Below are 72089 nucleotides of genomic sequence, written 5' to 3' on the forward strand. Positions count from 1 at the left end.
GGAGGTTCAAGAACTGTTGCCACCCCTTGCCCAGTCTAGGTGGGAAAATATGCCAATCTGGCCCCTTAGGTGTTTGCTACTTTCTTCCCAGTTCAGACTAACTGACATAATCAATTTGTAATTTTAAAACTATATAATTTTAGATAAACATATCTATAAATTTGGGAGGGGGGTTTCAGGGGAAATAGTGGGAATTTTGTGTGTGAGAGCTAGAAGCAGGGTTGCTGGGCTGTATAGAAGGGGAAGGGGCTAAATGAAAGATGGGTGTGACTAGGTTGTGAAGAAAGAGAGGCCATGTGGAAAGGAGGTTGGAGTATGAGGAGACAAATGAAGAGGGAAGCCAGTTGTGTGAACTTAAAGGAGAAGTTTGAGAGTGTGGGGGAAGCTCCAAGTTGTCTCTCCTTCCGGAGTAACACACAGACCACCTCCATTAAAAATAAATTTTAAAAACACCTCACAGATCCCTTTGAAACAAATGCTTGGCAACTCCACGACACTAGAAAGTCCTGCTCAACAGTGCCAGATCCCTGTCACACACACTTTCCAATACACATAGAAAATACATAACCACCTCCTCCGTAGTACCCTTTACAGATAAAGTTTCATTCCGCCTGCCCTTTACAGATTCGGTCAGGAGGAAAAATATTGTTCAAGTGGACAGAGCCACCCCAATCCCCACAGCCAAAGAGGCAGTGAGCTTTTATGAACAGTTCTCATCGCATTTTCCTCCAGGATGCTCTTATACTCACTTCAAGGTTGGGGCTACTCTGGCCCTCTTGGGTGCTGCTTCATTCGCTGCTTCAAGTTGCGGCACAGAGATTTAAAGCCTAGCCAGAGTAAATGTCGTCTCCACGCACCCCCCCCCCAAGAAACTCCCTTCTTGTTCAGTTGAAGTGTCCCAATTCCCCGTTGTCCAGGCAGCATGAGAACTCCGGCCGTGCGAACTTAACTGGCAGTGGGTAAAAATAACCCAGCCCTTCCCAACCCCCTTCTCAGTGTGGGCAAGTGGGGTTGGAGACTGATTTTTATTCAAATGGAGCTGGGACTCTGAAAGGGACTAACGGTCTCTAAGCTACGGGAATGTCACAGCCTATTCTTTCTGCTCCACGGCACACAGAGGCTGCACGGCTGCAGGCACAGGCACAGAGCTAGTTCACTGGAAGGAATGAGAGGGTGGATGATAGAAAGATAAGTCTTTGGTCCACTCACAGTCAAGCCTTATCCGGAGGCCAAACTCTAGGAGGCCAAAGTGAGAGCAGTCTAAATTCTGACCATTTCTGTGGCCCATGGCATCCTGGGAGAAGGTTCACTCTCACTGCTTTGCCAAGTGACCAGAGCTCTGCTGAGGGCAACTGGCAGGTAACAGGGGTGGTCAAGGTTCTACCCGTTGCACACTGCCTGCTCCAGTCTGCTTGGAGAGAAGCTCATTGCCCTTTAATTACATGTGAAGCAAGGTCAACATCTCAGCTTGCCTATCCTCCGGCTGGGGCAAGAGGTCACAGCCCGGTGGCCAAGGGAGTCCCTAGCTGGTGACCTGAAAAGCAGAGCACAGCCCTGTCTCCATCTGAAATGGGGATCTGTGGGGACAAAGGAATTGGCCGAGCCCACACCCTGCCCAGCCACAGCCCGTTCCCAGGGAGCCTGGCAGTAGCCAGGCAGGAATGCACTTGTTGTGTCTTGCAACAGGCTTTCTCATGAAAGCACCAAGAATAGCTTATCTTCCCACTCGAAGCAACTTTCCCTGCCCAACCACCCTTCAGCTTTGATGGGATGCTTCCCTTTCACAGAGAGGGAAGGGTGGGAAGCAGTGCCTTACCCCAGGGTCTTCATCAATGGCTTTTCCAGGCAGAAAGCTGAGCTATTCCTGGAGTTGGTTTTAAACTTTCCCTTTGGCACTGGGCTGCCAGAAGGATTCCTCTGCTCTGCAAAGATGGGGAATAAATTTGGAATGGGGAAACCCACACAGAGCCAGAAACCAAAACCTCTCTCTTAGCTACATATCCTGACGACAACACAAGGTTGTTTCTTTTTTTGTAATGAAGTGCAAACACTGACAGGAGGATAAGCAGTATGCAGTAAGCCCTTCCACCATGCTATGGCATACCTGGGCATAGGGATGCCAACTTTTTGCTTCTGGCAGGTTTCCTGCGCTTCTCCAAATGCATGACAAGCAGAAAATCAAAATATGATTTTTTTTTTAAATCTACCGTAATGAGATGCTGAAATTCTTGCTGTTAAGCAGGTGTTAAAGAGACAGGAACCCTTCCAGAAAAGGTGACAAACCTACCCAGAGAGGGGTGTTCAATGCCTTGTAACGTTTCACTGTTATTGCTCACCTGCCAAGATGTACATTTAGTTAGTTAGTTAGTTTCTATACCACCCAACAGCCGAAGTTATCTGGCCGGTTCACAACAATTAAAACCACAAAATACATCATAAAATACTATATAAAATGTAAAAGCTTAACACAATAGTACAAGCCAAAATAAAATCTAGATTTATAATACCGTAACAGTTTTAAAACAACAGAGCTAAAAGACTAAAATGCCTGGGAAAATAAAAAGGCCTTCCACCTGGCACCAGAAAGAGTACAATGTAAGCACCAGGCAAGCCTGTCTGGGAAGCTCATTCCATAACTGGAGTGCCACAGCAGAAAAGGCCCTCTTCTTTCACATTCATTCATTTATAATACTTCTATACTGCTTAATATAATGAACTCTCTAAAGCGGTTCACTCTAAAATGCATATATAATGTAATATAAAAGCAATATCAAGTAATAAAGAACTAAAAATATCACAGCAAAGACAATAAAACTTGGCAGCATCATAGTCCCTTACAGGGCTGTGTTTCCACAACAACAGAAGGAGAACCTAAGGGAGGAGTACTGGATTTTTAAAAAGGAATCAGCTTTGCTGTGGGCAGGGCTCAATGAGCAGATTATCTGGACCAGTAAAAATAGCTTCACAGAACACAATTCCTGGTGGGGGTGGGGGTTGGAGTGAACGTCATCTGACTGGCAGGGGCTGCTCAACCAATAAGAGTGGCTTTTCCCCCCTCTCCCCCTCCTTTCTCCTTTCTCCTTTCCCCTGAAAGTTGAGATGCACCTGCATTTCTGGCGAAAGCCTCATTGAGCATAATGGGAGTTACTTTTGAGTAGACACATATATGCTTGTGCTAGGAAAGGGGGGGGGGGTAGAACACAAAGACTGAAGCCAGTCCCCATTTTAACCTGCAGGACCTCATTGACGACAATAGGAGTTCCTTCTGAAGAGACACTAATGGGTTTGGTGTGGGAAAGAGACAGAAACCAGCCCCCATTTTAACTCACAGGATCTCTATAAGAAAGCTGTGAAGTAGTTACTTCCTAAGGCAATGAATCGGAGCCTCGAGATTGCACTTAATCGCACTTAAGGAATTGGGCTTTAAAATGTGCCATGTCAGTTGAGGGGGTTCTCTATAATTTCTGTGGACATTCAGAGGGCAAGGCTCATTCAGCACAACGGAAGGAAACAGCCCTTGACTGGGGTCATGGTGAAAGGCACACCCCTGGGCAGGGCTAGCATACCCAACCTAAATGTGGGGGTTGGGGCATACAACAACTATACCGGGGAGAGCTCGATTTAAGGAAAAGAATCGGATTTTAAGCAGTCTCAGGAAAGCTGGTTTTTCCCTGATAAGCTCCGGGATGGCTGCTGGATGGCCACGATGTCATCTATCCCTAACGATCTCAACACACAGCCAGCTCGGAGTAAATCGCTGGTGGAAACACCCCCCAGGTCAGGGAAAGCCTGCGTAAATACGTTTTCAAGAGGCATTTGAAGCTTACCATGGTTTCTGCCTCTCAAACCACATGTGGGAGAATGTTCCAGAGGGTGGGTGCTTCTAGCGCAGGGGTTGGCAACACAGTCAAGGAACAACCAATAAGGTCTCCTCTGAAGATCTCAGGGGTCAGTTGGATGTACATAAGGGAAGGCAGTCAGCTAGATATCCTGGTCCCAAGTTATTTTGGGCTTTGTATGACAACAGCAGAACCTTGAAAATGACTTGCTGGATAATAGGCAACCGGTGCAGGTTTTTTTTAACTTAGGTGTAATAAGTGTATAGTTAGGTGCTCCACTAAGTATCCTAGGTAGCTGCTGCATTCTGCACTACCTGCACCTTCTGAACCCAGGAGCAAGGGCAGCCCCACATACAGCACTTTGCAGTAGTCTAATTGTGAGGTTGCCAGTGCAGTGGCTAGGGTATCCCTATCCAGGAGCAGGCATAGTTGGTGCACCAGCCAAGGTTGGTAATGGACCCTCTGGGCCGCTGAGGTCACCTGGGCTTCCAGTGATAACGATGGATGGAGGAGCACCCCTGAACTATGTACCTGTTCCTTCAGAGGGAGTGGAACCCCATCCAGAACAGGTAAACGACCCAATGGGAATCATCCACCCATAGAGTCTCTGTCTTATCAGGATTCAGCTTCAGTTTAATAGACCCCATCCAGCCCATAACTGCATCCAGGCTCTGGTTCAGAATGTAGGCGACTTCTCTGATTCAGATGTCACAGAGAATAGTGCAGGGTGTCATCAGCACACTAGAGAGACCTTGCCACAAATCTCCTAATGATCACTTCCAATGGCTTCATATAAATGTCGAACAACACTGGGGACAAAACACTGTGGCGTTTCAGCTGCCAGGGGTCCAGGCACAGTCACCCAATGTTATTCTCTGGAACCCCAGCCCAATGCTCTCAAGCAGTACTAGGGGCATCTCTACACCCACCTAAAATCTTGCATTTAAAACTGGGCTTTCTGCTTCCGTTTTAAATGCAGTATCACAACTGACTTCCTTTACATGGGCTTCCTTTCCCCTGCCCCTTCTCCACGTATCTGAGGCTTCCATTATCTTTCATTGATCTCACTCCTCTTCTTGTAGCTTTTCCTCTTTTCACGGAGGAAACTGAAGCGGAACACAAGGGGGGGGTAATTTGATCGCTCAGTATCTGCGATCTATTTAAAAATGGAACAAAAGGCATTTAGTGCAGGAGACGCCCTGGAGGGTCAATGAAGGGTCACGGCATCATGTAAAGAACCCGCAAACTTCCATGAAGGAGCAATCTCAATCACAGGATAAAAGCTCCGTGTGAAGGAGCCCTATATACATCTCTCTGTGCTAAAACATACACACAAAATTATATGTCAGGAAAATGGAGTTTTCCCATAAATGATACAAATTAAGCATATTTGCCTGTATGTGCATATTTTCCATAATTTACCCTGCTAGTCACAGGGAGGGGCAAAGTACTACAGAGCACTGACACCCCAACCTTTGACAACTGGAAATCCTGTTTCATAACCTTCTCCACCTTGTTGAAATTTTGACAGGCATTGCCCACACACTCACAAATCTATCTTCAGTGCCTTGAGGGCTAGACACTTGCTGCCTTTAAAAAAATAATCAAAGTTGAGATCAGGTTTCTGAATGTTGTGCCAAGTACCAGTTTCTGTACTTGCAGGGTACAATGAACGCATGCAGACTTGCCTACAACCAGCTACATTGACCCCTTTCTTCCCTCAGTTTATAGGAATTCGCACCAGATTCATTGTGGTATCAACTATGTTGCGCTGGGTTAAAATATCTCTTTCTAGAGCTTTGTGATATAAAGGGCTGTTAAATGAAAGGTGTGTATGTTTTTTCGGGGGTGGGGGAAGGGTCTTCTCTTTTGGCAGCCTGTCCTGAGATTTAATCCCCACCCTGGCTGCTCAATACCAGAATCTGAGCTTTAATGGGAATGGTTCCAGCCATTATTCACAACTGCAGCTCTTGTTCAGCTTCCTTTTGCTTAATTAAGGACATTGCTTAAGTACATTTCATGGAACAGATAGAACACCCAACTTTGGCCAGAACCTACATTGAACTGCAGGTCACTCAGCCTTAGCCCCAGATGCATTTTCCAGACAGCACATTTGGAGCTGGTGAAGTAATAATCAAGAACAGAATTCTTTCGACCATGTGCAGAGTTCCCCAACCCTCACCACAGAATAACTAAGACCACAAAAACTGGGCAAAATGTCAGGATCCAGCTCAGCTACCTGACTTGCATTGCAACCCTTTTCTAAGATAGACAGCGTGCAAATAAGCTCCTTTTGCATTCAGTCACCCACCACCTCCCAACCCCTCCCCTTGAAAACCCAGCAGCGGAGAAACCTTTTGCATTGAGCCTTCCTTGACCAATACTAGGTGGCTGTCTGTCCAGCTTGTGGAAAGGCCTTGGAGTGAAAAGGGAAGCCCAGAGTACTTGCATGCCGGCTGCCAGGCAGCCCAGGGAACTGGAGAGGGGCAGAGAGAGGGAAAGGCACAGCTCCTACCTGTAAATACGCTTCCGTTGCTGCTCAAGGCCTTGTGCACACCTGGGGGGGGGGTGGTTCTGCACTCCTAGCCAGTTTGGATGCATGTGCAGACTGCACACACGTTCCCTGTGCAGTGCACACAAAACTCAAGAGTTCTGCAGGGCAAAGGGCCGTCTGTTCCTGGAGGTTTCCTTCTTCCAGCAGCTCCTCCTCCCTTCATGCAGTGCCAGGCGATGGGAGGGATCGGCCCTGCTTTTGCAGCTCAGCCAGACGAAGTAAGGCAACGGGCCAGGTAGAGACGCTCCCCATGCCCCTCCCAACCAGGGAGCGGCCTCATGCCAAACAGAAGAATAAGGTGACCCAGCAAGTGAGGCCAGACCAGATCACTGTAGTTGCTGGACTGAAGTCTGCCTGGAACAGGTGTGCAGCTGGCTGAGCACAGCAGAGCTCCAAAATGACCCATGGCCGGCATGCCCAACAGAAAATGAAATGCATTGTTACATAGTTACAATGACCTGGTTTGAACAACATGACAACCCATGGTGGGTTGTCAGCCTTGTTTGTTTCAGGGTGGCTTCTTGTGACAGCTGAACCTGGCATGGTTTCCCATAAGTCACCCTGAGAACCCATAGGGCTGGTTTGCACATCACAATAATGATATCTGAAAATAATCCATGGTGGGTGGGTTGTTCACTTCCTAACACACGTTTCTCCTGACAATCAGGCGCTCTGGGGGTTGTTTCCCCTTTAGTCCTCCCACATGCTCTCCCGGAGGACAGGAAGGCCTGGCGTGCTATGGTCCATGGGGTCACGAAGAGTCGGAAACGACTTTACGACTGAACAACAACAACAATGCTCTCCCAGCACATATCCCATGGGCCTTTGCAGCACAACTTCAGCAGCCTTCTCTGATACTCCCCTAATGAGCACAAATGTGCTCATTAGCAGAGTACAGTTTATTTTGTAGATTTTTTTCACCTTCAGGGAGATTTGCACATATTTAACACACACACAACATTATCTTTGGGGAGATTTGCACAAATTTAACTTTTTAGTTTAAAAACTTCCAGGGAGATTTATGCAAATTCGTGAAAGCGCAGTAACTACTGCACATAAAGATGGGAGGTTACCCATTTGGCCCACTGAGGCTTGCGCTCCTTCACATGTCCCGCCCCCTCTACTCCCCAAGTTCTGCCCCCTGGCCTGGAGGCTACCAGGAGCTTTGTGAGATGGCAGGGAGGGGAATCCTCTCGTTATTTCTGATTAGGCTTCGCGTGCCCTGTGTCCTCTCCCTAGTGGGAGAAGGGGAATCCAGTTCCTGTGGCCATGATGGAAGAATAATCCTCCTGAGGCTGCTGACCAGAACCAAATAACATCAGGAGACATGGTCCCACCCTTGACATCATACAGGCCACGGATCATCTGTCCCCAATGAGATTTAAAGATGTTCTCAAAGCTAATCTAAAGAAATGTAACATAAGCACTGAGAGCTGGGAAGCTCTAACCCATGAGCGTTCCAACTGGAGGTCAGCCTATATTAAAGGCGCTATGGACTTTGAAGAAGCACGAGTACGGGGCGAAAGGGAGAAACGAGCTCAGCGGAAGGCACGTCAAGCAAACCCTCACCGTGATCGCCTTCCACCTGGAAACCTATGTCCTCACTGTGGGAGGCTGTGTGGATCCAGAATCGGCCTTTACAGCCACCTGCAGACCCACTGTTAAGACTCTACTCTTGGAAGACAATCTTACTCAGTCACGAGTGATCGCCATGAGAGATGATGAGACGATGTTTGCCTGCTCCTGGACTATATCTTTAATAAGCTGTGGGACAGGCAGAAATTCATCAGGTGTAGCTTCTACCAGCAGTGAGTGAAAAACTGTGCCTATGAAAATTCTATTGTGCATAGAACCTCTATCAGAAAAAAAATAGGTGATGCTCAAGAATAAAAAGTATCATAAGCCTAGGAATTATGTTCTAAGAACAATATCCAAAATCCACAGTTGGGCAATACCTTTCTGAGGACCAACCAAAATGCAGCAAAAACAAGTTTTGTTGCACTTATCAGCTAACAGATTTGTGGCATAAGGTTTCATGGACTGGAACTGATTTATATCAGATGAAACCTTATGCCACAACAAATCTGTTAATAAGACTTAAAGGCGCCAGAAGACAGTTGTTTTTACTCATAAACAGTGCGTTCACTTTGAAGATCCACTGTGACATGCCTTTTGAGAGCCACCACAATCATTTCCTCTCTATATGAATTGTAGCAAACATGTAGAAACCAGGTACCCATGTACTTCCACTTCACATGCTACTTTCTCCACACAAACACAAGTATGAAATTAAGCATATTCACAGGTAGGACATTTAGTGGTATCACAAGTTATGTGGACCAGCCTTTAGAGAGCCCTTTGGCGAACAGTGGGTAACTGCACCAGCCTTCTAACCTATTTAAATGCCAAGGGACACCCTTGAAAGTGGTGTCTGTACTTCAACAATAAAATTAAGTAAATCTAAATTCTGCAGCCAGAAAGTACAAATTCTGATTTCAGAAATACTTGAGCCCATTTAATGTAATTTATTTATTTATTTATTTATTTATTTCATTTCTATACCACCCAATCGCCGAAGCTCTCTGGGCGGTTCACAAAAATTAAAACCAAACAACACACAATAAAACAATTTAAAATATATAGAACATTAAAACCACAATATAACAATACAACCACAATAAAACCTAGCAGCAGTGCAGGAGTTTAAAATACAGATTTTTAAAACAGCAAAGCTAAAATGCTAAAATGCCTGGGAAAATAAAAAGGTCTTCACCTGGCGCCGAAAGGAATACAATGTAGGTGCCACGCGAACCTCACTAGGGAGCTCATTCCAGAGCCGGGGTGCCACAGCAGAAAAAGCCCTCCTCCTAGTAGCCACCCGCCTCACTTCCTTTGGCAGGGGCTCACGGAGAAGGGCCGCTGAGGAAGATCTTAAGGTCCAGGCAGGCACATATGGGAGGAGGTGATCCTTCAGATAACCTGGCCCCAAGCCGTTAAGGGCTTTAAATGTTAATACCAGCACTTTGAATCGGGCCCAGAAATGGACTGGCAGCCAGTGCAGCTGAAAAAGTACTGGCGTAATATGAGCTCGTAGGCTAGTCCCTTGCTGCCCTATTTTGGACCAGCTGAAGTTTCCAGACCGTTTTCAAAGGCAGCCCCACGAATAATGCATTGCAGTAATCCAGACAAGAAGTTATCAGAGCATGGATAACTGTAGCTAGGCTATCTCTGTCCAGATAAGGGCGTAGTTGGTATACCAGCCTAAGCTGATAAAAAGTGCTCCATGCCACTGAGTTCACCTGTGCCTCAAGTGACAGTTCTGGATCCAAGAGCACCCCCAAACTACAAACGTGATCCTTTAGGAGGAGTGCAACCCCCTCCAGAACAGGTTGAATATCACCTAGCCGGGCAGACGAACCACCCACTAACAGTACCTCCGTCTTGTCTGGATTGAGTTGGAGTTTATTGGCACTCATCCAGTCCATTACCGTGCCCGGGCACTGATTCAGAACAGCCACTGCCTCACCTGGTTTTGATGAGAAAGAGAGGTAGAGCTGGGTGTCATCCGCATATTGATGGCACCTCAGCCCACACCTCCGGATAACCTCCCCCAGCGGTTTCATGTAGATGTTGAACAGCATGGGGGATAAAATAGAGCCCTGTGGAACCACATGCCATAGTTGCCATGGCACAGAGCAATAATCCCCCAGCACCACCTTCTAGAATCGGCCATCCAAGTAGGAGCAGAACCACTGTAGTGCAGTGCCTCCAACTCCCAACCCAGACAACCTATCCAGAAGGATACCATGGTCGATGGTATCGAAAGCTGCTGAGAGGTCCAGGAGAATCAACAGAGTCGCACTCCCCCTGTCCCTCTCCCAGCAGAGGTCATCTCACAGGGTGACCAAGGCAGTTTCCGTTCCAAAACCAGGCCTGAAGCCTGATTGAAATGGATCTAGATAATCCATTTAATTCAACAGTACCTGGAGCTGTCCTACAACCACCCGCTCAAGCACCTTGCCCAGGAAGGGGATGTTGGCCACTGGCCTATAATTATTAACATCCTCTGGGCCCAAGTTAGGCTTTTTCAGGAGTGGTCTAATTACTGCCTCTTTTAAAGAGGCAGGCACCACTCCCTCTCTCAAGGAGGAATTTACAACCTCCTGGACCCAGCCAGACATCCCCTCCTTGTTTGATTTAATAAGCCATGAAGGGCAAGGGTCAAGCACACAAGTGGTCGATGGGACTTGGCCAAGCACCTTGTCCACATTCTCAGGCTTCAGTAACTGAAACCCATCCAATAGAACTGGACCAGACGATGCTCTGAACGCCTCTACCAATGGAACTGCATTAATCGGGGTGTCCAATTCATGATGAATCTGAGCGACTTTATCCTCAAAGTGCCGTGCAAACTCGTCACAGCGTGCCACCAAAGGTTCCACCGTCTCTCTTCCTGGCCCAGAATGTAACAGGCCGCAAACCACTCGGAAAATCTCCGCTGGACGACACTGAGAAGATGCAATGCTGGTGGAAAAGAACTGTCTCTTTTCCACCCTCACCGCCACAGAGTAGGCTTGATAGTGGGCTCTTACCTGTCAGACTCAGCACGAGTTTTTCCTCCACCTGCGTTCTAGCCGTTTCCCCTCTTGCTTCATTGCCCTCAGCTCAGGTGTATACCAAGGAGCTGGCTGGGCTCTGCTCGGAGGGAGAGGGCACTTGGGCGCGATCGTGTCAACCGCCAGAGTCATCTCTGTATTCCACAGAGCGACCTGGGCTTCGACAGGAGCACCAGCCATACCAGCAGGAAAATCCCCCAGAGCCCTCTGGAATCCATTAATCTCTGGGGGCAGACCATTTTAATAGGTCCCCCACCCTTGCAGAGGGGGAAGGCTGCCAGGAGTCTAAACCTCAGCAGGAAGTGATCTGACCATGACAAAGGGACAGATGTTAATTCCTCCACTTTTAGATCACCATCCTCCTGCCCAGTCAAGAAAACCAGATCAAGCGTGTGTCCTTTTATATGCGTTGGGCCGATGACATGTTGGGACAGCCCCATGGTTGTCATGGCGGCCATAAAGTCCTGAGCTGCCCTGGATACAGCGGCCTCAGCATGGAATTTGAGATCCCCCAGGACCATCATCTTAGGGGTCCTCAACACCAAGTCCGAGACCACCTCCGTCAGCTCAGGCAGGGAGTCTGATGGGCAGCGGGTGGGTGGTACACCAACAGAATCCCTAATCTGTCCCGTGTACCCAACACAAGGTATAAACACTCAAGATCTGCACTCGAATGAGCAGGAAGCCTGGACAGGGAGATTGAATTCCTAAAGACCACGGCAACGCCCCCTCCCCGACCCTCAAGTCGGTGTTGGTGCTGCACCGAGTACCCAGGAGGGCACAGCTGGGAGAGAGTGACCCCTCCCAGTTCCCCCACCCAGGTCTCAGTAATACATACCAGGTCAGCCCCCTCATCCACAATCAAATCATGGATGAGGGAGATTTTATTTTGGGCCGACCTGGCATTCAGCAGCAGCACCACCAAACCCGAGGGCAGACTGGTAAGGCTGCCAGGAACCATCAGGTTGGGGGAAGAACCAGAAGAGGGGACAGCTGTAAGGTGTCTAGCCCCTCTTCTCCTCAGCTCGCCTGTTAATCCCCCAATGCCATACCTCCCCCTGCCCGTGACCACAGTTATAGTGGCACCTCCCCGACCCCCTGAGTTGCCCAACAGTCCTCCAATAGGCACATATTAAAATGTTAGGATATAAAATGTTCAACAGTGTAAAATAATATAAAAGATAAAAGAGAACAGCAGCTAAGAAGGAGCAGATAAAATCCATGTTTGCCCCTTTCTCCCTCATCTTTAAAGCTGCTGCCCTCTGCTGCTGCTATTTGCTGCTGGTATTTGCTGCTGGTATCTGTGGCTGCTGGTGTCTCTGGAGAGGCAGGTGGGTGGGTCTTCAGGTGCTGTTCCATGCGACTCCAAGTGCGACGCTAAGTGTGCCTCTGGCAGCCCCACCTTAAGTACCTGTTTGGCAGGGGCAGAAGCAGGCTCAGTATCCACCTGGTGCAGCTGGCTGGTCCTCCTTCCCACAGGCTCCTTCCCACAGGCTCCTTAATTGTGACCAGTGAGGTGGCTACGTTTAGCGATGACACCAAATTATTCAGGGGGGTAAAAACAAATAAAGGATTGCAAAGAGCTTCATCAGGATCTCTCCTAACTGGATGAATGGGCATCGAACTGGCAAATGCAGTTCAATGCAAGCTAATGACCCAGTTCGCACATTGCAATAAGCCAGGATGCCTCTGGAACTCTGGGTTATGTACAAGCAGCATGCTCATGCGTGTGGTTTGATCGCTCCCGCTTTAAATGGGACTTTTGGTCTGTGGTTTGTTTAGTACAACGTGCAAAGCCAGACCTTTGGCTTTCCTCTCCCCACAAAAACCAGATAAATAACCTGCGGTTTGTCGTTGGGTCCATGGATAGTTTAGCAGCCCCTACTTGCAGTGGGAGTGATCTGGCAGCATTTCCGAGCACACTGTTTATCATCAGAGTCTGTTTCCTGCCTCCCAGCTGAGCAGAGCAGAGCAGAGCAGAGCAGAGCAGAGCAAGCTGCTCCAGCTGGTCCAGGGACTACAGAAGCAGGCAAGCTCCCAGAGAGCGAGCGACCAGGGGGAGCAAACAGGAGTTGGCCAGGGGAGTTCGGCAGGGGAGGTCAAGGGGGAGGCCCCTAACATTTTTTAAATTATTTTTATTTTTTATTTTAACTAACTTTTTTCCATTTATTTGTCTTGTAACACACACTTTCACACCAATGGGACTCTGCTTTTAACCTCTACTGAGTAGAGGAGCAGGCACAGGCTAGTCTAGAACAATCACAAAGCTAGACACAAAAAGGGAAAAGAGGCAATGGAAGGACAAGACTCTCCAGTGGTGGTGACCTGCAAGGTGTGTGCAATGTTTGTTTTCTTGCCTGAGAACAACATGGCCTACACCTGCAACAAGTGCAAGTTGATCACGCTGCTGGAGGAAAAAGTAAGTGGACTGGAGCGGCAACTGTCGACCCTCCGGGGAATAAGAGAACACGAAGAGTTCTTGGACAGAATGGGGGAACTACAGCAGCAAAGGGCAGACCAGAAGCTTGAAGAGCAACAGCAAGATGAGGCAGTGGGAAATGCTGAGGTGAAGAAAAATGGAATAGAGGATACTCCTTGGAAAAGGGTGACAGTTAGGAGAAGAAGAACTAGACGCCACTCTGCACCAGTGGAAGCAGTAGAGCTGTGGAACCGATTCCAGGTACTTGCGGATGAGACTGGAGGACAGCCTGCAGAGGAAGAATCACAGGGGAACCTGCATGAGAGTGAGCAAGAGGCTAAAGGTCAGTCAAACAGAAGCGATGAAACCCAGGCCTACAAGAAGAAGAAGAGAAGAGTGGTAGTAGTGGGAGACTCCTTGCTGCGTGGGATCGAGACCCAAGTATGTTGCGAAGACCCATGGACTCGTCAGGTATGTTGTCTCCCGGGAGGACAGATTAGAGACGTGACTGAAAGGTTGCCTGCACTCATAAAGCCCACTGACAGGTATCCCTTTCTTCTCGTCCATGTGGGAACAAATGATACCACCAAGCGGAGCTACGAAGAGATCACGTCAGACTTTGAAGCTTTGGGAAGGAAACTCAAGAACGTTGGGGTCCAGATAGTTTTCTCATCCATCCTTCCAGTAGTTAGAAGAGGGATAGAAAGGGAACGAAAAATACTCCGGGTGAATGACTGGCTACGAAGGTGGTGCCGACGAGAGAGATTTGGATTCTGGGACCACGGGCTATACTTCCTGGAAGATGGGCTGTTGGCTAGGGATGGGTGGCACCTCACAAAGGATGGGAAGAATGTGTTTGGCCACAGCATGAAGAACTTCATCAGGAGGGCTTTAAACTGAATCCTACGGGGAAGGGAGATGTAATGTTGGGGGTAACAATGGACATAGGCGCATGCACTGCAATGGAGAGAACAGCTCTGATAGCGCCCAATAATAGTCTTCACAAACATGTAGGAAGAAAGCCAGACTATGAAGCACATGGTCTTCGATGTCTATATACTAATGCCCAGAGTATGGGAAACAAACAGAACGAACTTGAACTCTTAATACAAGAGGGAAATTATGACCTGATAGGTATAACTGAGACTTGGTGGGATGACTCTCATGACTGGAATACAGCAATTGAAGGATATAACTTGTTCAAAAAGAACAGGAGGAACAGAAAGGGAGGTGGGGTTGCACTGTATGTGAAAAATACATATCTCTGCACAGAAATACAGGAGGAGGAGCTTGGTAGCCCCATCGAGAGCATCTGGGTTGAAATAAATGGAGCAAAGAATAAAAGGAACCTGGTGGTCGGAGTCTACTACCAACCACCCAATCAAGGAGAAGACAAGGATGAAACCTTTGAAAAGCAAATAGCCAATGTTTTAAGGAAGCATGATGTAGTAGTAATGGGGGACTTCAATTTCCCTGATATTTGTTGGGAGACAAATTCTGCAAAACATGGCCCCTCCAGGAAATTCCTGACTTGTGTGGTGGATAACTTCCTCCTACAGAAAGTAGAGGAAGGAACTAGAGGATCAGCTATCCTTGACTTGATCCTAACCAACAGAGATGACTTAGTGGATAAAGTAGCAGTTACAGGAACTCTGGGGGAAAGCGACCATGTTGTACTTGAGTTCTTGGTTCTAAGGGAAGCAAAAGCCGAGTGTAGTCAAACGCGTACCCTGGATTTTAGGAAAGCTGATTTTCATAAACTCAGAACAATGATCAGTAAGGTCCCATGGCAAGCGATGCTAGCGAGAAAAGGAGTCCAAGATGGGTGGGAGCTTTTAAAAAAGGAAATTCTCAAGGCACAATCACAAGCAATTCCAACAAGAAGAAAAGGTGGAAGACAACACAAGAAGCCAATGTGGCTTCACAAAAAACTTAGGGATGACCTGAAAACAAAAAAGGACACATATAGGAAGTGGAAAGAAGGCCAAGTAACAAAGGAAGAGTACAGGCAGATAGCACAGAATTGCAGGGATGGGGTCAGGAAGGCTAAAGCTGAGAATGAGCTGAGGTTAGCAAGGGATGTTAAAAACAACAAAAAGGCTTTCTTCAGCTACGTGCATAGTAAAAGGCAGAGGAAAGAAATGGTGGTTCAGCTATTAAATAAGGATGGCAAAATGATAACAGATGACAAAGAAAAGGCAGAGGTGCTCAATTCCTACTTTGGCTCAGTCTTCTCCCAAAAGAGTGTCTATGACCCCCCTGGCCAATGCGAAGTACAGGCTGAGGGGGCAGGATTGCAGCTTGAGATCGACAGGCATATGGTCAAGGAACACCTCATTACTTTGAATGAGTTCAAATCTCCAGGGCCAGATGAACTGCATCCTAGAGTAATAAAGGAACTGGCAGAAGAACTCTCAGAACTGCTGTCTATTCTCTTTGAGAAATCATGGAGGACGGGGGAAGTGCCAGATGACTGGAGGAGGGCTAACGTTGTCCCTATCTTCAAAAAGGGTAAAAAGGAGGAACCTGGGAACTTCAGACCAGTCAGTCTGACATCAATCCCTGGGAACATTCTGGAGCAGATCATACAGCAATCCATCTGGAAGCACCTTGACAACAATGCCGTGATTACTCGAAGCCAACATGGATTTGTCAAAAACAAGTCCTGCCAGACAAATCTGATCTCATTTTTTGATCAAGTAACCTCCCTTGTAGACCGTGGGAATGCTGTAGACATCATATACCTCGACTTCAGCAAAGCTTTCGACAAAGTGCCCCATGATATCCTGATGAGCAAACTAGCTCAAAGTGGACTAGATGAAACAACGATCCGGTGGATCCACAGTTGGCTACAGAATCGGACTCAAAGAGTGCTTATCAATGGGACCTTCTCAAACTGGGGAGAGGTAACGAGTGGGGTACCGCAGGGCTCAGTCCTGGGCCCAGTGCTCTTCAACATTTCTATGAATGACTTGGAGGAGGAGGTGCAGGGAATGCTGATCAAATTTGCAGATGACACCAAATTGGGCGGGATAGCTAATACTTTGGAAGACGGAAACAAAATTCAAAGTGATCTGGATAGACTGGAGCGCTGGGCAGAAAACAACAGAATGACATTTAATAGGGACAAATGCCAAGTTCTGCACCTAGGAAAAAGAAACCAAATGCACAGTTACAAGATGGGGGATACGTGGCTCAACCACACTACAAGCAAGAAGGATCTTGGAATTGTTGTCGATCACAAGCTGAATATGAGCCAACAATGTGATGTGGCTGCAAAAAAGGCAAATGCTCTTTTGGGCTGCATTCATAGAAGCATCGCTTCCAAATCCCAGGAAGTACTAGTTCCCCTCTACTCAGCACTGGTTAGGCCTCATCTGGAGTACCGTGTCCAGTTCTGGGCACCACACTTTAAGAAGGATGCAGACACACTGGAGAGGGTTCAGAGGAGGGCAACAAAGATGATCAGGGGACTGGAAACAAAGCCCTATGAAGAGAGACTGAAAGCACTGGGCATGTTTAGCCTTGAGAAGAGAAGACTGAGGGGAGATATGATAGCACTCTTCAAGTATTTGAAAGGTTGTCACAGAGAAGAAGGCCAGGATCTCTTCTTGATCATCCCAGAGTGCAGGACACGGAATAATGGGCTCAAGTCACAGGAAGCCAGATTCCGGCTGAACATCAGGAAAAACTTCCTGACTGTAAGAGCAATACGACAATGGAACCAATTACCTGGGGAGGTGGTGGGCCCTCCCACACTGGAGGCCTTCAAGACGAGGCTGGACAGCCATTTGTCAGGGATGCTCTGACTTGGATTCCTGCATTGAGCAGGGGGTTGGACTCGATGGCCTTGTAGGCCCCTTCCAACCCTACTATTCTATGGTTCTATGATTCTATGATCATGTGTGAACCCACCCAGTGTAAAGTGACACACATTGGGGCAAAAAAAACCCTAACTTCACATACACACTTAATGGGGGCTGAACTTGCAGTGACTGATCAGGAATGGGATCCTAGGGGATGGTTCAATGAAAACATCAACCACATATATGTTAGCTGCAGAAAAAGGCAAATTCCACATTAGGGATCATTAGAGAGAGATCAAAAATGAAACAGCCAAGATTGTAATGTCTGTATACAAATCCATGGTGCAAACATACATGGAATACTGTGTACAGTTCTGGTCAATACACCTTAAAAAGAATATTGTGGACCTGGAAAAGGTGAAGAAAAGGACAACCAAAAAGATTAAGGGGCTGTAGCAACTTCCATATGAAGAAATGTTACAACATTAGGAGCTTTTTTGTTTAGAAAAAAGTGAGTAAGGAGGGCCATGACAGATGCATAAAATTATGCATGGTGTAGAGAAATGAACAGGGAGATGTCTTTCTCTCTTTATCATAATACTAGAACCCAGGGCCATCCAATTAAGCTGAACAGTGGTAGCTTCAGGACAGAGAGCTTCGGCTATTGGGTGGTATAGAAATGAAATGAAATAAAAAAAAAATGAGATAAGATTAAATGTACTTCTTGCATAGTGGCATGCAGAGTTGTAGGAACGGCCACCAACATGGACCCCAGCAGTGGTCTGCTTATGTTCTTATCTGTTCTTTTCGGAGCCCCCATCCCAATTTGCTTCTTTTGAAAATGTTGTTCTCCTTTGGAGATCCAGCTTACAAGGAAATGGTTTTTATGTTTTGGGTTTCTTTTAAGCAGGATGAGGAAGAGTGGAATCAGAGAGAAAAATGCAAGGAGGGAAAGACGTGGTGATATCTCTACATTGTCTTCTGCAGTATTTAGGGCTAATCATTCCTCTACTAAAACAAAAAGCAAAAACAAACAAACCTGAAACTGAGATCCTGAGAATGATGAACTAATCTCCAGTAGGAAATTATGTGCTTGTGTAGCAAATCAGGAGATACATAGATCTATGATCTAAAAACCATAGAAAACCTTGATCATGGAACTATGTTTACTGTCTGACCTCTGAGTCACTGTCCATTTACAGCTGGCTCTGACTGCAGGGATTGAAAGTATGTTCAGAGCTGCTGGTCCTTGCAGTCCAGACAAGTCACCTGCTTCAGCCTGTGATGGTTCCTGCCAGCCCACAACCTGTGGGTGTGTGGACTGTGCAGTTCTTTGCATGGATAGATTCCCCAAAGTGAGCACTATGGTATGCCAGAGAGGAACATAATGACCTTTCCTCTAGATATTTCCCTACAGTGTCCATCCCAGAACATAAAGAGTAAACAGATGCAGAAGCAGCCAAGGCTCCTCAACCTAGCAACTGTGAAGAAGGCAGAGTTTTGGCACATCAGTTCTGCAGGAGTGAAAAAAGCAGCAGTTGCCGGAACATGCGCTTTTAAATGTCCAGAAGGCCTGTCTTCTTGTACATCTGGTCACCGTAGTCGCTTGGGAAGTTGCCATCTTGTCTGGATGCATCCATTCTAAGAAACCTGCTGATTCCCATTTCTTTCTTCTCTCTCTCCCTCCCTCTCTCTCTCTCTCTGACTCACACATAACAGTGCCATCTTTCCATTCTGTGAGCCACATGTGATGTCTGCGTATCAAGTTCCTCTCTTCAGACTCCTGATTAAATGGCTGCATTGATCCCTCCCAGTGTTACAGCCCCCACAGACTGCAGCAGGTGGCTTTGAGGCAGTAATGAACCATTGTCTGCAAAATCTGACACGCAGTAAGATCCAGTTCCCTTGAACTTCTCAGTAACATCTTGGAAACATGGTTCCATTATTCATATGCAAATGTTCCACATGAAAAGCTGTTACTAGCAAAGGAGCAAGGTTCCCTTCTGAAGGCTGATATTCTGCCTTGGGGAAAAGTGCCAAAGGCCCCCAATATGAAGAACTATATTAAAAGAGATTATGCCCAGGTAATCAAAGGATGACATTTTGAAATGATCTCATGAGGACTTGTGTATGGAAAATGTTAGAGGTGGAAAGTTTATCAACATAACCTTTTGTGAAGAAGATCTCACAGAAATCTGGAATACTGTTTACAGGATTATCGTCTGCAGATAATCAATTCCAACACAGATTTCCATATATATTTTTGTTATCCACTCCCCGCTTCTGTGAGACATTCCAGGGGCAACGCCTACCACAGCGTGGCTTCTTTTTGGAGGAGGGATCACTAGAGGCTTATGGTATTTTTGTAGTATTCACTTTTCTACATGAGGCATTTATTGCGCACTCGTTCTCTACTCACGGTTGTTTACGGGTTCTTTAGACAATGTTGTCACCCTCCAGTTTCATTTCTGTTTGTAAACAGCACTTTCAGCAAGTTATTTTTAAAGCAGGGGAAATAGGGCATTATTTCTGAAAAGCAGAAGAAAACATTCTTTCCACTTGTGTATTTACACTATTCTGCTACACCACAGTGCTACCTAAGGTTTTGTAGCGAAAAAGAAGAAAAGGAAACACTCCTCATGTAGTGCTTGGATCCAAATTCTGAAAGTACATGCAGTGGATTAGCAGCTTCATGTTGAAGAGACATGATTTCTCTCTTTTACATCAGGTCCCCAAGGAGAGAGAGAGAGAGAGATACCTGCACCCCAAGGTGCTTACAGAGCTCAAAACTAGCTCTCTGTCTCCAACTGCAATTTCTTTAATGCACACCTTAAGCCCACGTTTAGCTGGGGGTGGGGGTGGGGGGCTGAGTTACAGTCTCCAAATTGATTGCTGTCTCAATTCTGGGCAGTCTAGAGAGATCTCTATCAAGTACATAGCAGCCGTGCTGGATCAGTCCAAAGGCTTATCTAGTCCTGCATTCTGTTCACACAGTGGCTAAACAAATGCCCATGGGAAGCCCATAAGCAGAACATGAGTGCAACAGCACCCTCCCGCTTGTGCTCCTCAGCAAGTGGAATTCAGAGACCTGCTTCCTCTCTGATCCTGGAGGTAGCATATAGCTATCAGCACTAGTAGCCATTGATAGCCTTATCCTGCATGAATTTGTCTAACCCCCTTTTAAAGCCATCCAGGTTGGTAGCCATTACCACATCTTGTGGAAGTGAACACCATAGTTTAACTATGTGCTGTGTGAAGTAGTTCCTTTTATCTGTCCTGAATCTCCCACCATTCAGCTTCACTGGATAACCCCCGTTTCTAGTATGAGAGAGGACCACTTCTCTTATCCCATGTCTCTTAAGCTTGCTCAGGAATCTTTGGTGAGGGGCTTTTGGAAGTCGAAGTAAACAATGTCTAGGGACTTTTTTAGAAACAAAAACTAATTATTCAGGGGAGGGATCTGGCTTATCTCTGAGTAGGACCAGGTCTCAGCAAGTCACACTCTCTATGGCATTGATTGCAACCCTGGGAGTAGCCCCCTCCAGCCTCAGAATCATCTAAGCCAGGGCTTCTCAAACATTCTGTCCTGAGGGCCTCCATGGGAGCTCAAACTTACCAAGGCCACCAACCAACAAAATGGGAGTGCAGGGGTAGAGCCAGTCACAAAATGGCAGCTGATGGAGGTGAAGTTTGGCATTATCAGACGGCAATTACTGATATGGTTTTATATTGGTATCTAATCTCTCTTTGGACAGTGATAAATTATTTGCTGTAGTGACTTCCTTGGAAGGGAGTTCCATCATTCATCTTACTCAAGTTAAGTACAGACACTGGCTCTGGAGTTAGTATGACTCAGCCTCCCAATTTCAGGCAGAATTTGCTGATCTAGAGGCTCTAAGTGGAAGACATTTTTATTGTATAATGTTTCCCTCTTCCCTCACTATGCTTCTCAAAGAATTCTTATTAATCTCTTCTCATTTCATCTCCCCTTCTCCCGTCCCACTTATTAATTTCTGCAACCTATCCCTCCATACTGCCAGTTTATTTTGTCCCTCCCTCCTGCTGGAGGTACTGGGTGGGCTGCAGAACTGAGGTCCACTTGAAAATGGGCTGAGAGCCATTCATGGTCCCTGGCCCAGAGTTTGAAAAATGCTGATCTACGCCAAGTGCAGTGGCACCTCCTTGTCCAAAGGGCAGTGGAAGTAGCGTGTCGGTCCTTCAGTTCCATAGGTGTCACTGAGGTCAGTGAGGTTCTTTGTGGCCAGAAGATGGCTGGCTGTACGCTGGTGCTGCTTCCCAAGGTGGTGCATCGCATACAGCTGCTGCCGCCAAAGAGCCACTTGCTGCAGCCGGTATGTAGTAGCAGGACATCCCAGCCAGGGTACCTTGAAAGAGGCAGCAGTACTTCAGGTGGTGGCCCCATGTTGGGATAAGAACTCAGGACAGAGAGCAGGGCACTGCACTGACAGAATCCAGTCAAGGTCCTGAAAACCTATCGAATCCACACCCTGGCAGACTCAGAGTGAGTGACTTGTGGCATCTTAAAGAGTAAGAGCTGTATCATAACATAAGCTTTCATGGACTAGAGCTCACTTCATCAGATGCATAACCATTACCCTACTTCAGAGGGGGATGACTCAACATGATCCCCCTGTGGCCATCTAAAAGGAGGGCAGATACCTGAGAGATGGTCTTTTTGGCTGCGGCATCCAATTTTGGAGTGGCACCTGAGAGAAGGGCACTGGCCCCCCTCATGGCCTGGTTTTAGGTGACCAGAAAGGAAGCTTGTATTTAAGCAGGATTTGGAGGAGCCTCCTTTATGTATTCTGTCTGCTGTAGTTCTAAATCTAAATTGTGTGTTTCTTTGTTAAAAATAGATACGTTTTTAGGCTGCATTTTATCTTGTTTTGGATCATATTGATATCCTTGTAAGCTACCTCATGTATTTTGTTTTTTAAAAAGGGTAGGGTTTACATCAATCAAGAATAATAGAATGAAGTGTTATTGTCGGCTGGTATACCCATAAATACATAGATATAAACAAAATGATAAACAGTAGGACGTTCTGCCAGCAAGGGCAGCCCCTGAGTGGAGTTCCACTCCTCCCCCTGCTTATGCCAGCAGGATTCTGCCCTGGATCAGAAACCTTCTGTTGGCAGAAGGAGCTCTCCCATCCATGGGAGGCTTAGCTGGATCCAACACAGTGAAGTAATTGGTGGTAACACAATCATCCTAGCTTTGCTATGTTAATTAATGCCTGCAGTGGGAGAGGAAACCATTGCCTGAATTCAAGCCTAAACGGATAGAATCAAACTTCCTGATAACAGATCTAATAACAATAGTTTCCTTCTTCTACCATTACAGGTGATAATTAACATAGCAAAGCTTGGAAGATGTTATAATCAGTTATGCTGTTGTGAACTGTTATGGTACTTATCCTATTCTCTTGCCAACTGAGGATATCCCAAGCCCACAAAATTGTATTACATCATAATCAATTTGTTAGATTTTAAAGTGCCACACGATTCTTTGTTGCTTTGCTACAGTAGACTAACGCGACCACTCCTCCAGAAGTTGTTATCAAGCCACCAGAGGTTCAGGTGTTGCGTAAATCTGAGCCACCTATTAGTCTAGTAGTTCATAACATAGTCTAGAGTTGTGATTTTGTTTTAAAGCCAAATTTTGGCTAAGTGACCAGCTGAGGAAACACAGGGGCCAAGAAAAGGAAATGCTGAGCTACACTATAGCAAGGCAGGAATGAAGCTAGAATGTCATTGTCACACACATCCCTGACAATAATAAATAGCCTTTAGTGTAAGGTTATAATTCCTTTGAATGGGAACTGACAACTTCTGCATTCTTGGAGAGGAGAGGGGACTCTGTTCTCCAGACAGTGGGCTCCTTCACACTGAGCTTTTATCCTGCGATTGAGATTGCTCCTTCACAGAGGTTTGCGGGCTCCTTACATGATGCCGTGATCATTCAAGGCATCTCCTGCACTAAATGCCCTTTGTTCCATTTTTAAATAGATCGCAGATAATGAGCAATGAAATTACCCCATTGTGTTCCTCTTCAGTGTCCTCCATGAAAGGAGTAAAAGTGGCAAGAAGAGGAGTGAGATCAATGAAAGAGAATGGAAGACTCAGATACGGGGAGAAGGAGGGGGAAAGGGGAGGGGGGAAGGAAGCGTGTGAAAAAGGGAGTCGTTGTGATCCTGCATTTAAAATGGAAGCAGAAAGCCCCATTTTAAATGCAAGATTTTAGGCTGGTGCAGAGATGCCCAGTGGCACAGAGGTCAGAAGTATATTTTGCCAAACAATCTGACCTCCTCAGAGATGGTCAGGTTACATAATAACAGTTCCAAATTGCTGTCAGACAGGAGATTACAAACAAAACACAAAGAGACATTAAGATCAAAGTGTAAAATCTCTCTCTCTCTCTCTCTCTCTCTCTCTCACACACACACCCCTTCTGAAAAAAAAAATTGTGTGAAACTGCAAACACGATTGTTACTGAATCATGGTTAAAGAGGAGATTAAAGGTAGAGAGGCTAGGACAGACTATGCAAAATATAAACTTTTTTGTGTGTGTATGTTTATAAATGATTGTAAGCTGCCATGAATGTTGAAACTGCAACAGAGGGGCAGGGTACACAGCTGCAAGTGCCTTTAGTCCCCATGGAAGCAATGGCAGAGGGCTGACAGGGAGACTGAAATGGTGCCTTGCACAACCAGCACAGGAACAGAGGCTCTGACACAGAGAACTGGGTGTAGAGAGGCACAGTTACTGTATACATACCAAAGACGTTTCTAGCAGAGATATGGGAGGGACAGCAATCCGGCAACAAAAGAATACCCAGACAGTTCAGTTTCCTCTTGGGTCTAGTCCCAAGCATACTTCTCACCTGCTGAGAGAGTGTGTGGCCCTTCTTAGCTGCTGCAAGCTCACATTGGTACTTGGGCTCCTCATGCAGGGCCCTCCAGACCTCCTCAGCACCCATATCTGTGGAGCAGGGGAAGAAGAGAACATTCCATCTGACAGGGCACAGCCTTGAGATCACACTCAGAATGCACTGGGATTTTCAAGAGTTTTATAAGACAAGTAATGTGACTTGTTTTCCCATCACTTCATCCGTATGATAGGAAAAATGTGATCTGATATTTTTTTGCAACTGTTAAAAGCACAGGAACACTTCTAGGAAAAATGTGGCAATCCTTGTTGTTGTTGTTGTTGTTGTTCAGTCGTTCAGTCGTGTCCGACTCTTCGTGACCCCATGGACCATAGCACGCCAGGCCTTCCTGTCCTGCGCTCTCTCCCGGAGCGTGCTCAAGTTCATATTCATTGCATCCGTGATGCTATCTAGCCATCTCATCCTCTGCCGTCCCCTTCTCCTTTTGCCTTCAGTCTTTCCCAGCATCAGGGTCTTTTCCAGGGAGTTTTCTCTTCGCATTAGGTGGCCAAAATATTGGAGCTTCAGCTTCATTATCTGTCCTTCCAATGAGCAGTCAGGGTTGATTTCCTTTAGGATGGACTGATTTGACCTCCTTGCAGTCCAGGGGACTCATAAGAGTCTTCTCCAGCACCACAGTTCGAAAGCATCAGTTTCGATGCTTCCTTATAGTCCAGCTCTCACAGCCATACATTACTACTGGGAAAACCATAGCTTTGATTAGACGGACCTTTGTCGGCAAGGTGATGTCTCTGCTTCTTACTATGCTGTCTAGGTTTGCCATAGCTTTCCTCCCAAGGAGCAAGCGTCTTTTAATTTCATGGCTACAGTCACCGTCTGCGGTGATCTTGGAGCCCAAGAAAGTAAAATCTGTCACTGCTTCCATTTCTTCCCCTTCTATATGCCAGGAAGTGATAGGGCCAGATGACATGATCTTAGTTTTTTTACTGTTGAGTTTCAAACCAGCTTTTGCACTCTCCTCTTTCACCCTCAACAAGAGGCTCTTCGCTTTCTGCCATTAGGGTGGTATCGTCTGCATATCGGAGATTGTTGATAATTCTCCCGGCAATCTTAATTCCGACCTCTGATTCATCCAACCCGGCATTTCTCATGATGTACTCTGCATATAAGTTAAATAAGCAGGGTGACAATATGCAGCCTTGTCGTACTCCTTTCCCAATTTTGAACCAATCGATTGTTCCATCTCTGGTTCTTACTGTTGCTTCTTGACCCTCGTACAGGTTTCTCAGGTTACTATGGTTAAATGCGAAGAGAAAACTCCCTGGAAAAGACCCTGATGCTGAGAAAGACTGAAGGCAAAAGGAGAAGGGGACAGCAGAGGATGAGATGGCTAGACAGCATCACTGATGCAATGAATATGGACTTGAGCACGCTCTGGGAGAGAGCCCAGGACAGGAAGGCCTGGCGTGCTATGGTCCATGGGGTCACGAAGAGTCGGACATGACTGAATGACTGAACAACAACAAAAATGACATACATACTTCTCAGGTTTAGGCTGTCATTCTAGACTTCAGACCAACCTTCCCCAACCTGGTGCGCTCCAGGTGTTTTGGACTAGAATTCCTAGCATTCCTGACCATGGGCTATACTAGGTGGAACTGATAGGAGTTGAAGTCCAAGACATTTGGATGGCAGTAGGTGGGGAAGGCTGCTCTGGAATGATGGGGAGAGAATTTCTTGGGTCCAGACTCTTCATCACAACCACCCCGTTTCGTTGCCAGCCTTACTGCTACCAAACATGATAAGGGTCAGGAAAGAAAAAGGCACTGCCACAACACACACTCTTTCCTTTTAAAAGCTGCAAAGAGGATGGAGATCTAGGCACCCACAGAAGGTGGGACATGTAAAGCAAGTCTTGAAATCTTGAGATAGAGCTCATGGAGGCAGGGAGGGAGGGAGGGGTGAATAAAATGGGAACAGGCCAAGAGCACTATCTCCCCCAGGGCCCAAAATTTTCCTCAAGGAGCCTGGTTGCCTGAGATTCAGGGCCTAGACAATGTATGGTATTGCAGGTAGAGTTGCCACCCTTTATTCCCTTTAACAGCATAATGGCAGGCAGAAATCCAATAGGTGCTGTTTCCCCTGTTGCTGAATTTCTGAGCCAACACTGGCTGTTATGCTGCTGTTAAAGATTCTGCCAAGAAAAGAAAAGAAAACTTGGCAGCTCTAATTTTAGGTAATATAGGCCAAGTCATCATGGAATCTGGTTAAAGCTATCTCCAAACTTCCTTCTCCCAAAATACATTTGAGCTCTCCATACACAAGATCATGCCCCTGTACTTGATGTCCAGTAATCCTAAACAACAATAACCATCTCCCATTTCTGAAATTTAAATGATTTCAAATCCTCACTTCACCGTGAATTGAGAGGATGAAGAAAAGGGCCAAAGGCAGCCCTCTCTGAACCAGTGAATGCCTTACCAATACCAGCCACCAGCAGGCGCTTCACCCGAGGGCTTACTGGCTGCTCCATGGTAGGTGGATGCAAGAAGTATGAGGCTCTCTCTGAGCCCAGCAGCCTAAGGAGAAAGAAAACAGGAGGCCACAGTGTTAAAGCAGGCCCCTAAAAGAACTGTTAGCCCAGATTTGTATTTAACAACTTGACTAGTCGCCACAGGTGACCAGGAATTTCATGCAGGCAAGTGAGCAGGCTGGCAGAAGAGAAATGGATCACTACATCCCTCCTCGGCCAGTCCACTTGGGTCTAAACTATTGGAATTGTGTTTTTAAACAGGTGTAATTTTAATGTAGTGTTTTAATCTTTTTATGCCCTTACTGTTTTATCTTTTGTATTCACCGCTCTGAAATCTGTTCTAGATATGGAGTGGTATATAATTATTGTAAATAAATAAATAAATAAACAAAACCAAAAAAGTCCAAACAAAACAATGCTAAAATAGCACAGCAAGTTAAAAATAACAAAACCAGTAGATAGCAACGTCATAAGAATTAACTTTTTCAGGGTGCAATCCTATGTAAGTTTAGACAGAAAAAATCCTACAACCCATCCCTCATCTGCCAATCTACTGCATTTCCATGCTGGCCACAGAGGAAGAGGCTTTAATTAATTAATTAATTTATTACATTTCTATACCACCCATTAGCTGAAGCTCTCTGGGCAGTTCACAGAATAAAATGTAGAACCATAAAATATAGTAACACAGTAAAACATAATATAAGCAACCATACGTTTAAAATATAACAGAATCAAAGTAAAACCAAGATAAATGCCAGCAATAGTGCAAAGATCTTAAAAATTGTGTTCGTGTGTTTTAAAACTGAAGGACTAAAAAGCCTGGGAAAACAAAAAAGCACTGAAAAGATGGTGCACATCTTAAACGCTTCTCTGCTCTAACCCCTTTCCCTCACAGATACGTTCTGCGGGGTCTAGGGATTTATCCTGTCTGTCTGTCTGTCTATCTATTACATTTATTAATCGCCCATCTGGCTGGTCACCCAGCCACTCATCCTAACCCTTAAACCAAGTGAAAAAGGAGCTGCTCACCTGTAGAGATGCTGTTGATAATCAGGCAGGAGTCTGCTTGGAACTTCTTTCTCCTGGATCCTTTGCAGACTCCAATTCCCGGACCTTTTTGACCTAGCCCACCTGTGAGAATCTTTGACTTGCCCTGAAGAAAGGGGCCAGGTGTGGTCTGGATGTGCCTTCATGGCCATCTAGATGGGGAGGGAAACCAGGATTGAACCTGAACTCTTATTCCTTCTTTCACTCCTCAAGCTCCCAGATCCAGCCCCTGCCCTTCCATTCACTCTCCTCCATTCCCACTTCCTTCCCACCAAGACAGCCCCACATTTATCTGTCAGTCTATGACTAACCTCCTGGGTTCTGAGTTGAGGACCTGGCCTGCAGTTATGCAATACTGCAGTGTCCAGGTTCTTTAGGCTTCTTGTTTGGGTGTCACCATGGCACTCCTGCCTTCCACCTGCTTTATGAATGGCAGAAGCCTGAGCTAGTTCCCATTAATGTGGGCAGTGTGAGGATAGAAATTAAGGCTGCCACCTTATGTGCACTTGCTGGAGGATACGTTCCACTGGACTCAATGAGACTGACTTCCAAGTAACATGCATAACATTTGGCTGCGTGGCTGTAGTATGATGCATACTTACATAAGAACACAGGAAGCTGCCTTGTACTGAGTCAGAGCCTTGGTCCATCTGAGTATTGTCGACACTGACTGGCAGCAGTGGCTCTCCAGGTCTTCAGGTGGGATTTTTTCCAGCCCTACCTGGAGATGCCAGGGATAGAACCTGTGACCTTCTGCATGCAAAGCAGGAGCTCTACCACTAGTTATGTTGAACTTAGCGGGATTAACTTCTGTGTATATTTGCTAAAGATCTGGCTGCATGGCTGCAGTCCTATGTGTGTTTACCTGAGAGTAAGTCACACTGAACTTTGTGGGCCTTAATTTTGAGTAAACATGTATAAAAATGGCTGTGTTACTATGTGCATTTATTTGAGACCAAGTTAGGTTGAATCAGTGGGATTTACTTCTAAGGAAACATGCATAGGAATGGCTTGCACAATTGTAAACCTATGTAAATTTACCCAAGAGTAAGTCATATTTAATTTACTGAGACCTCCTTCTGAGGACACATCCATAGGACTGGCCTACACAAGTCACATTATGTGCGTAGTGGAGAAAAATCAAGATTCTTGCCAAAGGAATCCCATGACTTCTCTATTACATTCACATTTGATCAAATACATAGTTTGATTAGTTAGCTGAAAAATTCATGATCCTTTACATGTAAAACACTGTGGATATGTGCTTCAATGCTACATAGTAAATATCAAAGAGTGTCTTTGTTGTTGTTGTTCAGTCGTTCAGTCGTGTCCGACTCTTCGTGACCCCATGGACCATAGCACGCCAGGCCTTCCTGTCCTGCGCTCTCTCCCGGAGTGTGCTCAAGTTCATATTCATTGCATCGGTGATGCTATCTAGCCATCTCATCCTCTGCCGTCCCCTTCTCCTTTTGCCTTCAGTCTTTCCCAGCATCAGGGTCTTTTCCAGAGAGTTTTCTCTTCGCATTAGGTGGCCAAAATATTGGAGCTTCAGCTTCAGTATCTGTCCTTCCAATGAGCACTCAGGGTTGATTTCCTTTAGGATGGACTGATTTGACCTCCTTGCAGTCCAGGGGACTCATAAGAGTCTTCTCCAGCACCACAGTTCGAAAGCATCAATTCTTCGGCGCTCAGCCTTCCTTATAGTCCAGCTCTCACAGCCATACATTACTACTGGGAAAACTGTAGCTTTGATTAGACGGACCTTTGTCGGCAAGGTGATGTCTCTGCTTCTTACTATGCTGTCTAGGTTTGCCATAGCTTTCCTCCCAAGGAGCAAGCGTCTTTTAATTTCATGGCTACAGTCACCGTCTGCGGTGATCTTGGAGCCCAAGAAAATAAAATCTGTCACTGCTCCCAGTTCTTCCCCTTCTATATGCCAGGAAGTGATGGGGCCAGATGCCATGATCTTAGTTTTTTTAATGTTGAGTTTCAAACCAGCTTTTGCACTCTCCTCTTTCACCCTCAACAAGAGGCTCTTGAGATCCTCTTCGCTTTCTGCCATTAGGGTGGTATCGTCTGCATATCGGAGGTTGTTGATAATTCTCCCAGCAATCTTAATTCCGACCTGTGATTCATCCAACCCAGCGTTTCTCATGATGTACTCTGCATATAAGTTAAATAAGCAGGGTGACAATATGCAGCCTTGTCGTACTCCTTTCCCAATTTTGAACCACTCGGTTGTTCCATGTCTGGTTCTTACTGTTGCTTCTTGACCCTCGTACAGGTTTCTCAGGAGACAGGTAAGGTGGTCTGGTACTCCCATCACTTTAAGAATTTGCCACAGTTTGTTGTGATCCACACAATCAAAGGCTTTAGCATAGTCAATGAAGCAGAAGTAGACGTTTTTCTGGAATTCTCTTTATTTCTCCATGATGCAGCGAATGTTGGCGATTTGATCTCTAGTTCCTCTGCCTCTTCGAAACCCCGCTTGTACTTCCGCTAGTTCTCGGTTCGCATACTGCTGAAGCCTAGCTTGTAGGATGTTGAGCATCACCTTGCTGGCATGTGAAATGAGCGCAATTGTGCGGTAGTTTGAACACTCTTTGGTGTTGCCCTTCTTTGGAATTGGAATGTAAACTGACCTTTTCCAGTCTTGCAGCCATTGTTGAATGTTCCAAATTTGTTGGCATATTGAATGCAGCACTTTAACAGCATCATCTTTTAGGATTTTAAATAGCTCAGCTGGAATACTGTCATCTCCGCTAGCTTTGTTGTTAGTAATGCTTCCTAAGGCCCACTTGATTTCACTCTCGAGGATGTCTGGCTCAAGTCATGGCTATCAGGGACATTCAGATCTTTCCTGTATAGTTCTTCTGTGTATTCTTGCCACCTCTTCTTAATCTCATCTGCTTCTGTTAGGTCCCTGCCTTCTTTGTCCTTTATCATGCCCGTCTTTGCACAAAACGTTCCCTTGAGATCTCCAATTTTCTTGAAGAGATCTCTAGTCTTTCACATTCTGTTGTTTTCCTCAATTTCTTTGCATTGTTCATTTAAGAAGGCCTTCTTGCCTCTCCTTGCTGTTCTCTGGAACTCTGCATTCAGTTGGATATATCTTCCCCTTTCTCCCTTGCTTTTCGCTTCCCTTCTTTCCTCAGCTACTTGTAAAGCCTCATCAGACAGCCACTTGGCTTTCTTGCATTTCTTTTTCTTGGGGATGGATTGAGTTGCTGCCTCCTGAACAATGTTACGGACCTCCGTCCATAGTTCCTCAGGCACTCTGTCTATCAGGTCTAATCCCTGAAATCTATTCCTCACCTCCACTGTATATTCATAAGGCATATGATTTAGGTCATACCTGAATGGCTTAGTGGTTTTCCCTACGTTCTTCAATTTAAGCCGAAATTTTGCAACAAGAAGCTCATGATCTGAGCCACAGTCAGCTCCAGGTCTTGTTTTTACTGACTGTCTAGAGCTTCTCCATCTTTGGCTGCAAAGGACATAATCAATCTGATTTCGATATTGACCATCTGGTGATGTCCATGTGTAGAGTCACCTCTTGTGCTGTTGGAAAAGAGTGTTTGCTATGATCAGCATGTTCTCTTGGCAAAACTCATTAGCTTTTGTCCTGCTTCATTTTGTACACCAAGGCGATGCCTGCCTGTTATCCCGGTGATTTCTTGACTTCCTACTCCAATCCCCTATGATGAAGAGCACATCTTTTTTTGGTGTTAGTTCTAGAAGGTGTTGTAGGTCTTCATAGAACCGATCAACCTCAGCTTCTTCAGCATCAGTGGTTGGGGCATAGACTTGAATTACTGTGATGTTGAATGGTTTGCCTTGGATTCGTACTGAGATCATTCTATCGTTTTTGAGATTATACCCCAGTACTGCTTTTCCCACCCTTTTGTTGACTATGAGTGCTACTCCATTTCTTCTAAGGGATTCTTGCCCACAGTAGTAGATATGATGATCACCTGAATTAAATTCGCCCATTCCTGTCCATTTTAGTTCGCTGATTCCCAAGATGTCGAAGTTCAATCTTGCCATCTCATGTTTGACCACCTCCAGCTTACCTTGATTCATTGATCTTACATTCCAGGTTCCTAAACAATATGGTTTTTACAGCATCGGATTTTCTTTTCACCACCAGACACATCCACAACTGAGTGTCCTTTCAGCTTTGGCCCAGCCGCGTCACTCTTTCTGGCGCTACTTGGAAATTCCCTCTGCTCTTCCCCAGTAGTATACTGGACACCTTCCGACCTGAGGGGCTCATCTTCCAGTGTCATCTCTTTTAGCCTTGTGATACGTTCCATGGGGGTTTCTTGGCAAGAATACTGGAGTGGGTTGCCATTTCTTTCTCCAGTGGACCACATTTTGTCAGAACTCTCTGCCATGACCTGTCCGTCTTGGGTGGCCCTGCACGGCATAGCTTATGGCTTCACTGAGTTACGCAAGCCCCTTCGCCACAACAAGGCAGTGATCCATGAAGGGGAAAGAGTGTCTAGTCACTAATTAGACCAATGTGGCACATATGAACAAGTCATTTCACATCTGTGTTTGCTCTGGATTCCTGCAAGTAGCAACAGAAGGATCTCATCCCATCAGTGGCTGGCATTTTTTGAGAGTGAGAGATCTAGTTTCAAATCCTTACCAAACTGTAGGAAAGGATTAACATGTTGCTTTTGCCTTAAATAAGTCACAAATGCTTTTGAGCAGTGACTGAGCTGAGACAGGATATGGAAACAAGTGTCTAAGGTACTTTGTGGTAAGAAACTTAAAATGAAGTTGGAAGTGTGGTTAGCTAAGCAAAGTAGAAACCACATTAGAAAATAAGATAAAAAAAAACAGAGTTAGGACACGTGGTTATTATAGAACTGTGCGTGCTTAAAGAGCTCATGAATATTATGTTACACACCTTGCATAGCTAATAAGGTCATTATAATGTACATGCGATGTATGTAAACGGAGGGGGAACATGTCAAGGAGATAATGTGAATAGGCGGATCGGAAAGTTGTGAACCTTGGGGTACCTAGCCAATGGGGAAACAAGGGAGGGACCCAGCGGCCAGGGAAAGAGAATAAAAACTGTGTGCTTTGATTGTCAGGTGTGCCTACTCACCTAGGACACTCAGCTTTGCAAATGTGCTTAATAAACATAGAGTGCTGCTTGAACGTGTGTCACGAAGTTCTTTTACAGGTCATGGTTGGACAAACGAGTTTCTAACACAAACCATGAAGCCCACTGAACAGGACTGGGGTGAAAAAAACACTCATTCACACAGGAATGTTTAAAGATTAATGAGATAAAAACCATAAAATATTTTGTACAGTGAAACATGTTAGGGAAAGGGTGAATAATACATGTTCTTTGACAGGGAACATGCAAAATGGGTGGGTTTTATGCCATATAATAGCATAATTTCATGTTCAACTTGTTTCATCAAAGGTCAAGGCTGATAGTCTTCTGGAATACCCAATGTGGAATGTAATATCATGTCTTAACATATGGATTTCTGAGAATCTCTACATTCATTTAAAACTAAAATGCTAGGTCCTGTTCCTTGGGTGATGTGGGTGTGTTTGCCAAATGTTCTTGGGGTGCCCTGTGCAGATGTTACATTGTATGTATTCATGCACATACAAGTGGTTGTAAGAATGAGTGTACACATATTCATACCTGAATGGTTCACATGGGTGAACGTGAATAAATTTGGTGTAGTGACTACAAACACTCATGCCGGCCCTCGGTTGTGGAATTGCCTGATAGTTGAAATGTTCCACTCTGTGGAACTCCCTCCCTGGGGAACTCCATCATGCCCCCTCTTTAATGAGCTTCCGTCGTGCATTAAAAACGTGGTTGTTCAGGCAAGCATTTGGGGTGGGTTAGGGTATTTTAGAAAATGCTTTTATTGTAGAATTTTATTGTTTTAAACTGTTTTATTTTATGTTGTACATCGCCCAGAGTGGCTGGGTGACCAGCCAGATGGGCGATTAATAAATTTAATAATAAATAAATAACAATAAAAATGTGCCTGCTGAGCTCTTTGAAGTTTTGTAAGCAGGAATTAAAGACTCTATTATTCCGGCAGGCCTTCCCTTTTTAGGACTCCCACTCCTCTTTGTTGACTCTTGTATGCTGTTTTTATGCTGTGTTGTTTTTATTGTTGGGGTTTTTGTGAAATTGTTTTTAACTTTTTAATTTCGTAGACCGATTAGAGCATTCGTATATAGGCGAGTTATAAATTGAATGAATGAATGAATAAATAAAATAAAATAAATAAATGGCCCCCTCTGCTCATGTGCCTGAGCAACTGTTTTTCAGAGGCATACCTCTCCAATACTGGAGGTGATAGCCATTAAGTAGCCATTGATAGCCTTATCCTCGATGAAAAGGAATAGGATACTATCTAGCAACTTGCTTACATCAGCATGCATAATTATGTGAAGTTCATGTGTAGGGGTAAAAAATAAATAAACACATAAGAATCACCCAGCAGCATGCATACAACTAAACAAACACATGTTGACTGTACATAGACTGCACATGCATTTAATGTAACATCTAAAGAAGGTTTCTTGGTTCCTATGTAACTTCTGTAGTCAAGCATGGTTACCTATTCTCTTTCTCAGGGCCTTCACGCGTGTTTTCCAACTGTCCTGGCCCAACAATCAAAGACATTTTCAGGCACAACACACCTTTATTTGATAGAGAGAAAATGCTGCAGCATGGGAAGTTCATTCTCTGTGCAGTGAAATAAACTCCCCCCTGCATGCTAGACACCACTAGCTTTTTATTAGGAAATTGATTACACAGCCACCTGATCATGCGCAGAATGCTTGTTGACCAAAAAGGAGGTCTAGATTAGCCACAAGTTCTTCAACCATTAGCTGGCCTGTCTGGAGAATGGTGACATACAGGCAGTTCCCTATTTGGCTTATTCATATAAAGAAACTTTGCTGGTTAGGCAAACTGCTTTTCAGAACTTTGTAGATCTTACATTTTTTGGAGAGAGAGGGTGGGAGTGGTCCATCTTGAGCCCAGCTTCTTTGAAAGACCACTTGCAGCTATATTAACCTGCCTGGGCCCTAAGGCCAGCCATAGAGGCCCTACACATGTGCGCACCAGTAATAACTGTAAGGTTGGCAGGTAAAAGAGATAAGGCCTTTTCTGTGGTGGCCCACCCTTTCGCAATGCTCTGCCACAAGGCGTTCTTGTGGCTTCCTCCCTGTTTTTAAACAGGCCTTAAAGACCTGGATATTCCAGTCTGCTTCCTATGAAGGGATGCCTATTTTAATTTTTAAATTGGGGTTTTTATTGTTACTGTTATTTTAAATGTTTTATACTGCTGTTTTCGTTAATTGTATTTGATGTAAGTTTAAAATTTTTACCTTGTAAACTGCCTTAAGGAGGTTTTGCCTTGACAGGTGGCATAGAAATATTTCATAAATATAGTTTTCACTTCCCCGGTTTTGTCCTGGGAGTTTGTGTGTCATGAAGCCTTGGTTTTGTTTTTTTGGTCGGATGAGGGGGAGCATGTTTTGTTTAGCCAAGGACCTGGCAGGAGATTGTGGGGCCCAAACTATTATTAATTCTAAAAGTAGAATAGGGGGCTTGGAACACTTTCTTTGTGGCAAAAAGCCCTCCCGTGGGAAGGAGCTCCCTGCAGGAATGCTTGACAATAAGGCACATTCAATGGCAAGTAAAAGGGCAAGAGAAATCAAGGGTGAGTAGGGCTGTCTGATTAAATGAGGTCTGAAAGGAGGGAGTGGGCCATTCATAGGACAAGTGTGGCCTTCATTGCTAACAGCTCAGGCTTAATGAGGGGGGGACTATTGAGGGGATTTCTCCATATAAGATGTTCAGCCTGTTTCTGTGTCAGCCGCTGCTTATCACAGGCAACACAATGCCAAGAAAATCACATCCACAGCTCCCACAGAGGTTAACTAAGCTAGACCACCCTAATTCTGAAGCAATGGGAAGCAATCGCTTCAGACAGAAGGTTCCAGAAGGACTGTTACTTTCTTGCCTCCAACCTCCATTTCTTTCTTCTTCTATGACTTCCCATCCAAGAAGGTCCTTTTCAAGATTCTGAGAGGCCTGTGGATTGAATGTTCACTTGAGGCCTCCCTTCCTTCTCACTGCATCATGTCTCAAATGTAATCTTGTCAAAAACCATCTGTATTTGACATCAGAAGCGGTATGTTAAGATTTTGTCTCTAAAACTGAAAAACAAAAAAATTACTACATTGTATTCACTTGTAGGGCATAGCACTCTATAAAAATTAAATATTTCCTGGGGTGTGTTGTGTTCAAAACCTACCAACATGGGTTCTTCTCAAGCACACCTTCTCTGTTGTAACAGGAGGATGGAGAGGCGAAGATCGCCTCCATTGCTTCTCCTGCCCTGGTGGCAGCAACCTAGCAGAGCATTGGATACTTGGCAGCCTCCAAGATTGGAGGCTTTCTTTTAAGGGGAGTGCAGTCTATAGGACTGTGCTCTCACAGGCTTAAAGAAAAATAAACTCTATCGCTCCTAATTCCCCAGAACCCCTCATCCCTTTCCTCCCCCTCAACTGACCTAGCTTCCTCTCCTGCGCATTCTCTCCTGTCCCCCTGGCAATCGGCCACATTCACTCCCATTCCACCCCCTCCCAACTGGCCAATCCCACCAAAGGTTCACTGCAACTCATTCCGACCGATTGCACACAAAGTACGGTAGTGTGTGTACAATTGTGACTTTTTGATTCCAGGGCGAAAGCATCTAAGGCGAGAATGAAGCTGACATGTGCGAATTTTAAATGGTCTATAGCTTAGCACTGAATACCAGTCTTCCTTACCTAGTGATAATGCCAGCTTAAAAGTAGCTCGGTGGCCATTAAAATTATTTTTAAAATTACATCCCACCATGTTGCTTTATTTGTAAAGCGTCCAAGGCAGTATACATTTATTTATTTATTTATTGCATTTATACCCCGCCTTTCTCCCTCTCGCAAGGAACTCAAGGCGGCTTACATTATCCTCCTCCTCACCGTTGTATCCTCACAACAACAACCCTGTGAGGTAGGTTGGGCTGAGAGTCTGTGACTGGCCCAAAGTCACCCAGTGAGCTTCCATGGCCAAGTGGGGACTAGAACCCGGATCTCCCGGCTCCCAGTCCGTCACTCTCACCACTACACTACACTGGCTCTCATTAGGATTATAATATGTGTCTTGTTCATTTGCTTATAAGAGATACCCCAGAAACTCAATACCCATTCATTACATTTGCAGCAGGGCTAGAAGGAGTGAAATCTGGGTGTGCGTCACAAAAGGGGGTGGCACAAATAAATTATTTTAAAAATTACATCCCACCATGTTGCTTTATTTGTAAAGCGTCCAAGGCAGTATACATAACCACTGCCCCCCTCCCTCCACTATAAATATTAAAACAAATAAGAAATGCAACAAAAGCTTGGCAGGTAAAAGACATCTCAGGGGGATAATATATAATCTGATAGGCTAGTAAGAACAACCAAGTTTTCAGATGGTGCCTAAACATCATTAAGGAGGAAACCAAGGGGATTTCCTGGAGCAGGGAGTTCCACATCCTGTGCACTGGTGACAAAGAATACTCCATCATGTGTTCTAGTCAACCTTGCTTCCGGTGATGGTGGCACATACCACGATGAACTGACCTGATGAGCAAGTTAATGTGGATGGCAACTGAGCCTAAGCTAGTTAGAGCTTTAAAGGTGATCACCAACATTTTGATCACCCAGTAATAAATCAGAAGCCAGAGAAACTAATATAATAGTGCAGTTGCCTGCTCCAGGAAACTGGCTCTGAGTCCAATCCTGGCCACAGTATTTTGCACCACTGGTCGTTTCTGAATGTTTTTCAAAGAGAGCCACACATAGAACATGTTACAGTAGTCCAACCTTGATATAACTAAGGCATGCATGATTGTAGCATGCCATCCAGTTCTGAGAATTAAAGTATGATAATCAGAGATATTCACGGTTGTTGCAGAGAATGTTTTTATATTATGTTTTATATTATTTTTAAGGTTTTAATCTTTTGTAAACCACCCAGAAAGCTCTGGCTATTGGGCAGTATAGAAACATAATGTAATAAATACATCAATACATACATGTTGATTCAGGCTAATTTGAATCAATCAATCTTTCTAAAAATTAGCAGGGTTCCATGACATTACAGCTAGATCCCCTTATTTTGTACTTAGTCTCAGGTCACTCTTACATTTGCAGTAAATTGTGCCATATCTGCTTGTGTTGAAAAGGCCAGGGGAAGATGGGGAGGGACAATAGCTCAGTGGCAGAGCACCTGCTTTACAACCAGAAGATCCCTGGTTCAATCCCTGGCACCTTCAGTCAAAAGGATCAGGTAGCAGATGGTAAGAAAGATTCTTGTCTGAAACCCTGGAGAGCCATTGACCCGGTTCTCACAATCACGGAGGGGGAAATAAACCACACATGCTGGGGGGATTTGCATAATTACATATAGTGTTCTAGAGTGACTTCTTAGCCACAGCAACAAGCCACCCTCACTGGGTTCGCATGACACAGCAAGCTGTGCCAGCAAGGGTAATTATGTAAATCCCCTCCAGGAGGCATGGCGAGGGAAATAAGCCACTGTGGCTTATTTCCCCTGTCGTGATTGTGCAAATCAGGGCATTGCCTGTCACAGCAGACAATACTGGGCTGGATAGTGATCTGACCTGCTAAGACAGCTTCCTATGTTATTCCTACGTTATTCCTACACAGTTGCCAAGCCACCAATTGGTACAGCAGAATCCTGAGAGGACATGGATATCCTTATTACAAACATTTGGATCTACAGGAATTGGGTCCAAATCCTGCCAAAGTTACAGCGGCAAGTGAGGAGTTTGTAAAACAGGCCTATTCAGGATCACACTATGTACATAAAAGGCAAAGACCTAGGGTTAATATACCCATGTATGTACAGCACTTGGTATCTTATATCCACAGTTAGGTAATTCTGTTATTAGGACTGACCAAAAGCCCACAAAGATGTGCAAGCCTCTGAGTTCCCCAGAACTCTTCATCGTGTTAGATGGTTAAAAAAGAAAAACCAGGGTGGTGGAAGAAACATACCTCAAGAGCTTATTGCTTTATTTATTTTATTGCATTTATATCCGGCCTTTTTTCCTCTTGCAAAGAACCCAAGGCAGTTTACATTATCCTCCTCCTCTCCATTTTATCCTCACAACAACCACCCTGTGAGGTAGGTTGGGCTGAGAGTCTGTGACTGGCCCAAAGTCACTCAGCGAGCTTTCACAGCCGAGCGGGGACTAGAACCCAGATCTCCTGGCTCCCAGTCCAACAGTGCATGAACCGCTTCCCTTTAAAAAATTCTGGTGATATAATGTTAGATGATATAGGGAATTCTTTAAAAAAGAACTTTGAAAATCTGGCTCTAATCAAAGCACATGTGGACCATATAGAAAGAATGAAGAATGTTACAATGTAACATCTGCCATCTACTGGCTTTTGAAGGGAATGCAGATCAGACCAAAAACACACAAAAAAGATTTAGAGAACAATCCTATGGGTTTGTGCCCTCATTAGACAGAAGCCTCCCATCTTGGAGGCTGGCAAGTATCCAGTGCCTTCCTGGGCTGTTTTTTCGTCTCTTCGTCCTCCTGTTTACATTTTTTCCTCTTGATGGGCCTTTGAACCCATCTAGAGGAGGCACACTACAGGAGACTGGGTCGGGGTGGCCATAGAATTTCTCGTATCCTGGCTTTCCTCTCCCCTTTCCTCCTCACCCACCAGAACACCCCTTTTCCTTCCCTCAGAGGCTGCATTTGTGACCTTAGGAAGCAGCTGGCACAGTTCTTTCCAAGGCGGCTGCAAGGGAATGGCAAGAGCGATCAGATTCCAGAGCCCCCCGCCCCGCGATCATAGCAGTGTCTATGGCCTTAGGGGGGGACTCCAAAGAATCCTATACTCCCTGGGATGCTCTTCCAGGACCATAGGATTACTCTCTCCTGGGCTCTATCTACATGGAAACGGAATGAGAAGCACTTTCTGGTTATCTCTGGATTTTCATTAAATCACTTTGGCCCGTCAGGAGCACATAAAGCAAGAAAAGTGGACTACACTACCTAAAAACCTGCTTTCACGGGTCACACAGCACTTGAAACCCCCATACTTTAGGGTTGGGTGGCAGAGTAGAACTGAATGCTATCAACCCTGTAGGTGCTGCTCAGCAAATTAGAAGCTTGTTCCCTACCTCATGCTCCCGTGCTCAGGGAAGTTTGCTGGAACCACTGAATTAAGCCCCTGTAGTTTCCCCCACACCTCTCCCCACTCATTCACCATTGGCATACTGTGAAAGATTAAAAGATACCGTGTAATTGTGAATGGGAAAAACAGGGTACATAATTTGAATAGGTGAAGCAACTACTGCACTATTGTGAATGACTGAAACAGCACTACTACACTTTTATGAATGGGACATACAGGCTACAAACTGTGAATGGATATAGCAGCTACTCCATTATTGTGAATGCCTGAAATACTGCAATTGTGCTATACTGAATGGAAAATACAGCCTACATACCATGAATGGGGAAAGCAGCTACTCCGCTATTATAAATGCCTGAAACAGTGCAACTGCAATACTGTAAATGGGAAAAAGGCTACATATTGTGAACGGGAAAGCAGCTCTACTGTGATGGGGAAAAGAGGGAATGGGGGGAGAAGGGGGCAGTCCTACCCCTTGACCATGTCACTTACAGATCACTGCCAGATCACAGAAATAGGCACACCCAGGATTTATTGCGGAGGGATGGGGCACACTGCAGCAGAACCACACAGCAACCACGTTTAAGAAAAGAAGACACACTAAAAGGACTTTATGAAAATTGCACCTTTTCCAGAGGGAAGCTGCGGGGTTACTGCGGATTGACAACAGTGTTATCTGTTGCAAATGACCCTGATGTGTTGTCACTCCAGACTAAATTGGCCATGTATATTGGGTCATGGAAGCAGGCATGGTTGCTGCAAAGGCCAGGTTTGTAATGTTGCCGCCACTTCTGTTTCCAGAATCAGTTTGGAAAGGATTGCAACACAGAATGAACTTCTTCAAATTGCACAGGATGATCTTGTGCTAGTACAAGTAGATACTGTGGTTTCCCACTGAAGATTGCAAGCAGATACTGTGGTTTCCCACACTGCAGATTACATGGTTTAGTTGTGCACTGATATTCAGCCAATATGCAGCCTGCTTGCAGAATAGTTCCGCTCATGGTAATCTGATGGATATTGGAGCACATCATATGCCCAACTGAATTGCACTTTTGTACTAGCATTGACACAGCCTAATCCACAGGGGTCTCCAACTTTTTTGGGCCCATGAGCACATTTGACAATTTGAGAAACTGTCCTGGGTATCAGCACAAAATGGCTGCCATGGACAAAGGACAAGTCAGCGGCCCTTCTCCGTGAGCCCCTACCAAAGGAAGTGAGGCGGGTGGCTACTAGGAGGAGGGCTTTTTCTGCTGTGGCACCCCGGCTCTGGAATGAGCTCCCTAGTGAGGTTCGCTACATTGTATTCCTTTCGGCGCCAGGTGAAGACCTTTTTATTTTCCCAGGCATTTTAGCTTTCTAAATTTTTATCTTTGCTGTTTTAAATCTGTATTTTAAACTCCTGCACTGCTGCTAGATTTTATTGTGGTTGTATTGTTATATTGTGGTTTTAATGTTCTATATATTTTAAATTGTTTTATTGTGTGTTTGGTTTTAATTTTTGTAAACCGCCCAGAGAGCTTCGGCTATTGGGCGGTATAGAAATTAATTAATTAAATAAATAAATAAAACAAGTAACCTGCCCAAAAGACTGAGTACAAGGGAGGTACACACAAAACAACACATTTGAACCTACAGTTTCTCCCCCAACAGAATTATTTCACATAGTAAGGCAAACTTTCCTCTCTCCCTACCCCATCTCTTTTTCTCTCTCACCCTGGGTCACCACGCATCCACATAGGCATTTTCTCACCCTCACTACACACACACACACACACACACACACACTCATTCACTAACATCAATGAAACTCTAATAGTTATGGGTTCAAAGACAACAATGTAATTACAGCCATACATTATAGCAAAAGTGGGAGCAGACGGAAAGGCTAAAGTATGTAACATTTATTAAAGGGGCGCAGTAGCACCCCTTTAGTTAAGGTGAGTTGCAAAAAAAAGAAAGGTTCTGCCATTATAAGCCCCAAAATTCTACTGCTTATGACTCCTGTAGAGAGAATAACTTGAATCTTGGCATCCACAATCTACTTCATGCAGTCTACAATCATGCAGAATTTCAAACCAATCCAATACAAATTGTCACAGATCCAAAATGCTGAAAATTGACACATTTGTGCTTTTTACTCAAGCTGCAACTCAGCATGACATATATTCCTTTCAAATTCTGGGAAAAACTACTGATGTACTTTATTCAGTACAGGCAAAACTGAAGTACTTTGGCCACATCATGAGAAGACAGGACACCCTGGAGAAGATGCTGATGCTAGGGAAAGTGGAAGGCCAAAGGAAGAGGGGCCGACCAAGGGCAAGATGGATGGATGATATTCTGGAGGTGACGGACTCGACCTTGGGGGAGCTGGGGGTGGCGATGGCTGACAGGAAGCGCTGGTGTGGGCTGGTCCATGAAGTCACGAAGAGTTGGAAGCGACTGACCGAATAAACAACAACTTTATTCAGCTTTGTTGAAGAGGTGTGTCTTTCATTGGTTTGATGAAATTCTGAACAGTAGTTTAAACATTATCGAGGCTTTTCTGCCCCATGAAATTTGCAATTGCTGGCAAAGTTATGTCAAACATGCTCAGTTTCACTCTGAAGCTAGAATGCTGCCAGTATTCCAGTGTTTTGCATTCCAGTGCTCCTTCCAGCATTCTGACCGTGGAGGAGGGGGTGCAGGGAACTGTCAACTGAGGCAAGAGTGAGGTAATTTTGAAGGCTGAGGGAATCACTCTCACTGATGAAGAGGGAGGAAAGGGGGGGGAAGCTATGCTGCAATCCTGTGCGGAAGTAAGCCATTCTGAACTTACAAGGTTGTATGTATTCATTTGTACACATCTATCTGTCTGTGTCTGTCTGTCTGTCTGTCTATCTATCTATATGTATTAATCGCCCATCTGGCCAGTCACCCAAGACTTGCTCTACTCAGTTAATGACTTGCTTGTGTTTTGTTTTTTTCAGAACACTGTAATAATATATTTCCTTTTAAAATCCAGGGAAATTCAATCATCAAAATACCTGCCAGGTGAAGACCAGAGTTAAGGTTATCTCATGTTGGCTCAAACTCCACAAAGCCAGGAAATCGGAAGCTTATACTGATGCCTCAACAGACATGCCCCACGATCAGTAATTTATGTTGTGCCATGTCACAAATTGTGCTTGCTTACAAGCAACAAACAGGCATGGATCAACTTACAGGAGGGTTCCTCTAGCAATACAGTAAGGTTCAGCTGCTTCATAAAGCAATTCAGGGCCAGTAGAACATGGGGCATCTTTGCTGGTACCAGGCACTCCATCCTCCCCATCTGGATTTGGACCTGAAAGACCCAAGAAAAGTGAGCGTGCATGGAGGTTAAGTTGTAAGCAAGCACAATTTGTGACTTTGCACGACATCATTACTAATCATGGGGCACATCTGTTATGGACTACCTAAGCTTCCAATTTCCTGGCTTTGTGGAGCTTGAGCCAACATGAGGTAATCTTAACTTTGGTCGTAACCCGGCAGGTTTTTTTTTATCACTGAATTAGTTTGTGTTCCTTCCTCATATGGTGGTTTGTCTTCCACAAAGAGAAGCCAGAACTGATGGGTAGTGCATTTTTAGCCCCTTATGAAATGTGGTTCAAAAGATGTGAACCAGGTACCAACAAGATATTGGTAGAGTGTTGCAGATTTGTCTTCACTGTGTATAGATGGTATTTCAGAACAGAACGGATCAGTTCATTTCTCAGAAACCTAAAGCGCACACAGGGCTCTCATCAGCTCCTGATACCTCTGAAGGAGAAAAGGACCCAAAAGACGACACAGACACAGTAAGCCAGGTTTTGAAGCACCAATTTTACTGTAGAATGGCAGCGCGGAATCATCTGCTACAATTTCAAAACCAAGGAAAGAAAAGTTTCACTTCATCAAAAATAAAGACAAGGTTGGTTTTGTTCCCTTTCCTCCTTGGTGAAAACATAATACTCAAAATTGCTTTGCATCACACAAGGCTGCCCCAAAATGTACAAACACTGAAACTGGGAACTGGGGGCTGCATATGTAACATCACAACAGAGAGCGTCAGAAAGATCCTGCACAAAGAAACTGAACAAGAGAGAAATCCATTCGAGTGAGGCAGCCAGATGCTGGTCCAAACCCATTAACACCAAAGTTTTGTTAGCAAATCCCACTTCTCCTCCCCTCACACAGTACCCAACAGCCGCTCCTCAAAGTGCGGTTGTCAGGAGTCTCCTGTCAGAAGTAAGCAGTGGTCAGAGAAAAATAACATGTTGTGTCAAGGTTTACACAGTACATTGTACAAATGGTGGGTGGCCGTGAGTTCAGGGTGGAAGAGGAGATCCTTGGCAAAAGCCAGCTTCCATGGAAGGAGACCAGGTTTGTGCTTGGCAATGTACAACAGTTCAGAGGAGCCACCCACATGATACCTTGTGATGGCCCTGTAGAGTCTGGCTGGCATCTAGCTGCTCTGTAGATAACTTACATCAGGAAAGACAGCATACAACACAAAAAGGACTAAGGGGAGGATGGTGGTGTGCTACCACCTTTGTGGGTCCCATGTCCTTCAGGCTCAAAAAAAGGGCACAATTCAAAGTGCTTTGCATATGGAGATTGGCAGAGAAAGACCGCCAGGACACTGTGGCTCTTAAGTGACTTGTAATTAACAACTGCTTGCCCGACTCTGCTGCCAAAGGGACCACGTTTCCAGGCACTGGTGTAGTAGCAATACCCTGTCCACAGTGATAGGAACAAAAGGGGGGGATGGGACAATTCAAAACAATCAACTCAGGGACTCGGGGCATGTGTGTACGCGCGCGCGCGCCAATTAACAGCTACCTAAGGGCAAATCTATTTGGCTCTGATGGAGAGCAAAGTTTTAGCACTCTTGATATTCACAGTAAGGCTGTAGAAGTGCTTCAGCTAGCCCACGTGACTGAGGACCAGTCTGGGTTCTGTAGTCCAAATGGGCTAAGATGACTGCCTGCCTGTCTTTGGGTTTTCACCCCACATTCCTCAGTTGTGCACTACAACACCAACTGGATATGCAACCAGGAGGAGCCTCGGGCAGACATAATACATGTTTCAGAATCTACTCTTGCAGACATAAGGAAATGTATTCCAAGTAAGGAGCCCAATTTGCGGGCCAAGCCCAGATCTTCCTTTAACCCTGCAGTGAGAGTGAAATGCCAAACCCCTGCATCTTTGAGAAGCATGGGACTCCCCCCCCCCCCGCAATGGTGGAAAATTCTCAAAATGACAGAGTTGCCCTGAAAAGCAGAACTCTGGTGTGTCACAACAGACTAAGAATAGAGGATTGGCCAGTCACATACATTAAGTATCTTGTGAATACCCCTAAACCTGCTTCATACTTTCCCATCCCCACACCCACTCAGAAGCAGCATTTCTTCACATTTATCATACCCAGAGCCTCACATTTCCAGCAACAGGACACAAACAAAGCTGTAAGCCAGGGGAGGGCAAGTTCAGAGGGTCTGGGAGCCAATTTCCCGTCCCCAGAACCCACTGCGGTGTGCATCCTCCAGTTGAAATGGACACTGAAATTCGACAGCAATTTGGCTGTCGAACCGCCCCCCCCCTCTTTTGTGGAGCTATGGAATTGTAAGTTATGTTAAATAGATACTGGTGGCCCAGTGTTATGTTCCACCCCCTATCTGAGGCCTATTAGGTAAACAGCCTTACCTCCCCCTGCAGCTGCCTCTCTCCAAAGGCACTCAGCTCCATATAAAAGGGAAGTCCAATTATCACCTCTAAACTGACAAAGAGAACTCTTCCAGCCCAAAGATCTAGCATGCAAGCACTCAGTCAACCCACTGACACAAAAAGCCTTCCCAAGAGAATCTCCACTGGCTCAGTTTGACAAAAGAGATTGTAGAGTGATTTAATCGAACCCTGAGGAGTGTACAGACAGCTGCCGAGGGTTCAAAGATGGTTTCTCAACACAATCCACACATCAAAGGTGCAGCTTTGAATAGCCATGAACAGATGACCACTTAGCAATCAAGGATGTGCTCCCCAATTATTTCCAGGTTAGGGAACAATACATACACGAACACATGAAGTTACTTAAACCTAGCCAGATCACTCATCTATCTAACTTGGTATTGTCTGCTCTGGCAGTGGCTCTCCAAGGTCTCGGGCAGAGAATTATTATTTTCCAGCCCTACTAACCATGATCCTATTAGAACTGGAATGCTGGGGATTGAACTTCAAACTCTGTGCGTGTATGCAAAGGGATGGATCACAGCTCAGTGGCAGAACAGCTGCTTTGCATGCAGAGGTCTCATGTACAATTCCTGGCAACTTCAGTTAAAAAGTGTACAAAGCTGTGAAAGTCCTCTGCCTAAGACCCTGGAGAACCCATGCCAGCAACTATCTGACACAGGATAAACTGTTCCCTATGTTCGCAAAAAGCTCTGTGCTTTACCACATAGAGTGTGCTGCGCAGCCACCTCCAAGCACCCCTGGAAATGGAGTAGAAGAGGCCGCATGCATATATTAAGCGTTGGCCCTCTTATCCCATGTTCAAGGTAAGTAGCACTCTCATTGAAGGGGGCCTATAAAGCGCTTGACACCAGCCCAGTGAACAAGCATCTACCACAGGACACATTCCTCCTCTTAAAATTCATTTAGGCAGTGATCATCATTTTAAAGTACTTGAGAAATAAATAAGCAAGGACCTGCCTTAAAACCATGTTGTTGCCAAGCAGCCAAAGCATCACGGCCTGCCCCACTTCAGCTGAAGGGCAGTAGAGACGTGAGCAATTCTTCCCATGCAAGGCAGCACATCTCTCTTTCTCTCTGCCAACATTACTGTTAACTATGTGGGCTTTTCAAGCATATACCAGAGAGAGGTAATATTAAAGACTAAATAGATGTAACAATTGTAAAGGCACAAAAGCTGTCTAGACTTCTCCTTAAAATTTTCTATAGAGTTAGATGCTGTGATGCCAGAGTCTTCTGGGAACAGAGTGTCTCACCACAATGGAGTCAAAAGACACTTCTTAGAAGACCACCTGATCCTGAGGTTCTCTGAGCCCAAAATAAGATTAAAGCTTTTATGGGCGGGGAGGAGGGGGAGGAAAAAAAATAGGGCAAACATCAACCTAGAATTTAAAAAGTGTCGATTTATCAATACTTGCAAATTGCCGGATGCATTTCCATAAAAAAAAAATTTTTTTGAGTACCAGGTTGAGACTTTGCCACTTTTTGCTTTTTCTTTTTTGCGCTTTCTAGTGGTAGCCCTCTTTTCTTTTTGCTGCCCACATACATATCCAGCCAAGCTCACATCTGATATTTAGGGCAATGAAGACTAATCTTCCTCTACTGCCTACAAATAAGAGTACAATGTTATTGAGCCTTATTTAATTGCAATAAAAATTACTTTCTCCCTTTCTCTGTCGATCAAGATATTCATTAGTTCAACCAGCCAAAGATGATCCCAGGCATAACGACAAGTGAGTAAATCAACAATCCCATCCTTAGCAAAACACTTGCTGGAAAGGAAGGAAAAAACCTGCTCTGTAAGTAATGCTGCCTGGGATGAAGGATAGGAGCCTGTGTCACCCACATCACTAGAGGGTTGACAGAAGCAAGAAAGAAGAACTTCCTCCAAGTGAACCAAAGGCAAGGAAGTGGGATCACTATTAATAATACTACTCATTCTCAGCAGTTGCCACCCAGAGGACAAAAATTGGTTACTACAGACATCTTGTGCCTTTAACAGTTGGGTAGTAACAATTTTTGATATGTGCAGCTTCTTCTCTGTAGCATCAGTAAGGGGCCCAGCTACTTGGCCAAATTGCAGCATCAACCAGAGAAATGCACAACCTACTTCCTAATGTGGAGCTATTTAAGGTACACAAGCACTCCTCAAGGCCAGGCACTGCCAACACTGCTACAACGTCAGGTTCTTTCTCAAGGCCAAATCTCTCCTCTGAACAGTTTGTTCATTAAGAGAAAGACTTCCATCTCCACCGAACCATATTTTCACTTTAGGAGTCCACCGAGCTCCTTCTTGACATCAAAATCTCTTTTGATTATTCGAATTCCTCCAGCGATTTAGGAGGGCTTCTCAGCCCATCCACCTATTTCTTCTTCTGCAAACACAGAGTTCCTGATAGACAGCTCTTTCTACAAAGGAAAGGTCATTAAAGATCCTCCTTGAAGGAACAAGAAAAACCACCAGTTACAAACACTGCCCTGGTACTCGGGAACGGTGCCTGTTCTTGGTTAGAGAAACAACTGGAACTTCTGGAACTTTTGACTTCACTGCCTGCTGGGGTAGTGCAACTTAGCAGCAACAAGTAGCACTGACAGTGCTTGGCTTTAAAAAGGTGTTTCTGTGTCTCTTAAGTAGTTATTCAGATACGTTTGCAGGTGTGGCTTTTTCCATGTCATGTGCCAGTCATTAAAGACACCAATGCATTTTTGGGTAGCCAAAAGGAGGTGTGGGGGGAGGAATCCAAAGGAAAGGGGCCCATATGGAAGCTCTAACTACTGTTTCGTCCTTTAAAACATGTGATGCTGGTTCAGGGGCTGGGCCCACAAATGCACACACATGCAAGTGCACACACATACACATGTGCACATACACACATATTCAGTCTTTCCTCACTGCTAGCAGCGACGGGGGGAAGGCAATCTGGGTGATGATCTGTGGGGGAGGGAGTGAAGAATACAGACGGGGAAATCTGGTGGCAGGGGGGTCAGGGGGGTACACGAGAGTACACCCATGCTCTTGTGTAGCATAGATAAAAAGTCCCCCGGCCTTTTCTTTGTGCCCCACCTCTAATAAATACTCAAGACAGAAGAGTTTGGAGAACAGCAGGCTATTACAATCAGAAAGAATTCTTTCTGAAAGCAATTGGCCACACTAGGCCAGAGTACTGGCAGCTCAGTACTCCTTGCTTCTCTCTATATAACACAAATTGAGAGGAGATACTCAAATCCAGAGACTCTCAGAAGGAAGATTCGTAGCTAAGCAGATGATCCACTGTAATGCAAGCGAAGATTGTCCCAGCATTGACTCAGTGTGAGAGAGCAGATTTCCAAAGTTGTGGTGTACGGCGAGCTGCCACATCACAGCATCTGCTAATGGCACATGGGGGTACCCCCCTCCCCGCTTAAAGACAGACAGTGCAAACTGGTCAGATACCCTCAATCAGGCACAAGGTATCTGCCATAGTACAAGGGAGCCTCCACAAGCCTGGTGATAGGCTGATCAAACTAAGGGTTTTTCTCCCCAGAACTATTTTAGAGTAGGGGAAGTGTGCTGGGGAAAGGCAGATTCTCTCCACAACTCACCACATAATGCTTATCCCATGAAGCCAGCATGGCAGACTCATGAAAACTAGTATGACAACATGCAAGTATTGTGTTTGGGATTAGAGAGTTAGCTTGTTTGTTTTTTAAAAAGCTCAATGTAGCAGGGCATCAGAATTCTGCAGGTGGGGGAATGAATTCATGTATACCTCCCCACATAATAATCTCCCTGCATGTAGATAACTAGCACTTTTGGGAGAGAAATTCTTAGTTGTCTCCTGATGTGCTAGTTTACTGTATGCATGGAACTCTTCATGTAATGGAATGTTCAAAAACAGCCACCATCAGAACCTGTGGTCTGAAATGGTACTGCCCAGAATTCTACTACCTCAGTCTATCACCTCATTTTGCATAATGTGTAAAATGGCTATTGGTTTGGGCCACCCTAAACAGTAAAGAGCAAATGCTTTAAAGCAGAGAAATGTTTTGCAACTTATTAAAAGTCAGTGTTCTCACAGGAAGCCTGTCCTCCATAGTGAAGAAAGCAACGCTTTATCAGCCCACATGCCCCAATAGAATGTCTAAACTAAAAATCTAAACCAGTTTAACTACTGAAAGTTTTGCCTAAGGAACTCTTGGAACTGCAATTTTACAGGAATGCAGGACCTCCAATACATTGTTCTCAATACCTTCACAAAACTATTATTGCCATTGTTCCCTGGGGAAGCCGTGATGGTAAAACAAGCTTAGGTTCGCAGATGTGGCACAAAGCAGAAGGAAATTATACTCTTGAAATACTGAAGCTGCTGGCAGGAATATACTTATGAACCTTCACAGTGGTTTGTAGGTCAGAAACCTCTACTAAGATCATTTCACTCCATTTGCAATACAGGACAAGAATCACATCCAGCCACCTCTGTATCAAGCCCAAGAACCTCTTGCTGCTGCAGCAGGAGATATTACACAGACTGTTCAGACGCACCCGATACATTCAGAAGCCTAATGTCTGCAGGCTAGACATAGTGAAATGTCAGTCAGCAGAAATGTTTAACAATTGCACTAGAAAATATTATTTGCCAGTTCTTAGGCTCACAAGCAACCACAGGTTCATTTTTTAACTTAACAGAGGGAAATAACATGTCAACTCCACTGGGATCTATAACAGTTACCCATAGGAGGCAAATACACAGAAGAGCAGAGGACACTGACTGGCAGCTAGAATCCCCATGTGAACCGTGCAGAGAGGCACCAACTCTTCACAAAGGTTCTCCACAGACAGATGTGCCTCCTGCCCTTTATGGCACAAACTTGGCAGAAATCTGTGGGACACCCTCCTCTGCTTGCTTGGGGCACACCGGGACTTTGTCTGTCCTCCTTCACTGCCTTCTCAAAAAGATCTGCACAGTCTCCATATTTTGGGGAAACCATCCTTCTTCCACCTTCACCAGCCTCAGCCTCATAGCTTGTGGTCAAGGGAGGAGTGAAGCTACCAGAGAAAGGATGTGTTTTCTCCCGTTCTCTTTCCAACTAGTTGGAACACTCCTCCACGTGGCATGCAACTTTTGTTAACCCTAGCCAGCCATGAGACAGCAGCAGTGAAGGTGAGCCAGCGACCAGTAGAATGGCAACTAGCCACTCAGGTTTACAGAGAAGGGAGGCAACACTGGAGACAAGCAAAGGCCTCTGCGTCTTTCAACAGATGACTGAAAAAAAGATGAGAGAGAAAAGCTTTTGAACCCAGTTCTAGAGAAAGGGACAAGAAGGAGAAGGGATCACATTCTGACAGCCCTTGGGCAATGCATGTACATGAGTCAATAGATATTTATATTTAATTATAAGTATATAAAATATGATCAAAATAAAACCAAGTAGATTTACAGATCGAAAAAGAAAAATCACAGTACAGCAATATTCCGAGTGCTGCCACATCCCAGACGTACGCTCTACCATGTTTACAAAAGCACTGTAGAAAAGTGTCCCAGAGGAAAGCCAGTGCTCTGCTCTGTATTCCTCTCAATGGGGCCTTGGAGACCTCCTCCAATATTTCTAAACAGGGTTTTATAATCCAGCAGTTGCCCAGTTCTGCAGAACTTCCCCAGCTGCTAGCTACGGCCTGAGGGCCAGCTGCCTGAGGACTGCAGACATGTACATCCTCATCAAGCCCAAGAGACCTGAAGTTGGTCTAAGCATCCTCATATGGTGGCACTGTGGCTCCAATTTAACTAGGCGACTTCAAGGGACGCTGTGGGACTGTGGCAGTGGCTGAATTCGGATAACAGGGGACAGATTAACTCTAAGGATCTTCTGTGCTCTCCTTCTTAATTCATCATCAGAAGAGCTGTTCACCTTGATGGCCCGGAATTTCAGCAGGTTCAATGTCTTCGAAGCCAGTTCCTGTTTATTGGGAGATGGAACTGAATTGGGTTCCTTCCTGCAGGGCAATTCTTTTTCCTCCTCCACTCTTTTCCTTTTCTGCCCAACAGTCTCCCGATGGCTGCCGCTACCCCTCTGTTCTGTTTTAGTCACTGATGGCTCCTTAGTTCTAGAAGCTCCTGTGCTGCAGCTCTGGGAGGTGCTTCCAGAAATTCTGCCATTCAGTATTCCAGATGCTTTACAAGCATTGCTTTCCTGCAGGACCCCACCCCTTGGTCCTTTTATAAGGCTCATAGTCAGAGCCGCAGAGTCCGGCACTTTCTGTATTATATGCCTGTATGCTTTGGGGTCCAACTGACTGGGTGATATTTTAGTGGCTTTGACTGCAGAAGACTGCCTGGATGCACTAGCTGCCTTGAGAAGCTTAAGGTCTGAGGGAGAGATCCCAAGATGCCCTTGTTTACATTTGGACTCCAGACAGGACGCTGTGGCTTTCAGTGGGACCAAGGCTTCCAGAACCACAGACAGCCTCATGGCTGGGTAGACACCAGGGTACATGTTAGCAGGGAAGCCCACTGCTGAGGCTTTTGATGTGCCTGAACGTGTCCGTTTCAATGAGTTCAACAGGAGGTTTGTGGAATTACTGCTCTTGGACAATGGCTTAGCGGAGTCTTTAGAAGGACTTACTGTAAAACCTGCTAAGGGGGTAGATACTTCTGCCATTGTTGCTATGCTTCGGGCTGGAGCCTTAGCAGACTCTGAAATAGGAGCAACTGTTTTTGAAGTGTCCTGGGTGCTGCCTTTTTTCTGGCTGGGCATATTGGCTGTGCACGAGCTGTATCCATACACGTCTTTACTCCTTAGGATTGTGGGCTGGTAGCCTTCTTCTCTGAGGCCTTGAAGAAAAGCTACCAGCTGGGTCTCTGTGTCAGACAGGTCCTTCGACATAGGGTTGAACACTCTAAGAGCTTCTTCCAAGGCTTTCTGTCCTGCAGAGGAGATCCTTGACCAGGAATGGACAGCTTTTTCTTCCACATTGTCCGCCTCAACATTCATGGCATTAGGCTAGCAGGAGCTTCTAATGGGTCCAAACCACTTGGAAGCCAACGTAGATCACCTCAAATGAAAAGGGGAAAAGACAATTAACTTACAACCCAAGAAACATCTATCTGCAGTGGTATTTTTAGTGGAAGGTTTAAAGACCTCAAGACACTTTGGCTTTTATTTAGTCTGACCTTTATCTAATCTTGATTACTCTAACGTGTTGTACGTGGCTCTGCCTTTGAAGACAGTCCAGAAACTGCAGCTCTTGCAAACATGGCAGCAAGAGTTTTAACTGAGACCAGGAATTATGAACATATTACACTGGTCCTTTCTCAACTGCGCTGACTTCCAGTTTGTTTCTGGACCCAATCCAAAGTGCTGTTTTTGACCTAGAAAGCTCTACCTGCTTGGGAACTTGGCACCCAACGGAATGCCTCCTCCCATATGTACCTACTCATGCCTTTAGGCCATCTATGGAAATCCTCCTCTGAGTACCCCCTCAATCTGAAGTTGGAGGGTAGCCATGAGAGAGAGGGCTTTTTCACTTATGGCCAACTGGCAATGGAATGCTCTTCCTAGGAAGCTCATCTGGCACCCACACTCCTTTCCTTTTGGTACCTGGCTCAGATGTCTTTGTTCTCCCAGGCTTTTAAAGATCTTGTTGTTTGTCCCTGTGGAACTGTGGGTGATTTTAGCTCCTGTACTTGCTGGTTGTTTTTAGCTCCCGCAATCTGTATTGTATTTTACTGTCTTGGTATTTGTGTATTTGGTTTTTAAGCTGCGTTGGATTTTTAAGATGTGTTAGATTTTTTATTGTATTACTGCTATGTTTTAACAGATTTTGTGCAATGCCTATGGAACTTGTTTTACAGGTATCTAACAAATATAAAGACACAAACAGACAAAAAGGCCTAAAATCACAACTAGTCAAAACTGTTGACCAATAGGCACGTGGTAGCAAGCCACACAAGATAAAGCTGCCTGAATTTCAGGAAAACTCTAACCCTAAATAAGGAATATGTATCATCTAGTAAGTTGCCCCTCCTTCCCCAAGGCCCATCCTATCAGCTTCATCTTCTGGTTCATATTTTGTTCACAAGCGATGGTGCTTTGTGTGTGCACTCTGAGCATTAGTGTTCTGTTCCCAGAATTATGTTTTCCTATGTGGGTTGTGTCACCAAATTATTGCTTTTCAATAAGATAAAGAAACATGCCTAGGTTGTTACGTGTCATACTTAGTAGCCCTATCAAACTCATGATGAGTCAATTTTCTTCTCATTATAATGCATGCAGGAAATGCTTAGTGATATCTCATGATTCATGATATCTCAGAGTCTGGATGGTGATCAACTGATTGCCTATTTGATAATCTTTGAATGCAGTCTTAATATTCGATGAAATCAAGAATGCCCTTATGTAGATAAGGTAGATTGTTTCTGGCTCAGCTTATAAGTGGTATTGTAGCGTACTCTTATTTGTGACTGAAGCTGGTGCTTTATGCTTAAATGTTTCACATTTTAAAATCTGTGTGTGTGTGTATATATATATATATATATTCATTCTATACATTTATAAACTGGATGCACTACTGCTGGTTTTGTTCTGGAGTAACGTAGATATCTTGAAGTTTATGGCATAACGTCAGCTAGGCTGCACCACACACAAGTTATAGCGCAAATACTAGAGAATTGTTTCATCAGCAGCTTGTTCCCAATAACCCAAACAGTCTTTTTTTTTTTTTTTTTAAGAGAGGACAGCCAGCTAATAGAACTCAGGAACCTGAATAAAGCTTGTAGGTCAGCATCATCCCTCAGAACTGAAAGTACGTTTCAAAGGGGGAATGGGTATGCAGAAAAGTCTATCAGGCACTTGAGAATAATAGGCACTCTAGCAAGACATGTTTAACAGTAGGGGGAACACTAAAAGGCATGAACGTGAGTGAGACCTCCTCTCACAATAGATGCTGATGTGTAGGGAGTCTATGCCCAATCCTTAACTGAGCCAGAACAACTTCCTTTAGTTCTTAAGTGACATATTTGTCCACAAATGAAGTTTAGAGGGTCATCCGAACCCTAAATTGTGGCTAATCTAAACTATGGTTAGTGGAAACAAGCCCACTTTGTAAAACACGGTTTGAAGCTGGTTGTTTCCACAAACCATAGTTTAAGATTAACCACAGTTTGTTGGGTTTGGACAACATGGCAGACTGATATTAATCTAAAACTGAAGTTAATTCTTCCAAACTTCTCCTTGCAGTCACAATGGAGAAAGCAAGGGGACCACAAGCCTTTGTAACACTAAATACTGGTTTAGCAGTACATTCAAATGAGTCCAGTCTGTTATCACTGACATACATTTATATTCCCATAACATTCTTAGCTAGAAAAACTATGAAGAATAGTTGGTTACCGTAGTTTAGATTTAAAGTGTTTCATGTTTTATGGTTTTTGTGATTAGTGTAAGTCTCTCTCTCTGTTACAATTCTATCAAATAAATGCTTAAAATATCTTGATCATTATTTGACTAGTGTTTTCTTTTACTCATCAGATGGCCAATCCTAGCCCAAGATACTGTTGAGATATAAACAGAGGGTATCTAGCTCCCTAGCTACTCAGGAGGGGTGGCCACATATTAGGACCTCAATCCCTACAATTGCCTCCTTAATAATTCAAGTATGAACATCTGAGGCCGCCTGTTATCCTGTTCTTCAATAAGCTTTTACATCTTCTTGTTGTCAAAGAGGATCAACACGTTGCAGTTTACTCTTCTGCTCTTTTTCTGGAAGTTTGAATTGTAGCTCTCAGAACTGGCCAAAAGAGACACTTGACATTTTGGTATTATCATTCAATAGCTGTTTGATTGCCCACTGTTTATATAACTTTTTCCAAGTGCTGTCTTTTGGAGTCCTTGTAATTCCAAGGAGACTTGGAGCATTCTACATATTTTCAGCAATGTGAGCTGCCACAGTTGGAGCAATCATGTTAAGGAACATGTCATGGGCCATTCAAGTCTTGTGCAGATGGGGCTGTAAGTCTGGGTCCCATCTGCAAACTCAACTCCACCTCCAAGCCTAGAGGCAACATCAAGAATATATTTGTACAGCAGGGATTTGCTGGTCCACTGCAGTGGGGAAGTAGTCATCTAGACCAGCCTTCTCCACTCTGGTGTCCTCAAGATGTGTTGGGACTACATCTCCATGCTGGCTGAAGATGATGGGAGCTTTAATCCAACACATCTGGAGGGCACCAGGTAGGGAAGGCTGATCTAGACCTCTGAATGTATGAAGCTGCCTTGTACCAAGTCAGGCCATTGGTCCATCTAATGCAGTATTATCTACATTGGCCCTCCAGGGTTTCAGACAGGAGTCTTTCCCAGTCCTATCTGGAGATGGACTGAACCTGGGACCTTCTGTATGCAAAATATGTTCTCTATAACTGAGCTATAGCCCCTCACTTTAGCAAGCAGCAAACACAAGCAAGGCAAGGCCCCGCCCCCACAACAATACTCCACTATTTCACGCACCCTTTTTAATGCCCCTGTGGAGGCAGTACCTCCTTCCCCCCTGCTTAACTACTGGAGCATGTGTCTGTAATGCTACACAACCCACCCCCAAGTGGTAAGCAGAACTATCCCTCCATGCCAGGGATACATCTGCCTCATCCATTACTTGGGGATGGAATATATCACTACCGCTACTATTGGTGCACCTACATTATTCTTGAAAAGGTGTTTTTAATCAGCTGGAATTGTGTGTTGCTGCCTCACAGCTATGGAACTCTCCAACTCTAGAGATTGCCCAAAGTTTGAGCAAGCATCTTCTGTAATACCTGGGGGAATTGGCACAAGAGTATATTTTTAAATTCTACTCTTATAATTTATACGCCACCATTCTTTCACGAAGCAGCCCAAGACAGCTGATAATGTGTCTATACAAATACAATAAAACCCAGGAGTGGGGTCGGTGGGTGGGGCAGAATCAGAAGTTTAAAAGCAGCATATGAAGTACCATATGAGAATCACATTCAGCAGTTTATTCCACAAGGGCTAAGCAGAAATATTTTCACTTGCTTTCTAAAAGATTTTAAGGACAGGCTTTGGAGGGGTTTCCACAGCTGCAGTGCTCCTTCTATACCACCCAACACATCTGTATCCTGCTCTTTCTCCAAGGAGCTCAGATTCATCGAAAATCTAATCTAACACATACATTTTGGCTGAGAGATAGTGGCTTGCCCAAGATGCCCAGTGAACTACACAGGCAGTGATCAGTATTTCAATCTGAGTTTCACAGGTTCTAATCTCACACACCAGTCACTATGACATACTGCAGTGGCTTTCAAATTTCCAACCTTCAGGGAACCCGTTCTACTCAGACTCATATGCAAAAGAACTCCTGCATGTCTTGCACAGAACCTCTGTGAGTTGCAGAGGATAGTGGAAAGTGTTCAGCTCTTGGAAGGATACTTAGTTCACACATGGTGCTTGTCAGACCTGTTGGGCCTCACCATTGTTCCACATGAACTAATTGCACCCTACAGTACACAACACCACCCTGTAGTTGTACATTTTAGGGGGTAATCAGTAATGGTAAAAAAAGCAGACTTTCAGGTAAGCTTGTGTGTCAATACAGGTCTTTGCATTGGAGAACCCTTGCTCCACTTAAGGAGAGTTTGGAAACCAAAGTCATATTGGTTCCACCTAACAGGATGGGCTCCAGATTTCAGCTGGAAGATGGGATTTTAAAAGGGAGCATGACATGTGTGTAACTGGTTTAACCAGATTTTAGTGGTTTTAAAACAGTTATGTTCTTAAGCTTCCTCACAACTCATCTGTGAAACAGCAACCACTTCACAACATTTACATAGATGGCCTAGATTAAACACAAAAGGTTACATTATAGATCTCCAGTTGTGGCCATTTTTCTCAGATCACAACATAACACAGAAACATGGCCACATATCTAGAGAACTGGAGCGCATTAACTATCACATATTGTGCACACTTAAATGTTGCCATGGGTCGCCCTGTGATGCAAGCAGGGCTTAATTTGAGCCATGCTTACCCAAGCTTTGACTCAAAACCAGTTTTCATTGTCAGGACTCAGCTAAAAATTATGTGAAGCAATAATAAAGGAGAAGGTGCCATGAAGCTTGTGCAGAAGTGTGTACCTTCAAAAAACTATTCAACTTCCACATAACTGGGAACTATGGGATGAGCTTGCAGATAGGTTTGAACTCGAGCTGTTCTCATTTGAAAAATTAAGGGGGGGGGAATAGGCCAAGCAGTTGAGGAACATTGACATTGACCTGACAGCCAGTGTGATGTAGTGGTGAGAGTGTTGGACTGGGAGCCGGGAAGTCCCGGTTCTAGTCCCCACTTGGCCATGGAAGTTCACTGGGTGACTTTGGGCCAGTCACAGATTCTCAGCCCAACCTACCTCATAAGGTTGTTGTTGTGAGGATAAAATGGAGAGGAGGAGGATAATGTAAACTGCCTTGGGTTCTTTGCAAGAGGAAAAAACGCAGCATATAAATGCAATACATACATACATACATACGTAAAGCCTCCCTTCAGCCACGGCTGAAGCGAAATTGAATTAAAATTGATCAACTCCAGCATTATCTGTTGGGCCACCCTAGAGTACTGGAGAACAAAGCAGTATCACAGCACTTAACAATCCAAATTATGCTGAAGTTTGAGGTATTCTGGCTTTTGGTCAACTTCATGCCAATTAAGATGAGAACTAGATATTACAGCAGCGCCCCCTATCCACCACTCATTCTCTCCCTCTCCATGGTAACAATCAGTGTTACAAAACAACCGTGTGATTGCGCTGGGAAGAAGGGTGGCAGTTGCAGCATGGTGCAGCCCATTTTGTATCACGAGGTGCTACTCAGGAGGGAGTTTATGACATGCAGCTACTGTTTTGGTAGCAACCATGTTAGCCATAATGTCTAGTTTCAACCTATTACACACAACAAATCTGTGTGCCTCTTCCAGATACAATATTAGTTGCTTAATATCGGAACAACTTTGGTCTGTAGAATGTAAAGCACTTTATACAATGGGGCTACAGACATCAATAATTGCATTCCCCAAGTAATCACTTTAATACCCATGGGATAAGAATCCAAGTACACACACAAACCAATCCCAGATGAACCAGTCCTCAACAGCACTCACTCTAGATCAGAGGACTGGCCATCACATTTCCACATTCAAGTTCAAATACTGCAACATACCCAAAAGATTGCTAGAAGCAGTTACAAAGAACAAATAAAAATCAGAAGCACACTGGACTCTAAGGCTGGGTTTGGACAGAACACTAACCAATGTTATGGGTCACGGAATTCTGGATTGTCATGATATGCAATTCCAGCCGTGCTAACAACCATGATTTGTTGTTGGGTTGTGAACTCTTGAGTTGTTTAAACCATGGATTGTCATCACATGTGAACCCAGAACCGTGGGTTGTTCATGGGTTGTTTCACTAGGCAGAAGTGGTAAAAAAAAAACACCACCCGCTCTACATGCCAGTACTAAGTGCCATAAAAGCATTTGGGAAGGGAGGGAACAGGTGATAGAGGAATGAAACAAACAACCCAGGGATTGAGAAAATAAACTGTGGTTTGTTTGATCGTTTGCCAGACAAACCATGGGTAAGACAACAAACCATGAGTTATTTGTTGTTGTTGTTGTTGCTGTTCAGTCATTAAGTCGTGTCCGACTCTTCGTGACGCCAAACCATGGGTAAACAGTGGGTTTAAAAAAGACCTGATTTGTTATGTGCAAATCAGGTCTTAAGACCACAAAATCCTAAACACACTTACTAGGGTGTAAGTACCACTGAACACAGTAGGACTTACTTCAAAATAAGCATGCACAGAATTGCAACTGTAAGACACCTTTCGAATAAATAGCTGGTCAATGATCATAAATCAGACAGAAAAACTTGGAGTTACAAACCTGCAATATACAAAAAAGCTTTCAGATCATCATAAGGTTGAGCAGTCATCAAAAGACCATAAGAAAATTGGCCTTGAAAGAAAGGATGATAGACTAATGCAACTGAACCAGAATCACACTAGGATAGCAAGTGGGTACAGGGAACTAGACAAGAGAAAGGAGTGTCTGATTGGCTCGGCTTGATTTTAAACAAATTCAAAAAGTACCTGTAGTTTGCTGTTTAACAAGATTTGTATCACAGAAAAAATCTAAGACATACTTCTGATAATATTTTTCCTTAAGACTTGTGTCTTGATAAAAAGGTGTCCCCAACCAGTCGTGTCCGACTCTAGGGTGCGGTGCTCATCCCCGTTTCTAAGCCGAAGAGCCAGCGCTGTCCAAAGACACTTCCGTGGTCATGTGGCCGGCATGACTGAACACCGAGGTGCATGGAACACTGTTACCTTTCCCGCCGAGGCAGTACCTATTTATCTACTTGCAATTTCTTGCTTTCGAACTGCTAGGTTGGCAGGAGCTGGGACTGAAGACAGGAGCTCACTCCGTCGCAGCACTCGGGTCTCGAACTGCTGTCCTGCCGACCTTCCGGTCTGCAGTTCAGTGTCTTAACCACTAAGCCACCGTGTCTTGATAGATATCAACAAAATATAAGACCTTCACACACATCTACAATGTATTATTACTTTTTTGTTAGCCTCTTCAAGAACCCTGCAGGCTAGTAATTCAGGGAAGTCATTAAGATATAAAAGATAAATCACAACAGACATGTTTGAGGTTAAATCTACCATTACACGAGTGGACTTCCACTCATGCAACAAGCCTTTCCCTTGTTCTCCCATGCAAGTGCACCCCCAAATCTGCTCTGGAGGGTCGCCCAACCTTCTGGAGCAGATCTGGGGGGCTTGCTGGGAGGGGTGCAGGGGGAATTTGATCTGGCACCAGTGCCCATTCTGCTGGCAGAAGGACACCAATGGATACAATCCATACTCTCTCAGGGAGTTATCCTATGGTCCTTACACAGCATCTGAGGGGCCATAGGATAGTTTGGATTCCCAGATCCGAGGCTGGAGACAGTGCTCTGACCTCAGAGCTGGGAATTAGAGCTCTGCCCCCCTGCCCTCACAGTTGGAAAGAACTGCACCAGCTGCTCTATGAGGTCAAGAATGCAACCTCGGTGGTGAAGGGAAGGGGGCTTTGTGGTGGGAGGGCAGGAGATTGGAGAGGCCAGGATACAAGCTATCCTGAGACCTCTCCAGCCCCCTTCCCTCCCCCTCTGAGACGCTTTTGCTAGATGGGTTTGCTGTGTGGGAAGAAACCCTGCAGTAACGGTGGGGGTGACCCAGAGACCCCCATGGGAATGGAGAAGAGAGAGCAAAGCATAGGGTGTTCTATGACAGGAGAACAATGACTCTTGGAGGTGAGAGGGGAGGTGGGCAGAGAGCCACTGAAGCCACAAGTTCAAATCCTCACTGCACTGCCCCAATCAGGAACTGCTGCTCCCTGGCAGCATCAGCATGCAACTTATCGGTCCTTGTGGGGCCCAGAAAAAGCCACTGCACTGCTCAAGCCCTGCAACGTAGAAACCTGTCTGCAGAGCAACAGAAATACAAGGCCACTTCTACTTCTGGCCACAGGAGAATTGCCCCAACTGCCCCTTGGGGAGGGGGGGCACCCACCTCCTGCTCATCACCTGGACAACACCCCTTCTGCAGCTCTTGATCATTCCTACAACAGACCCTCTCCAGCTGAGACCCAGTGGCACATCTGCAGCTCCACCTACCCCAAGGTCCACCTAAACTACCCATACCACATTTACCAATTTCACATTTTCTGTCCATTTTTCTAAGCCACCTTCCTCATTCACTAACCATTTGATTTCCATTTCTGACCCTCATTGATCTACCACACCTGTCTCCGCTCCTCCAGTTAATTCATCATGCCTAATAATCTGCCCCCTCCTCTACCCCACAAGCCTAAAACTTGAGAGTTTCCTTAATTTATCAAAGCCCCCTTTTACTTTTTGTGACATCTACATTACCTGCTCCAGCTCCACAAAGCTAACATTAGATCTTCTCATAGTTTATTAGACTGAAAGGCATGAGTTTTGTCGGACAAACAAGGGCCTAAGACAGACTGGCTCCCAGACCAGTCTTCTGTCCCTCTTAACTATTGACCAAAACCTAAAATATTTTTAGAAACCCTCTAGCAGAGGTCTGGGAAATCACCAGTCAATTAACAATATCAAAAGGTTTAGCCTTAGCTTGCTCTTGTACCCACGGTTGGTTCCATATATGGTTATCGGTTAATCTAAACGTGCCAACTATAGATTTCTGAGCTTACAGCTGAACATACCAACCTGGCTTGTGTTACTGAAACCTGGTTGGATGAATGGGGAGGAGTCAGTCTCTGCCAAATGTGTCAACTAGGATTTCTTGTGCAGCACCAAACTCGACTAGAGGGTAGCCTTGGTCTATAGGGATTCTATCCCCCTGGTTAGATACCCTATCCAACAGTCAGCCAGTTTTGAGTGTCTGTACCTGCTGTTGGGCAGCCGAGAGAAGATAGGGATTCTGTTGGTGTACCGCCCACCTCACTGCCCAACAGTCTCCCTGCCTGAGCTGACTGAGGTGGTCTCGAGCATGATGTTGAGGACCCCAAAGCTTATGGTCTTGGGGGCTTTAATATTCATGCTGAGGCTACTTTGTCAGGAGCTGCTCAGGATTTCATGGCTGCCATGTCAACCATGGGCCTGTCTCAAATAATATCTTGCCCAACACATGTGGCAGGACACACTTTGGACCTGGTTTTCTGTGCTGGTTTGGGAGAAAATGATCTGCGGATGGGGGAGCCAGTAGTGACAGATCATTATCTGATCAGTTTTGACCTTCAGGCCACCTGTAACCTCTGCATGGGTGGGGGACCAAATTTGATGGTCCATCCCAGGAGACTGATGAATCCGGATGGATTTTTTTAGATCTCTTGGGGATTTTCCTGCAGGCTTAGCCGGAGGTCCTGTTCACCGCATGGAACGAGGAGATGACCCGTGCTATCGATATCATCGCTCCCAAACGTCCTCAACCTCGTCGGAGAACTGTGTCAGCTCCTTGGTATTCCGAGGAACTGAGGGCAATGAAACAACTGTGTTGACGGCTAGAGTGCAAATGGCGGAAGACTTGGAATGAATACGATCGAACACAGGTAAGAATCCACTTGCGATCTTATTGTGTGGTGGTGATGGCGGTGAAGAAATCCCACTTCACCACCACCATTGCATCTGCTCAGTGCCATCCAGCAGAGCTCTTTTGTGTCGTTAAAAGTCCTCTTGGGCATAGGCCTTGGAACGCAAGAACTCGCACCCTCAAAGGCCCGCTGTGAACAGTTTACCAGACACTTTGCAGATAAAATCACTCGTATTCATGCTGACCTGGATGCCATTGTTTTGACAAAGTCTGATACGGACAGGGCTGGTGCACCATCTAGTCATGTTATGGATACCTTTCAGCTTGTGCAACCTGAGGACATGAACAAACTGCTTGGAGGGCTGAGGCCTACTACTTGCCCTTTAGATCCTTGCCTATCCTGGCTTGTCAAATCTGCCAGAGCTGGGCTGGATATCTGGACCTCTGAGGTGGTAAATGTCTCATTGAGGGATGGCGAGGTCCCTGCAGCTTTGAAAGAAGATGTGGTGAGGCCCTTGCTGAAGAAACGAAATTTAGATCCTATGGTTCCAGATAATTACCGCCCTGTGTCAAATTTGCCATTCTTGGGCAAGGTGCTGGAGTGTGTGGGGGCCTCACAGCTCCAACCCATTTTGGATGAAACCGATTACTTAGATCCATTCCAATCAGGTTTCAGGCCTGCTTATGGGATGGAAACAGCCTTGGTCGCCCTGGCTGATGACTTATGCCTTGGAATGGATGCGAGCAGAACAACCCTGTTGGTTCTTCTGGACCTCTCAGCGGCTTTCAATACCATTGACCATGGTATCCTTCTGGATTGTTTATCTGGACTGGGCTTGGGAGGCAAGGTTTTAAAGTGGTTCCGGTCCTTTCTGGAGGAGCGGTCTTAGAAGGTGGTGCTGGGGGACTTCTGTTCTACCCCATGGCCTGTGGGGTGCGCCACAAGGCTCTACCTTGTCCCCCGTGCTTTTTAACATCTACATGAAACCACTGTGGGAAGTCATCAGGTTTGGTCTGAAATGTCATCGGTATGCGGATGATACTCAGCTCGTTTCCATCTGCACATCCCAGGGAGGCTGTGGAACTCTTGAACCAGTGTTTGGAGGCTGTTTTGGGATGGATGAGGGTGAACAAGCTGAAACTTAATCCAGACAAGACGGAGGTACTGAGGGTTGGGAAACCAACTACTTCGGATGGAGGTTTACAACTGGTCTTAGATGGGGTTGCACTCCCCCTGAAAGACCAATTGTGCAGTCTGGGAGTCCTCCTGGACTCTGAGCTAATTGGGGAAGCCCAGGTGGCTGCGGTGTCCAGCTGCTTTTTACCAGCTTAGGCTGGTACACCAACTGCGGCCCTATCTGGACAGAACAGACCTTGTCTCAGTTATCCACGCACTAGTGATGTCCAGGCTGGACTACTGTAATGCGCTCTATGTGGGGCTGCTTTTGAAGGCGGTTCGGCAACTCCAGCTTGTGCAGAATGCAGCCGCCCAAGTGTTGGTGGGGGTGAGGTGATTCGATCACATAATGCCTATACCGTGCCAGCTGCACTGGTTACCGGTGTGTTTCTGAGCCCAATTCAAAGTGCTGGTTTTGATCTTCAAAGCCTTAAATGGTTTGGGACCAAGTTACTTGAAGGCCTGCCTTCAGCAATATCAGCCTACCCACGGTTTAAGATCAGAAAGAGAGGCCCTTCTCATCTGCTTACCTGTGAGAGCAGTCAGGTGGGTGATCACACGTGAGAGGGCCTTCTCTGCAGTGGCCCCACATCTTTGGAACAAGCTGCCATCAGAGGTCCACCATGCTCCATCATTGCGGGTTTTTAAGAAGGTTTTGAAAACATATTATTTTACCTTGGCCTTCTCTTAATATGACTGCTATTGTTGCTATTACTGCTGTTATCCTTGTTGCTGGTTTTATTGTTGTTTTTATGTTTTATCACTTTTAATACTTTAACTGTTTTTATGTATTTTATAAAAAACAGGTTTTATGTATTTTATAAAAAAAATTGTAAGCCACCTTGGGAGGGCTTCTGCCCTGAAAGGTGGCCAAGAAATGTTTTAAATAAATAATACACTAAATACTGTGCTTTTACCCATCCTTTTAGATTATTGCATCAGCTGCTGGTGTGTGTTCATACTGCATGACACCATAGGCTCCACCTCACCACATATATATAATTTATTATTACTATTATTATTCTAAGCTCTAAACAGAGATTTTTTAAAAAACAAAATAGTCCCTGGCTGCAAGCTTATAATGTGACAGACACAATCCAAAAGGAAAATTAGCAGGGACGGTTCTGAATTCTGGAACTAGTCCCTGATAAATTACCACCCCTGTTTTGTGCCTAATGTGAGTTAGTAATAGGGACGATTCAGATCAACGCCTTTCCCCTGCTGCCCCCCGCATTGAAAAAGCAGTGAGAGGGTTGCAGAGCCATGCCGGCTAGCCCCACTCCCTACTGCTGATGCACCCAGTAGCCATGTCCCCATGCATTTAGCTGTACGTACAGCCCTTTCACATGCTGGCCAAACACACAGATGGCGGTAGGGCATGGATAAATGAGATTTCTCCTAAATGAGCCTCCCTATACATTGAACTTATCAACTTAGGGTCTGCTTCAGGAGCCACAGCCTAATGAGGCTAAAATGTCAGTGACAAGAAGCAGTGACTTTTTGGTGGCAGCATTTTTTCTGTGAAACTCCACAGATTTGTATCAAGTAATTACTCTAGTTGCCTTTAGAAGGCGGACAAAGATGTTTTCTGAGAAGTGTTTGTTGAAGGCTGGTACAGGGTGCCATTTTAATCTTGCTGTAATCTATTAGTAGGTTTGTTAGTTTGGTTTTAATTTGCTTTAGTTCTCAGTATAGGTTTGTGTAGAGGTTTGTATTCTTGTTGTTGTTATTTTTGACGTTTCCTTAAGTGCCTGACAGGGTGAAAAACCAATAAATAAGTAAATTATCTGGGAAATGGAGGAGGGGATGGGGACCTTCACTCTGTTTTCAGACCATATCAAGCTATGTACAGAAATTGAGGGAGGAGGATCAGGAAGGAGAACCTTCTCTAGCACCTACTTGTAATTCCCTAGACCAAGGAGCTCCTCCTCACATTTTAAATGCCTTGGCATTTGCCTTTATCATTTAAAGTACTGAAAAGCCATATTTTAGTGATGACAGCTAAATGGAACCTCCTTGTTCAGATGCACTGTACCACTAATTACCAGGCTCCAGGGACAAACAACCAGTGAGCATTGCTGCTGCTTGTAAGCTACCACTGGGGGGGGGGGGGAGATGCTATATTAGATGGACCTTTTGATGTTACCAATCTGAGCTGGGCTTGGGTTCTTAACCCCACTAAACTAAAATCCAGCCCTTTGGACTTGATGGCCCTGAACACACACACACACACTCCTCGTCACAGGCATGGTGGGGAGGGGCTCGTTGGTCTGGTCGTAATTATTTGACAACTGAAAGTCACTCTATACATGCTCAGAAACACACTCTACAGCTCACACCATCCATGAACGAGACCTAGTATTAAAGGTTCACGATGTTTTTTTTAATGAGGCTGGGCTTTTTGGCAGGCAACAGAATATTCCTCCACCCAATATTGTGTCAACCGCTTGTTCTCACAGACACCTTTTAAAGTAACCCCAACAATAATTATCGCTTCAGCTTTCTCCTCATCCTTTAAAACCACCTCCGGCCCCACATCTCCCCATTCCCGGCGGCGGAGGCCTTCTCACCCTTCCGCACAGGCCTCAAGCCGGGGCCTCGCGTAAGACCCGTCGCCGAAGAAAGCGCCTCCTCTTTGGTCAGGAAAAGCTCTCGCGTCACGGACGGCGCGAACCAATCAGCCTCCTTCGTCAAAGCGCCCGCTAAGAGCAGCTGGATTTTCTGTGGCTTTCTCCAGCGGCTACCGGCGGCCGCTGCGCAAACTCCGTAGCGGTTGGGTGGGAGGAGCTAGACGAAAGCCTCCATCCCCGCTGAAAGCAAAGCTACGCCAACGTCGTAAACTGGCGAGATGGGGTCGCTATAGAGGATGCTGCGTGAACTCCGCGTTGGAGGCAGTTTTACTCTCCTCTTCCACCAGGCACCACTCGGAGCAAAACCTGTTACGTCCCAATCGGCGTTGTGCAAACTGCGTACGCGAAAGGAGTGGGGAAAAGGAGCTCTCTGCTGACCCCTTAGGGCACACGACTGCTAATGCAAGGCCCTAACCACAAACTTTCTTGCCCTGTATTAAAAATGTCTCAGAGACTTGCATTTCTTGCGCTTTATGGCCTTTTGGCTCGATTTACACCTAATGTAGTGGACTCGACTGTGAAAGCGAATACAAACATGTATCTGCTAGTCATTAAGGTGCCACAAGACTTTCATAAACAGTCTGTCTTAGCACTGCAAGGACTTGGCCAGACTAGATGAAGCACCTTTCATACAACTAACAGTTGTATGAAAGGCTTTTAAAAAATAGGCATGAGTGGAGGGGAGGCAATCGGGCTCAAGGTTTCAGCAGAGGGAGAGGTTAGGATCCCAATCTGGATACCCCACTGCAATTTACTTTTAAAATGCCATTTGCACACCTAAACAGTAGATTATGTTCAAAGTGGAACCTATCACCACAGGAAGATTTTCTACCGCATAAGAAAGGTGTTAAACTGAGGGTTCCATCTCTTCCAACCACTAGAGAATCCTCACAATTTACCTTTTTTAAAAACAAACAAACAAACCCTAATACAATTAGGAAATTGAGCTTTGGCTATTGGGCGGTATAGAAATTAAATGAAATAATCACCACCTTAAATAATTTGGTGTCATCTGCAAACCTGGCCACTTCACTGCTCACTCCTAATTCCAGATCATTTATGAACAGGTTGAAAAGCATTGGTCCTAACACAGATCCCTGTAGGACCCCACTATTTACTTCCCTCCATTGGGAGAATGTACCATTCATTTCTACTCTCCGCCTTCTGTTCTTTAACCAGTTACTGATCCATAAGAGGACTTGTCCTCTTATTCCATGATTGCTAAGTTTGTTCAGGAGTCTTTGGTGAGGGACTTTGTCAAAAGCCTTTTGGAAGTTCAAGTAAACAATTTCTACGGGATCACCCCTGACTATATGTTTACTGACACTCTCAAAGAACTGTAAAAGGTTAGTGAGACAGGACTTACCTCTGTGGAAGCCATGTTGATTCTTTTTCAGCAGGGCTTGTCCTTTTATATGCTTACTAATTTTATCTTTAATAATGCCTTCAAGAAGGCATTTGTTGATTAAATAATGCCTTCAGTAATGCCTTCAGCAATGCCTTCAACAACTGCAGCATATGCATTTCTTCATCTTTTTTATAACCTTTGGCTGGTCATTTAATACATATAAGGCCTCACTCAATTAGAAGGGCAATAAAACATTCCTTATCAACATATATATTGCTTCTAATAAGCTTCTAATGCATTGAATCTGTGCCTCTGTGTTTCCCTACTTGCCCCCTTAAACCCTATAGCATAACCCCCATTATAAATACTATCCCATACTCCCCTGCACCACAAAAGCTGTGCTCCCCCCCATACGTGCATCCTCCAATATCTCTATACAGAGTGAAAAAAAACCCAACATGAAATGAAATCCTTACACTCTGATACAGAGATTTGGGTGGCAGCTCCAGTTCTCTAATGATTCGACCTGCTCATGGAGGTTTGCATTGGATTTTGAGTTTACTGAGGATCTTGTGCTGCACCCTGCCCATCTCCAAAGCTTCTGTTGCCATGGCTATGACACCAGAGATCTGGGAAACTACTCCATCTATTTTTTCCTTGAGCGGACCAGTTCTCACTGTCCACGCTTTTCAAAAGTGTTGGAGTTCTTGGAAACATTTCTGCCATTGCCTCCTCCCCCCCCCTTTTTTTTTTTGTCTGTTTAGGTGCCTTTTTGCCCATATTGAGTCTTGGATCATCTTCTTCCAGTGATCTTTTTGTTGAGCTGGTTTTAGTCCCAAAATATTATATAAGCTGCCTGTCTTTAGAGGTTTGGGAGTTCTGTAGCACAGCGGTCCCGCTGTTAGCTATAAAATGCAAAGCTGTGTGACTTTTCTTGCTGTTATTTGTCAAAAATTAGTGCTAACAGTGCAGGGAATCTACTCAGGCCACCATCTTCACTGGGTGGCATCGTCCCTCCTTTTATTTTGGTTTGTTGAGAACTGATTGTTATAACATTACCACTTGGGGACTATCTGAGCAAATTTGCAAGGGGCTCAATTGTAACAGCCAACAATAAAGGGACAGAGGACACTTCTATCTGGTACCTCTTTTGGTATTAAATTCCCGTGAGTCTACTCAATTAGTACTAACTATTGCATGATGTTGAGCGTAGACCTGTTCTAAACCATTGTTTAACTTATCTCCCATGTTTGGATGCTTACATAATGCTAAACTATAACACCAGCCCAAGTTGTCAAATGCCTTAGATGCATCTAATGAAGCTATAATATGTCCTGTTTGTTTTTGTCCTAAGCAATGGTGTATGATGTGGAACAGCTGCCTGATTGGATCTGTTATGCTTCTTTTTTTAATAACACCGAATTGGTCATTTTGTATATTGTGGGGCAATGTAATTTAATCTGCATGCTAGAATGCCCGTGAAGATTTTTTGCGTCTTGGTTAATTAAAGTAATAGGATGATACAGGTCCATGCCTTCACTATTTTTACCTTGTTTTGGAATCACAATTATACAAGACAATTGACAAGTTTGCAGAGTAGGTTTCTTCCCCATCATTAAGTGCAGAACGAGTTGCTCTGCAAATGTTTTATAAAAGGAGCCTTCAAAGCCATCCAAGCCTGGAGCCCACCACTTCTATTTAGCTTGATATCATTAATCATATTAAGGTGACCTCCCAGAAGTCCCTTGCCTTATTTAAAACTATTTAGGGTTTCTAAAGCATCTCTTAAAATGTTATTTGGTTTGTATTTGGACTATAAACTAAGATCCCAAAGGTAGTTTTTCTTTGCCATGTTGTCCTTTCATGAAAATACCCCCACACACACTTTCAGAACATCTTCTGCTATGAAATCAAAATTGTTATTCAAACTTATTGCCACTCCCTCATGATTTAGATTATCTTTTCCACCAAATACTTCCCCCATGCCAGAGTAATACAAAATTTTGTCTTTATTTTTTCCTGTAGGGCATCTCTTGTAAAAAAATAATGATGCTTGGCCTCTCTTTTCACTTGCTGTACCTCCTCCATTTTATGGATGTTCCAAGCCCTTTTACGTTACATGAAAGTTTTAAGTCAGCCATATTTTCCATAAGAATATTCTGTTCTCCCTTCAGTTGTTTAAAGTCCACCTGAATGCCCTTGTTGTTCATGTACAACAACTTAAAAAATATATAACATTAATGCAAAGCTAATAACAATAACACACATTTACAACCTCTCCTGTCTGTTCGTGCTTTGACCGAGATTCATATGCAGTAGGAATTAGTTTGCTTCTTTGTGTATAGTCAGTATCATAGTTAGCATCTTGATGGATTATCATTTTAAACGGGTACCTCAAGAACAGAGGAACCGAAGAAGGGATATATAATATATGCTGCCCTCTTGAGTGCTTCCAAATAATTCATAATACACTTTTTTTTTTTAAGGTCTACCCTGCTTTTTTTCTATTGCAAAACATAAAGTTGCTAAGTAAATAATTAATATCATCACTAAAAAAACAAAACAGAAACAAAAAACAGATGGCAGCAAAATGTTTAAAAAGAAGCCAGCAGAACAAGAGAGAATATCTGTGTCTTTCTATGACTCCAAATATCATCTTGGAAATCTCAGTCAGAAATATCTATCAGGCTTGCTCAGTTACCATTTTTGGTGTGTAAAGTTCAGCTCTCCTAGTTTGGATTAGCCTGTAGCTTTCAACCAGTTAAAGAAAGATGGGGGGAAAGGATGTTGCCGTATGTCCTCATTCACACATGCCCATGCACTTGCCTGTGTGAATTGATTACAAACACAGGTTTTCTATCTGCCCTTTCTTCCATAGGAAAGAAATTCCAGTATTTCTCAAAGAGCATTCATTGATAGTCTACTGCCACATTCCCAGCCATTAATATAATCCTCCTTACTTTCTCTTTTCCTCCCTCTCTCACTTAGTGGGTCCCACCCAGGACAAACTTCTCAAAACTCAAAACTGAGGGTTAACAGGATGAACAACAGGATTAAAAGGGACCTTTGCCAAAGGTGTGGCATCCACACAGCAAACATGCACTGTACTTCAACAAAGTGGAGAACAGTTACTTCTAAAGGGGAGGAATGTGCTCAAACACAGAGTCCCAAAGCATAGCCTTTACTTTTATTTATTTATTTTTTTACTGTTAACATGGACATGCATATAAGTTACAAAAGGGAAAAGCTGCTTGGTTAATATTCCAGCCCCCTAGCACAAAGACCTGTATACTAGTTCTAAACAGACTTAACAAAGCTGAAAGAAAGATAAAGAGTGGGGAAGATAACATTTGCCAAACAAGGAGTGGAAGGACATGCTAGGAAAAGGACAGCGTAGGGCATTGGGAGACTATGTGACGAAACGGAGCTCTGGTGCTGATGAAATAATGGGCCATGCAGGTGGAACTGGATAGATTTAGAAGAGGAAATGGAGTGTAAGTGGCTTTAAATACCTGACTGCAGAGGATGTGGCATCCAAAGGACTTCACAACCTGGACCCTGTCTCCACGACAACAGAAGGAGAAACGAAGGGAGACTTACCCGGATTTTTTCAAGGAATTGGCTTTGGTGCGCTTTGGTCCATGCAGGGCTCCATGAGTGAGTGCACCGCTCCAGTATAAGTTGCTTCACAGAACATACTTCTGGGAGGAGTGGGGGGATTGGAGTAAATGTCATCAGACTGGCAGGGGTTGCTCAACCAATAAGAAAGCCTCCCCCCGCCCCCATCCAGGCTCTCCTTTTTCCTTCCCGATACTCCTGTAAAGTGATGTATGGAAGCTTAGCCTCATTGACCACAATGGGAGTTACTTCTGAGGAGACCCCTTCCCCAAGCTATGCCCAATTCCACCATTTTTTTTTTTAATTTCTCCCCCTCTAAAACCACTATCTCACTTTGTCATTATCGCATGATAGTGCTGATGCGTGATAGTGACTTAGTGAGAGATAGGGGGCATAGCTGTTGCTGGACAAATGCGTGATAGTGATCTAGTGACAGTGAAAACCCCTTTGTAGGTGTGATTTTTGA

The 72089-nt window shown here is 44.8% G+C and overlaps 2 protein-coding genes across 3 annotated transcripts; both read right to left on the bottom strand.

Annotated features, from left to right (window-relative positions):
* Positions 1–21119: 21119 nt before the first annotated feature.
* On the bottom strand, positions 21120–36146 carry LOC146355094 (uncharacterized). The gene is made up of 7 exons (XM_084840570.1): positions 36052–36146; positions 35765–35953; positions 28330–28448; positions 27710–27879; positions 26626–26723; positions 24139–24236; positions 21120–21619 (listed from the first exon to the last, which is right to left on the bottom strand). Exons 3-7 carry the CDS (start codon positions 28375–28377, stop codon positions 21392–21394), a joined length of 642 nt encoding a protein of 213 aa, XP_084696696.1. The 5' UTR covers positions 28378–28448; positions 35765–35953; positions 36052–36146; the 3' UTR covers positions 21120–21391.
* A 14958-nt stretch (positions 36147–51104) lies between these two features.
* CCDC71 (coiled-coil domain containing 71) lies at positions 51105–66784 on the bottom strand. 2 transcript variants are annotated; one of them, XM_084840568.1, is made up of 2 exons: positions 66598–66784; positions 51105–52784 (listed from the first exon to the last, which is right to left on the bottom strand). In XM_084840568.1, exon 2 carries the CDS (start codon positions 52721–52723, stop codon positions 51527–51529), a length of 1197 nt encoding a protein of 398 aa, XP_084696694.1. In that variant the 5' UTR covers positions 52724–52784; positions 66598–66784; the 3' UTR covers positions 51105–51526. The 2 variants fall into 2 exon arrangements, with proteins under 2 accessions (XP_084696694.1, XP_084696695.1); XM_084840569.1 differs by lacking the exon at positions 66598–66784 and adding an exon at positions 64558–64648.
* Positions 66785–72089: the final 5305 nt, after the last annotated feature.

Source organism: Heloderma suspectum, chromosome 2 (assembly GCF_057233095.1).
Source record: "Heloderma suspectum isolate Gila_16-S chromosome 2, 16-S_ref, whole genome shotgun sequence".
Classification (NCBI taxonomy): Eukaryota; Metazoa; Chordata; class Lepidosauria; order Squamata; family Helodermatidae; genus Heloderma; species Heloderma suspectum.

Bases quoted from the DNA above. Each gene is read 5' to 3' on its own strand.
- LOC146355094 (XM_084840570.1), bottom strand. From the start codon at position 28,377: ATGGACCAAGGCTCTGACTCAGTACAAGGCAGCTTCCTGTGTTCTTAT. The intron at 26,724-27,709 runs GTGAGCAGCTCC...CTTTCTCCTTAG, and splicing joins TATCAACAGCATCTCTACAG to GCTGCTGGGCTCAGAGAGAG. The intron at 21,620-24,138 runs GTGAGAAGTATG...GCCTCTTTCAAG, and splicing joins GCCACACACTCTCTCAGCAG to GTACCCTGGCTGGGATGTCC.
- CCDC71 (XM_084840568.1), bottom strand. From the start codon at position 52,723: ATGAATGTTGAGGCGGACAATGTGGAAGAAAAAGCTGTCCATTCCTGG.